Below are 72,089 nucleotides of genomic sequence, written 5' to 3'. Positions count from 1 at the left end.
CCAGGGTGACAGTTGAGAAGTTGTTGAAAGAAAGGAATATAATAGAATAGTGTGGAATGGAATGGAATGGAATGGAATGGAATGGAATGGAATGGAATGGAATGAAATGGAAGGAATTGAATGGAATTGAAAGGAATGGCATGGAATGGAGTGCAATGGAAGGTAATGAAAAGGAATGGAGCGAAATGGAACGGAACAGAATGGAACGGAATGGAAAGGATTGGAATGGAATGGAGGGCAATGGAATGGAACGGAACAGAATGGAATGGAATGGAAGGAATTGGAATGGAATGGAATGGAATGCAATGCAATGGAATGGAGTGGAATGGAATGGAATGGATTTGAATGGAACGGAATTGAACAGTGAAATAAAATGTGAGCTGATGTTGAGCCTCTGCAATCTAGCCAGGGTGACAGATTGAGAACTTGTTGAAAGGAAGGAATAGAACACAATAGTGTGGAATGCTATGGTATGGAATGGAATAGAATGGAATGGAATGGAATAGAATGGATTTGAATAGAATAGAGAGGAAAGGAATCGAATGTAACGGTGAAATAAAATGTGAGCTTACATTGTGCCTCTGCAATCCAGTCAGGGTGACAGATTGAAAAATTGTTGAATGGAAGGAATAGAATAGAATAGTGTCGAAAGGAATGCAATGAAATAGAATGGAGTGGAGTGGAGTGGAATGGAATGGAATGGAATTTAATGGAATAGAATGGAGTTTAACGGAATGGAATGGAACAAAAAGTAACGATATGGACTGAAGTGGAGTGGAGTGCAGTGGAGTGCAATGGAATGGTATGGAATGCAATGGAATGCAATGGAATGGAATGCAACCGAATGAAATGCAATGGAATGGAATGCAATGGAATGGAACGGTGAAATAAAATATGAGCTGATACTGTGCCACTGCAATCCATCCAGTGTGACAGATTGAGAACCTGTTGAAGGAAAGGAATATAATAAAATAGTGTGGAATGGAATAGAATGGAAAGGAATGGAATAGAATGGAATGCAATAGAACAGAAAGGAAGGGGATGGAATGGAATGGAACGCAATAGAACGGAAGAGAATGGAATGTAATAGAAGGGAATGGAAAGAAATTGAATGGAATGGAAAGGATCAGAAAGGAACGGAATGGAACGGAAAGGAATGGAATGGAATGGAATGGAATGGAATGGAATGGAATGGAATGGAATGGAATGGAATGGTGGAATGCAATGGAATGGAGAGCAATGGAACGGAATGGAATGGAATGGAATGGAGAGGAATGGAGAGGAATGGAATGGAATGGAATGGAATGGAATGGAATGGAATGGAATGGAATGGAATGGAATGGACTGGGATGGACCTGAATGGAACGGAAAAGATAAGAATGGAATGGAATGGAATGGAATGGAAGGGAATGGAATGGAATGGAATGGAATAGAGGGCAATGGAAGGGAATGCAATGGAATGGAATGGAATGGAGTGCAATGGAATGGAATGGAACGGAATGGAATTCAATAGAATGCAATGGAATGGAACGGAGTGTAATGGAAGGGAATGGAACGGAATGGAATGCAGTGGAATGGAATGGAATAGAATGGAATGGAATGGAATGGAATGGAATGGAATGGAATGGTGAAAAAAAATGTGAGCTGACATTGTGCCATTGCAATCCAACCAGGCTGACAGATTGAGAACATCTTGATTGAAAGGAATAGAATAGAAGAGTGTGGAATGGAATTGAATGGAAAGGAAAGGAATGGAATGGACCGAATGGAACGGAAAAGATAGGAACAGAATGAAATGGAATGGAACGAAATGGAACGGAGTGCAATGAAACGGAATGGAATGAAATGGAATGGAATGGAATGGAATGGAGTGCAATGGAATGGAATGGAAAGGAATGGAATGGAATGGAATGGAATGGAATGGAATGGAATGCAATGGAATGGAATGGAATGCAATGGAATGGAGTGCAATGGAATGGAATGGAATGGAATGGAATGAAATGTAATGCAATGGAATGGAAGAGTGAAATAAAATGTGAGCTGACATTGTGCCACTGCAATCCAGCCATTGTGACAGATTGAGAACTTTTTGGAAGAAAGGAATTGATTAGAATAGTGTGGAATGGAAGGAACTGAAGGGAATGGAATGGATTGCAGTGGCATGGAGTGAAGTGGAGAGGAGTGGAATGGAATGGAATGGAGTGTAATGGAAATGAATGGAACAGAATGGAACGAAATGGAATGGAATGGAAGGGAACAGAACGGAACGGATTGGAATGGAATGGAATGGAATGGAATGGAGTGTAATGGAAATGAATGGAACGAAATGGAATGGAATGGAAGGGAACAGAACGGAACGGATTGGAATGGAATGGAATGAATTGGAATGGAAAGGAATGGAATTTCATGGAATGGACTGTAATGGAACGGAATGGATCGGAATGGAATGAAATGGAATTGAATGGAAGGGAATGCAATGGAATGGAATGGAATAGAATGGAATCGAACGGTGAAATAAAAAGTGAGCTGACATAGTGCCACAGAAATCCAACCAGGGTGTCAGATTGAGAAATTGTTGGAAGGAAGGAATAGAATAGAATATTGATGTATGGAATGGAATGGAATGGAATTGAATGGAATGGAACGGAAACGTGAAATAAAATGTGAGCTGACATTGTACCACTGCAATCCATCCAGGGTGACATATTGAGAACTTGTAGAAAGAAAGGAATAGAAGAGAAGAGTGTGGAATGGAATGGAATGGAATGGAATGGAATGGAATGGAATGGAATGGAATAGAATGGAACGAAATGGAACTCAACGGATGGGAACGGAATGGAATGCAATGGAACGGAAGGCAATGGAATGGATTGGAATGGAATGGAATGGACTGGTGAAATAAAATGTGAGCCGCCATTGTGCCCCTGCAATCCAGTCTGGGTGACAGATTGTGAACTTGTTGAAAGAAAGGAATAGAATAAAATGCTGTGGAATGGCATGCAATGGAAAGGAATGGAATGGAATGGAATGGAATGGAATGGAATGGAATGGAATGGAATGGAATGGAATGGAATGGAATGGTGAAATAAAATGTGAGAAGACATTGTGACACTGCATTCCAGCCAGGGTGACAGTTGAGAAGTTGTGGAAAGAAAGGAATAGAATAGAATAGTGTGGAATGGAATGGAATGGAATGGAATGGAATGAAATGGAAAGGAACTGAATGGAATTGAATGCAATGGCATGGAATGGAGTGCAGTGGAACGTAATGAAAAGGAATGGAGCGAAATGGAATCGAATGGAATGGAACGGAATGGAACGGAATGGAAAGGAATGGAATGGAATGGAGTGCAATGGAACGGAACGGAACAGAATGGAATGGAATGGAAGGAATTGGAATGGAATGGAATGGAATGCAATGCAATGGAATGGAGTGGAATGGAATGGAATGGATTGGAACAGAATAGAGAGGAAAGGAATCGAATGTAACGGTGAAATAAAATGTGAGCTGACATTGTGCCTCTGCAATCCAGTCAGGGTGACAGATTGAAAAATTGTTGAATGGAAGGAATAGAATAGAATAGTGTCGAAAGGAATGCAATGAAATAGAAGGGAGTGGAGTGGAGTGGAATGGATTGCAACGGAGTCGAGTGGAATGGAATGGAATGGAATTTAATGGAATAGAATGGAGTGTAACGGAATGGAATGGAACAAAATGTAACGATATGGACTGAAGTGGAGTGGAGTGCAGTGGAGTGCAATGGAATGGTATGGAATGCAATGGAATGCAATGGAATGGAATGCAACCGAATGCAATGAAATGGAATGGAATGCAATGCAATGGAACGGTGAAATAAAATGTGAGCTGATACTGTGCCACTGCAATCCATCCAGGGTGACAGATTGAGAACCTGTTGAAGGAAAGGAATATAATGGAATAGTGTGGAATGGAATAGAATGGAAAGAAATGGAATGGCATGGAATGGAATAGAATGGAATGGAATAGAACAGAAAGGAATGGGATGGAATGGAATGGAATGCAATGGAACGGAAGAGAATGGAATGTAATAGAACGGAATGGAAAGAAATTGAATGGAATGGAATGGATCAGAAAGGAACGGAATGGAACGGAATGGAATGGAATGGAATGGAATGGAATGGAATGGAATGGAATGGAATGGAACGGAGTGTAATGGAAGAGAATGGAATGGAACGGAATGCAGTGGAATGGAATGGAATAGAATAGAATGGAACGGAATGGAATGGAATGGAATGGAATGGAATGGAATGGAATGGAACGGTGAAATAAAATGTGAGCTGACATTGTGCCATTGCAATCCAACGATGGTGACAGATTGAGAACTTCTTGATTGAAAGGGATAGAATAGAGGAGTGTGGATTGGAATTGAATGGAATGGAAAGGAATGCAATGGACCCGAATGGAACGGAAAAGATGGGAACATAATGGAATGGAATGGAACGAAATGGAACGGAGTGCAATGAAACGGAATGGAATGGAATGGAATGGAATGGAATGCAATGGAGTACAATGGAATGGAATTGAATGGAATGGAATGGAGTGCTATGGAATGAAATGGAATGGAATGGAACGGAACGGAACGGAACGGAATGGAACGGAGTACAATGGAATGGAATGGAATGAAATGAAATGCAATGGAATGGAACAGTGAAATAAAATGTGAGCTGACATTGTGCCACTGCAATCCATCCATTGTGACAGATTGAGAACGTTTTGAAAGAAAGGAATAGAACAGAATAGTGTGGAATGGAAGGAACTGAAGGGAATGCAATGGATTGCAGTGGTGTGGAGTGAAGTGGAGAGGAGTGGAATTCAATGGAATAGAGTGTAATGGAACTGAAAGGAATGAAATGGAATGGAATGGAAGGGAACAGAACGGAATGGATTGGAATGGAATGGAATGAATTGGAATGGAATGGAATGGAATTTAATGGAATGGAATGGAATGGAAAGGACTGCAAGGGAACGGAATGGAACAGAATGGAACGAAATGGAATTGAATGGAAGGGAATGCAATGGAATGGAATGGAACAGAATGGAATTGAACGGAGAAATAAAAAGTGAGCTGACATTGTGCCACAGCAATCCAACCAGGGTGTCAGATTGAGAAATTGTTGGAAGCAAGGAATAGAATAGAATATTGATGTATGGAATGGAATGGAATGGAATGGAAACGTGAAATATAATGTGAGCTGACATTGTACCACGGCAATCCAGCCAGGGTGACATATTGAGAACTTGTTGAAAGAAAGGAATAGAAGAGAAGAGTGTGGAATGGAATGGAATGGAATGGAATGGAATAGAATGGAACGGAAGGGAACTGAACAGATTGGAACGGAAAGGAATGCAATGGAAGGAAAGGGAATGGAATGGATTGGAATGGACTGGTGAAATAAAATGTGAGCCGCCATTGTGCCCCTGCAATCCAGTCTGGGTGACAGATTGAGAACTTGTTGAAAGAAAGGAATAGAATAAAATGCTGTGGAATGGCATGCATTGGAAAGGAATGGAATGGAATGGAATGGAATGGAATGGAATGGAATGGAGTGGAATGGAATGGAATGCAGTGGAGTGGAATGGAATGGAATGGAATGGAATGGAATGCAGTGGAATGGAACGGTGAAATAAAATCTGAGAAGACATTGTGACACTGCATTCCAGCCAGGGTGACAGTTGAGAAGTTGTTGAAAGAAAGGAATAGAATAGAATAGTGTGGAATGGAATGGAATGAAATGGAAAGGAATTGAATGGAATTGAATGGAATGGCATGGAATGGAGTGCAATGGAATGTAATGAAAACGAATGGAGTGAAATGGAATGGAATGGAATGGAACGGAATGGAATGGAATGGAAAGGAATGGAATGGAATGGAGTGCAATGGAACGAAACGGAACAGAATGGAATGGAATGGAAGGAATTGGAATGGAATTGAATGCAATGCAATGGACTGGAGTGGAATGGAATGGTATGGATATGAATGGAACAGTGAAATCAAATGTGAGCTGATGTTGAGCCTCTGCAATCTAGCCAGGGTGACAGATTGAGAACTTGTTGAAAGGAAGGAATAGAATACAATAGTGTGGAATGCTATGGTATGGAATGGAATGGAATGCAATGGAATGGAATGGAATGGATTGGATTGGAATAGAATAGAGAGGAAAGGAATCGAATGTAACGGTGAAATAAAATGTGAGCTGACATTGTGCCTCTGCAATCCAGTCAGGGTGACAGACTGAAAAATTGTTGAATGGAAGGAATAGAATAGAATAGTGTGGAAAGGAATGCAATGAAATAGAATGGAGTGGAGTGGAGTGGAATGGATTGCAATGGAGTCGAGTGGAATGGAATGGAATGGAATTTAATGGAATAGAATGGGGTGTAACGGAATGGAATGGAACAAAAGTAACGATATGGACTGAAGAGGAGTGGAGTGCAGTGGAGTGCAATGGAATGGTATGGAATGCAATGGAATGCAATGGAATGGAATGCAACCGAATGAAATGCAATGGAATGGAATGCAATGGAATGGATCGGTGAAATAAAATGTCAGCTGATACTGTGCCACTGCAATCCATCCAGGGTGACACATTGAGAACCTGTTGAAAGAAAGGAATATAATAGAATAGTGTGGAATGGAAAAGAATGGAAAGGAATGGAATGGAATAGAATGGAATGGAATAGAACAGAAAGGAATGGGATGGAATGGAATGGAATGCAATAGAATGGAACAGAACGGAATGTAATAGAAGGGAATGGAAAGAAATTGAATGGAATGGAATGGATCAGAAAGGAATGGAATGGAACCGAAAGGAATGGAATGGAATGGAATGGAATGGAATGGAATGGAATGGTGGAATGGAATGGAATGGAATGGAGAGCAATGGAACAGAATGGAATGGAATGGAATGGAATGGAATGGAATGGAATGGAATGGAGAGCAATGGAAAGGAATGGAATGGAATGGAATGGAATGGAATTGAATGGAATGGAATGGAATGGAAAGGACTGCAAGGGAACGGAATGGAACAGAGTGGAACGAAATGGAATTGAATGGAAGGGAATGCAATGGAATGGAATGGAACAGAATGGAATTGAACGGAGAAATAAAAAGTGAGCTGACATTGTGCCACAGCAATCCAACCAGGGTGTCAGATTGAGAAATTGTTGGAAGCAAGGAATAGAATAGAATATTGATGTATGGAATGGAATGGAATGGAATGGAAACGTGAAATATAATGTGAGCTGACATTGTACCACGGCAATCCAGCCAGGGTGACATATTGAGAACTTGTTGAAAGAAAGGAATAGAAGAGAAGAGTGTCGAATGGAATGGAATGGAATGGAATGGAATGGAATGGAATGGAATAGAATGGAACGGAATGGAACTGAACAGATTGGAACGGAAAGGAATGCAATGGAAGGAAAGGGAATGGAATGGATTGGAATGGACTGGTGAAATAAAATGTGAGCCGCCATTGTGCCCCTGCAATCCAGTCTGGGTGACAGATTGAGAACTTGTTGAAAGAAAGGAATAGAATAAAATGCTGTGGAATGGCATGCATTGGAAAGGAATGGAATGGAATGGAATGGAATGGAATGGAATGGAATGGAATGGAATGGAATGGAGTGGAATGGAATGGAATGCAGTGGAGTGGAATGGAATGGAATGGAATGGAATGGAATGCAGTGGAATGGAACGGTGAAATAAAATCTGAGAAGACATTGTGACACTGCATTCCAGCCAGGGTGACAGTTGAGAAGTTGTTGAAAGAAAGGAATAGAATAGAATAGTGTGGAATGGAATGGAATGAAATGGAAAGGAATTGAATGGAATTGAATGGAATGGCATGGAATGGAGTGCAATGGAATGTAATGAAAACGAATGGAGTGAAATGGAATGGAATGGAATGGAACGGAATGGAATGGAATGGAAAGGAATGGAATGGAATGGAGTGCAATGGAACGAAACGGAACAGAATGGAATGGAATGGAAGAAATTGGAATGGAATTGAATGCAATGCAATGGAATGGAGTGGAATGGAATGGTATGGATATGAATGGAACAGTGAAATCAAATGTGAGCTGATGTTGAGCCTCTGCAATCTAGCCAGGGTGACAGATTGAGAACTTGTTGAAAGGAAGGAATAGAATACAATAGTGTGGAATGCTATGGTATGGAATGGAATGGAATGCAATGGAATGGAATGGAATGGATTGGATTGGAATAGAATAGAGAGGAAAGGAATCGAATGTAACGGTGAAATAAAATGTGAGCTGACATTGTGCCTCTGCAATCCAGTCAGGGTGACAGACTGAAAAATTGTTGAATGGAAGGAATAGAATAGAATAGTGTGGAAAGGAATGCAATGAAATAGAATGGAGTGGAGTGGAGTGGAATGGATTGCAATGGAGTCGAGTGGAATGGAATGGAATGGAATTTAATGGAATAGAATGGGGAGTAACGGAATGGAATGGAACAAAAGTAACGATATGGACTGAAGTGGAGTGGAGTGCAGTGGAGTGCAATGGAATGGTATGGAATGCAATGGAATGCAATGGAATGGAATGCAACCGAATGAAATGCAATGGAATGGAATGCAATGGAATGGATCGGTGAAATAAAATGTCAGCTGATACTGTGCCACTGCAATCCATCCAGGGTGACACATTGAGAACCTGTTGAAAGAAAGGAATATAATAGAATAGTGTGGAATGGAAAAGAATGGAAAGGAATGGAATGGAATAGAATGGAATGGAATAGAACAGAAAGGAATGGGATGGAATGGAATGGAATGCAATAGAACGGAACAGAACGGAATGTAATAGAAGGGAATGGAAAGAAATTGAATGGAATGGAATGGATCAGAAAGGAATGGAATGGAACCGAAAGGAATGGAATGGAATGGAATGGAATGGAATGGAATGGTGGAATGGAATGGAATGGAATGGAGAGCAATGGAACAGAATGGAATGGAATGGAATGGAATGGAATGGAATGGAATGGAATGGAATGGAGAGCAATGGAAAGGAATGGAATGGAATGGAATGGAATGGAATTGAATGGAATGGAATGGAATGGAAAGGACTGCAAGGGAACGGAATGGAACAGAGTGGAACGAAATGGAATTGAATGGAAGGGAATGCAATGGAATGGAATGGAACAGAATGGAATTGAACGGAGAAATAAAAAGTGAGCTGACATTGTGCCACAGCAATCCAACCAGGGTGTCAGATTGAGAAATTGTTGGAAGAAAGGAATAGAATAGAATATTGATGTATGGAATGGAATGGAATGGAATGGAAACGTGAAATATAATGTGAGCTGACATTGTACCACGGCAATCCAGCCAGGGTGACATATTGAGAACTTGTTGAAAGAAAGGAATAGAAGAGAAGAGTGTCGAATGGAATGGAATGGAATGGAATGGAATGGAATGGAATGGAATAGAATGGAACGGAATGGAACTGAACAGATTGGAACGGAAAGGAATGCAATGGAAGGAAAGGGAATGGAATGGATTGGAATGGACTGGTGAAATAAAATGTGAGCCGCCATTGTGCCCCTGCAATCCAGTCTGGGTGACAGATTGAGAACTTGTTGAAAGAAAGGAATAGAATAAAATGCTGTGGAATGGCATGCATTGGAAAGGAATGGAATGGAATGGAATGGAATGGAATGGAATGGAATGGAATGGAATGGAATGGAATGGAATGGAGTGGAATGGAATGGAATGCAGTGGAGTGGAATGGAATGGAATGGAATGCAGTGGAATGGAACGGTGAAATAAAATCTGAGAAGACATTGTGACACTGCATTCCAGCCAGGGTGACAGTTGAGAAGTTGTTGAAAGAAAGGAATAGAATAGAATAGTGTGGAATGGAATGGAATGAAATGGAAAGGAATTGAATGGAATTGAATGGAATGGCATGGAATGGAGTGCAACGGAATGTAATGAAAACGAATGGAGCGAAATGGAATGGAATGGGATGGAACGGAATGGAATGGAATGGAAAGGAATGGAATGGAATGGAGTGCAATGGAACGAAACGGAACAGAATGGAATGGAATGGAAGGAATTGGAATGGAATGGAATGCAATGCAATGGAATGGAGTGGAATGGAATGGTATAGATATGAATGGAACAGTGAAATCAAATGTGAGCTGATGTTGAGCCTCTGCAATCTAGCCAGGGTGACAGATTGAGAACTTGTTGAAAGGAAGGAATAGAATACAATAGTGTGGAATGCTATGGTATGGAATGGAATGGAATGCAATGGAATGGAATGGAATGGATTGGATTGGAATAGAATAGAGAGGAAAGGATTCGAATGTAACGGTGAAATAAAATGTGAGCTGACATTGTGCCTCCGCAATCCAGTCAGGGTGACAGATTGAAAAATTGTTGAATGGAAGGAATAGAATAGAATAGTGTGGAAAGGAATGCAATGAAATAGAATGGAGTGGAGTGGAGTGGAATGGATTGCAATGGAGTCGAGTGGAATGGAATGGAATGGAATTTAATGGAATAGAATGGGGTGTAACGGAATGGAATGGAACAAAAGTAACGATATGGACTGAAGTGGAGTGGAGTGCAGTGGAGTGCAATGGAATGGTATGGAATGCAATGGAATGCAATGGAATGGAATGCAACCGAATGAAATGCAATGGAATGGAATGCAATGGAATGGATCGGTGAAATAAAATGTCAGCTGATACTGTGCCACTGCAATCCATCCAGGGTGACACATTGAGAACCTGTTGAAAGAAAGGAATATAATAGAATAGTGTGGAATGGAAAAGAATGGAAAGGAATGGAATGGAATAGAATGGAATGGAATAGAACAGAAAAGAATGGGATGGAATGGAATGGAATGCAATAGAACGGAACAGAACGGAATGTAATAGAAGGGAATGGAAAGAAATTGAATGGAATGGAATGGATCAGAAAGGAATGGAATGGAACCGAAAGGAATGGAATGGAATGGAATGGAATGGAATGGAATGGAATGGAATGGAATGGAATGGAATGGTGGAATGGAATGGAATGGAATGGAGAGCAATGGAACAGATTGGAATGGAATGGAATGGAATGGAATGGAATGGAATGGAATGGAATGGAATTGAGAGCAATGGAAAGGAATGGAATGTAATGGAATGGAATGGAATGGAATGGAATGGAATGTAATGGAATGGAATGGAATGGAATGGAATGGAATGGAATGGAATTTCTTGGAATGGAATGGAATGGAATGGAATGGAATGGAATGGAATGGAATGGACTGTAATGGAACGGAAGGGATCGGAATGGAACGAAATGCAATTGAATGGAAGGGAATGCAATGGAATGGAATGAAATAGAATGGAATCGAACGGTGAAATAAAAAGTGAGCTTACATTGTGCCACAGCAATCCAACAAGGGTGTCAGATTGAGAAATTTTTGGAAGGAAGGAATAGAATAGAATATTGATGTATGGAATGGAATGGAATGGAATGGAATGGAATGGAATGGAATGGAATGGAATGGTGAAATAAAATGTGAGAAGACATTGTGACACTGCATTCCAGCCTGGGTGACAGTTGAGAAGTTGTGGAAAGAAAGGAATAGAATAGAATAGTGTGGAATGGAATGGAATGGAATGGAATGGAATGAAATGGAAAGGAACTGAATGGAATTGAATGCAATGGCATGGAATGGAGTGCAGTGGAACGTAATGAAAAGGAATGGAGCGAAATGGAATCGAATGGAATGGAACGGAATGGAACGGAATGGAAAGGAATGGAATGGAATGGAGTGCAATGGAACGGAACGGAACAGAATGGAATGGAATGGAAGGAATTGGAATGGAATGGAATGGAATGCAATGCAATGGAATGGAGTGGAATGGAATGGAATGGAATGGAATGGAATGGAATGGATTGGAACAGAATAGAGAGGAAAGGAATCGAATGTAACGGTGAAATAAAATGTGAGCTGACATTGTGCCTCTGCAATCCAGTCAGGGTGACAGATTGAAAAATTGTTGAATGGAAGGAATAGAATAGAATAGTGTCGAAAGGAATGCAATGAAATAGAAGGGAGTGGAGTGGAGTGGAATGGATTGCAACGGAGTCGAGTGGAATGGAATGGAATGGAATTTAATGGAATAGAATGGAGTGTAACGGAATGGAATGGAACAAAATGTAACGATATGGACTGAAGTGGAGTGGAGTGCAGTGGAGTGCAATGGAATGGTATGGAATGCAATGGAATGCAATGGAATGGAAGGCAACCGAATGCAATGAAATGGAATGGAATGCAATGCAATGGAACGGTGAAATAAAATGTGAGCTGATACTGTGCCACTGCAATCCATCCAGGGTGACAGATTGAGAACCTGTTGAAGGAAAGGAATATAATGGAATAGTGTGGAATGGAATAGAATGGAAAGTAATGGAATGGCATGGAATGGAATAGAATGGAATGGAATAGAACAGAAAGGAATGGGATGGAATGGAATGGAATGCAATGGAACGGAAGAGAATGGAATGTAATAGAACGGAATGGAAAGAAATTGAATGGAATGGAATGGATCAGAAAGGAACGGAATGGAACGGAATGGAATGGAATGGAATGGAATGGAATGGAATGGAACGGAGTGTTATGGAAGAGAATGGAACGGAACGGAATGCAGTGGAATGGAATGGAATAGAATAGAATGGAATGGAATGGAATGGAATGGAATGGAATGGAATGGAATGAAACGGTGAAATAAAATGTGAGCTGACATTGTGCCATTGCAATCCAACGAGGGTGATAGATTGAGAACTACTTGATTGAAAGGAATAGAATAGAGGAGTGTGGATTGGAATTGAATGGAATGGAAAGGAATGGAATGGAGCCGAATGGAACGGAAAAGATGGGAACAGAATGGAATTGAATGGAACGAAATGGAACGGAGTGCAATGAAACGGAATGGAATTCAATGGAATGGAAGGGAATGGAACGGAGTGTAATGGAAGAGAATGGAATGGAACGGAATGGAGTGCTATGGAATGAAATGGAATGGAATGGAACGGAACGGAACGGAACGGAATGGAACGGAGTACAATGGAATGGAATGGAATGAAATGAAATGCAATGGAATGGAACAGTGAAATAAAATGTGAGCTGACATTGTGCCACTGCAATCCATCCATTGTGACAGATTGAGAACGTTTTGAAAGAAAGGAATAGAACAGAATAGTGTGGAATGGAAGGAACTGAAGGGAATGCAATGGATTGCAGTGGTGTGGAGTGAAGTGGAGAGGAGTGGAATTCAATGGAATAGAGTGTAATGGAACTGAAAGGAATGAAATGGAATGGAATGGAAGGGAACAGAACGGAATGGATTGGAATGGAATGGAATGAATTGGAATGGAATGGAATGGAATTTAATGGAATGGAATGGAATGGAAAGGACTGCAAGGGAACGGAATGGAACAGAATGGAACGAAATGGAATTGAATGGAAGGGAATGCAATGGAATGGAATGGAACAGAATGGAATTGAACGGAGAAATAAAAAGTGAGCTGACATTGTGCCACAGCAATCCAACCAGGGTGTCAGATTGAGAAATTGTTGGAAGCAAGGAATAGAATAGAATATTGATGTATGGAATGGAATGGAATGGAATGGAATGGAAACGTGAAATATAATGTGAGCTGACATTGTACCACGGCAATCCAGCCAGGGTGACATATTGAGAACTTGTGGAAAGAAAGGAATAGAAGAGAAGAGTGTGGAATGGAATGCAATGGAATGGAATGGAATGGAATGGAATGGAATAGAATGGAACGGAATGGAACTGAACAGATTGGAACGGAAAGGAATGCAATGGAAGGAAAGGGAATGGAATGGATTGGAATGGACTGGTGAAATAAAATGTGAGCCGCCATTGTGCCCCTGCAATCCAGTCTGGGTGACAGATTGAGAACTTGTTGAAAGAAAGGAATAGAATAAAATGCTGTGGAATGGCATGCATTGGAAAGGAATGGAATGGAATGGAATGGAATGGAATGGAATGGAATGGAATAGAATGGAATGGAGTGGAATGGAATGGAATGCAGTGGAGTGGAATGGAATGGAATGGAATGGAATGGAATGCAGTGGAATGGAACGGTGAAATAAAATCTGAGAAGACATTGTGACACTGCATTCCAGCCAGGGTGACAGTTGAGAAGTTGTTGAAAGAAAGGAATAGAATAGAATAGTGTGGAATGGAATGGAATGAAATGGAAAGGAATTGAATGGAATTGAATGGAATGGCATGGAATGGAGTGCAACGGAATGTATTGAAAACGAATGGAGCGAAAAGGAATGCAATGGAATGCAACGGAATGGAATGGAATGGAAAGGAATGGAATGGAATGGAGTGCAATGGAACGAAACGGAACAGAATGGAATGGAATGGAAGGAATTGGAATGGAATGGAATGCAATGCAATGGAATGGAGTGGAATGGAATGGTATGGATATGAATGGAACAGTGAAATCAAATGTGAGCTGATGTTGAGCCTCTGCAATCTAGCCAGGGTGACAGATTGAGAACTTGTTGAAAGGAAGGAATAGAATACAATAGTGTGGAATGCTATGGTATGGAATGGAATGGAATGCAATGGAATGGAATGGAATGGATTGGATTGGAATAGAATAGAGAGGAAAGGAATCGAATGTAACGGTGAAATAAAATGTGAGCTGACATTGTGCCTCCGCAATCCAGTCAGGGTGACAGATTGAAAAATTGTTGAATGGAAGGAATAGAATAGAATAGTGTGGAAAGGAATGCAATGAAATAGAATGGAGTGGAGTGGAGTGGAATGGATTGCAATGGAGTCGAGTGGAATGGAATGGAATGGAATTTAATGGAATAGAATGGGGTGTAACGGAATGGAATGGAACAAAAGTAACGTTATGGACTGAAGTGGAGTGGAGTGCAATGGAATGGTATGGAATGCAATGGAATGGAATGCAACCGAATGAAATGCAATGGAATGGAATGCAATGGAATGGATCGGTGAAATAAAATGTCAGCTGATACTGTGCCACTGCAATCCATCCAGGGTGACACATTGAGATCCTGTTGAAAGAAAGGAATATAATAGAATAGTGTGGAATGGAAAAGAATGGAAAGGAATGGAATGGAATAGAATGGAATGGAATAGAACAGAATGGAATGGGATGGAATGGAATGGAATGCAATAGAATGGAACAGAACGGAATGTAATAGAAGGAAATGGAAAGAAATTGAATGGAATGGAATGGATCAGAAAGGAATGGAATGGAATGGAAAGGAATGGAATGGAATGGAATGGAATGGAATGGAATGGAATGGAATGGAATGGTGTAATGGAATGGAATGGAATGGAGAGCAATGGAACAGAATGGAATGGAATGGAATGGAATGGAATGGAATGGAATGGAATGGGGAGCAATGGAAAGGAATGGAATAGAATGGAATGGAATGGAATTGAATGGAATGGAGAGGAATGGAGAGCAATGGAATGGAATGGAATGGAATGGAATGGAATGGAATGGAATGGAATGGACTAGAACGGATCCGAATGGAACGGAAAAGATAGGAATGGAATGGAATGGAATGGAATGGAATGGAATGGAGTACAATGGAATGGAATGCAATGGAATGGAATGGAATGGAGTGCAATGGGATGGAATGGAACGGAATGGAATTCAATGGAATGGAATGGAATGCAACGGAGTGTAATGGAAGGGAATGGAATGGAATGGAATGCAGTGGAATGGAATGGAATGGAATAGAATGGAATTGAATTGAATAGAATGGAATGGAATGCAAAGGAATGGAATCGAATGGAATGGAACGGTGAAATAAAATGTGAGCTGACATTCTGCCATTGCAATCCAACCAGGCTGACAGATTGAGAACTCCTTGATTGAAAGGAATAGAATAGAAGAGTGTGGAATGGAATTGAATGGAATAGAAAGGAATTGAATGGACCGAATGGAACGGAAAAGATAGGCACAGAATGGAATGGAATGGAACGAAATGGAACGGAGTGCAATGAAACGGAATGGAATGGAATGGAATGGAATGGAATGGAATGGAATGGAATGGAATGGAATGGAGTGCAATGGAATGGAATGGAATGGAATGCAATGTAATGGAATGGAATCTAATGAAATGGAATGGAATGCAAAGGAATGGAATGCAATGTAATGGAATGGAATGGAATGGAATGGAATGGAATGGAATGGAATGCAATGGAATGGAAGAGTGAAATAAAATGTGAGCTGAAATTGTGCCACTGCATTCCAGCCATTGTGTTAGATTGAGAACTTTTTGAAAGAAAGGAATAGATTAGAATAGTGCGGAATGTAAGGAACTGAAGAGAATGGAATGGATTGCAGTGGCATGGAGTGAAGTGGAGAGGAGTGGAATGGAATGGAATGGAGTGTAATGGAAATGAATGGAACAGAATGGAACGAAATGGAATGGAATGGAAGGGAACAATACGGAACCGATTGGAATGGAATGGAATGAATTGGAATGGAATGGAATGGAATTTCATGGAATGGAATGGAATGGAATGGAATGGAATGGAATGGAACGGAAGGGATCGGAATGGAACGAAATGCAATTGAATGGAAGGGAATGCAATGGAATGGAATGAAATAGAATGGAATCCAACGGTGAAATAAAAAGTGAGCTTACATTGTGCCACAGCAATCCAACAAGGGTGTCAGATTGAGAAATTTTTGGAAGGAAGGAATAGAATAGAATATTGATGTATGGAATGGAATGGAATGGAATGGAATGGAAACGTGAAATAAAATGTGAGCTGACATTGTACCACTGTAATCCAGCCAGGGTGACATGTTGAGAACTTGTTGAAAGAAAGGAATAGAAAGGAAGAGTGTGGAATGGAATGGAATGGAATGGAATGGAATGGAACTGAACGGATGGGAACGGAATGGAATGCAAAGGAACGGAAGGGAATGGAATGGATTGGAATGGAATGGAATGGACTGGTGAAATAATATGTGAGCCGCCATTGTGCCCCTGCTATCCAGTCTGGGTGACAGATTGAGAACTTGTTGAAAGAAAGGAATAGAATAAAATGCTGTGGAATGGCATGCAAAGGAATGGAATGGAATGGAATGGAAAGGAATGGAATGGAATCGAATGGAAGAAAATGGAATGGAATTCAGTGGAATGGAATGGAATGGAATGCAATGGAATGGAATGGAATTGTGAAATAAAATGTGAGAAGACATTGTGACACTGCATTCCAGCCAGGGTGACAGTTGAGAAGTTGTTGAAAGAAAGGAATATAATAGAATAGTGTGGAATGGAATGGAATGGAATGGAATGGAATGGAATGGAATGGAATGAAATGGAAGGAATTGAATGGAATTGAAAGGAATGGCATGGAATGGAGTGCAATGGAAGGTAATGAAAAGGAATGGAGCGAAATGGAACGGAACAGAATGGAACGGAATGGAAAGGAATGGAATGGAATGGAGGGCAATGAAATGGAACGGAACAGAATGGAATGGAATGGAAGGAATTGGAATGGAATGGAATGGAATGCAATGCAATGGAATGGAGTGGAATGGAATGGAATGGATTTGAATGGAACGGAATGGAACAGTGAAATAAAATGTGAGCTGATGTTGAGCCTCTGCAATCTAGCCAGGGTGACAGATTGAGAACTTGTTGAAAGGAAGGAATAGAACACAATAGTGTGGAATGCTATGGTATGGAATGGAATAGAATGGAATGGAATGGAATAGAATGGATTTGAATAGAATAGAGAGGAAAGGAATCGAATGTAACGGTGAAATAAAATGTGAGCTTACATTGTGCCTCTGCAATCCAGTCAGGGTGACAGATTGAAAAATTGTTGAATGGAAGGAATAGAATAGAATAGTGTCGAAAGGAATGCAATGAAATAGAATGGAGTGGAGTGGAGTGGAATGGAATGGAATGGAATTTAATGGAATAGAATGGAGTTTAACGGAATGGAATGGAACAAAAAGTAACGATATGGACTGAAGTGGAGTGGAGTGCAGTGGAGTGCAATGGAATGGTATGGAATGCAATGGAATGCAATGGAATGGAATGCAACCGAATGAAATGCAATGGAATGGAATGCAATGGAATGGAACGGTGAAATAAAATATGAGCTGATACTGTGCCACTGCAATCCATCCAGTGTGACAGATTGAGAACCTGTTGAAGGAAAGGAATATAATAAAATAGTGTGGAATGGAATAGAATGGAAAGGAATGGAATAGAATGGAATGCAATAGAACAGAAAGGAAGGGGATGGAATGGAATGGAACGCAATAGAACGGAAGAGAATGGAATGTAATAGAAGGGAATGGAAAGAAATTGAATGGAATGGAAAGGATCAGAAAGGAACGGAATGGAACGGAAAGGAATGGAATGGAATGGAATGGAATGGAATGGAATGGAATGGAATGGAATGGAATGGTGGAATGCAATGGAATGGAGAGCAATGGAACGGAATGGAATGGAATGGAATGGAGAGGAATGGAGAGGAATGGAATGGAATGGAATGGAATGGAATGGAATGGAATGGAATGGAATGGAATGGAATGGACTGGGATGGACCTGAATGGAACGGAAAAGATAAGAATGGAATGGAATGGAATGGAATGGAAGGGAATGGAATGGAATGGAATGGAATAGAGGGCAATGGAAGGGAATGCAATGGAATGGAATGGAATGGAGTGCAATGGAATGGAATGGAACGGAATGGAATTCAATAGAATGCAATGGAATGGAACGGAGTGTAATGGAAGGGAATGGAACGGAATGGAATGCAGTGGAATGGAATGGAATAGAATGGAATGGAATGGAATGGAATGGAATGGAATGGTGAAAAAAAATGTGAGCTGACATTGTGCCATTGCAATCCAACCAGGCTGACAGATTGAGAACATCTTGATTGAAAGGAATAGAATAGAAGAGTGTGGAATGGAATTGAATGGAATGGAAAGGAATGGAATGGACCGAATGGAACGGAAAAGATAGGAACAGAATGAAATGGAATGGAACGAAATGGAACGGAGTGCAATGAAACGGAATGGAATGAAATGGAATGGAATGGAATGGAATGGAGTGCAATGGAATGGAATGGAAAGGAATGGAATGGAATGGAATGGAATGGAATGGAATGGAATGGAATGCAATGGAATGGAATGGAATGCAATGGAATGGAGTGCAATGGAATGGAATGGAATGGAATGGAATGAAATGTAATGCAATGGAATGGAAGAGTGAAATAAAATGTGAGCTGACATTGTGCCACTGCAATCCAGCCATTGTGACAGATTGAGAACTTTTTGGAAGAAAGGAATTGATTAGAATAGTGTGGAATGGAAGGAACTGAAGGGAATGGAATGGATTGCAGTGGCATGGAGTGAAGTGGAGAGGAGTGGAATGGAATGGAATGGAGTGTAATGGAAATGAATGGAACAGAATGGAACGAAATGGAATGGAATGGAAGGGAACAGAACGGAACGGATTGGAATGGAATGGAATGGAATGGAATGGAATGGAGTGTAATGGAAATGAATGGAACGAAATGGAATGGAATGGAAGGGAACAGAACGGAACGGATTGGAATGGAATGGAATGAATTGGAATGGAAAGGAATGGAATTTCATGGAATGGACTGTAATGGAACGGAATGGATCGGAATGGAATGAAATGGAATTGAATGGAAGGGAATGCAATGGAATGGAATGGAATAGAATGGAATCGAACGGTGAAATAAAAAGTGAGCTGACATTGTGCCACAGAAATCCAACCAGGGTGTCAGATTGAGAAATTGTTGGAAGGAAGGAATAGAATAGAATATTGATGTATGGAATGGAATGGAATGGAATTGAATGGAATGGAACGGAAACGTGAAATAAAATGTGAGCTGACATTGTACCACTGCAATCCATCCAGGGTGACATATTGAGAACTTGTAGAAAGAAAGGAATAGAAGAGAAGAGTGTGGAATGGAATGGAATGGAATGGAATGGAATGGAATGGAATGGAATGGAATGGAATAGAATGGAACGAAATGGAACTCAACGGATGGGAACGGAATGGAATGCAATGGAACGGAAGGCAATGGAATGGATTGGAATGGAATGGAATGGACTGGTGAAATAAAATGTGAGCCGCCATTGTGCCCCTGCAATCCAGTCTGGGTGACAGATTGTGAACTTGTTGAAAGAAAGGAATAGAATAAAATGCTGTGGAATGGCATGCAATGGAAAGGAATGGAATGGAATGGAATGGAATGGAATGGAATGGAATGGAATGGAATGGAATGGAATGGAATGGTGAAATAAAATGTGAGAAGACATTGTGACACTGCATTCCAGCCAGGGTGACAGTTGAGAAGTTGTGGAAAGAAAGGAATAGAATAGAATAGTGTGGAATGGAATGGAATGGAATGGAATGGAATGAAATGGAAAGGAACTGAATGGAATTGAATGCAATGGCATGGAATGGAGTGCAGTGGAACGTAATGAAAAGGAATGGAGCGAAATGGAATCGAATGGAATGGAACGGAATGGAACGGAATGGAAAGGAATGGAATGGAATGGAGTGCAATGGAACGGAACGGAACAGAATGGAATGGAATGGAAGGAATTGGAATGGAATGGAATGGAATGCAATGCAATGGAATGGAGTGGAATGGAATGGAATGGATTGGAACAGAATAGAGAGGAAAGGAATCGAATGTAACGGTGAAATAAAATGTGAGCTGACATTGTGCCTCTGCAATCCAGTCAGGGTGACAGATTGAAAAATTGTTGAATGGAAGGAATAGAATAGAATAGTGTCGAAAGGAATGCAATGAAATAGAAGGGAGTGGAGTGGAGTGGAATGGATTGCAACGGAGTCGAGTGGAATGGAATGGAATGGAATTTAATGGAATAGAATGGAGTGTAACGGAATGGAATGGAACAAAATGTAACGATATGGACTGAAGTGGAGTGGAGTGCAGTGGAGTGCAATGGAATGGTATGGAATGCAATGGAATGCAATGGAATGGAATGCAACCGAATGCAATGAAATGGAATGGAATGCAATGCAATGGAACGGTGAAATAAAATGTGAGCTGATACTGTGCCACTGCAATCCATCCAGGGTGACAGATTGAGAACCTGTTGAAGGAAAGGAATATAATGGAATAGTGTGGAATGGAATAGAATGGAAAGTAATGGAATGGCATGGAATGGAATAGAATGGAATGGAATAGAACAGAAAGGAATGGGATGGAATGGAATGGAATGCAATGGAACGGAAGAGAATGGAATGTAATAGAACGGAATGGAAAGAAATTGAATGGAATGGAACGGATCAGAAAGGAACGGAATGGAACGGAATGGAATGGAATGGAATGGAATGGAATGGAATGGAATGGAATGGAACGGAGTGTAATGGAAGAGAATGGAATGGAACGGAATGCAGTGGAATGGAATGGAATAGAATAGAATGGAACGGAATGGAATGGAATGGAATGGAATGGAATGGAATGGAATGGAATGGAACCGTGAAATAAAATGTGAGCTGACATTGTGCCATTGCAATCCAACAATGGTGACAGATTGAGAACTTCTTGATTGAAAGGGATAGAATAGAGGAGTGTGGATTGGAATTGAATGGAATGGAAAGGAATGCAATGGACCCGAATGGAACGGAAAAGATGGGAACATAATGGAATGGAATGGAACGAAATGGAACGGAGTGCAATGAAACGGAATGGAATGGAATGGAATGGAATGGAATGCAATGGAGTACAATGGAATGGAATTGAATGGAATGGAATGGAGTGCTATGGAATGAAATGGAATGGAATGGAACGGAACGGAACGGAACGGAATGGAACGGAGTACAATGGAATGGAATGGAATGAAATGAAATGCAATGGAATGGATCAGTGAAATAAAATGTGAGCTGACATTGTGCCACTGCAATCCATCCATTGTGACAGATTGAGAACGTTTTGAAAGAAAGGAATAGAACAGAATAGTGTGGAATGGAAGGAACTGAAGGGAATGCAATGGATTGCAGTGGTGTGGAGTGAAGTGGAGAGGAGTGGAATTCAATGGAATAGAGTGTAATGGAACTGAAAGGAATGAAATGGAATGGAATGGAAGGGAACAGAACGGAATGGATTGGAATGGAATGGAATGAATTGGAATGGAATGGAATGGAATTTAATGGAATGGAATGGAATGGAAAGGACTGCAAGGGAACGGAATGGAACAGAATGGAACGAAATGGAATTGAATGGAAGGGAATGCAATGGAATGGAATGGAACAGAATGGAATTGAACGGAGAAATAAAAAGTGAGCTGACATTGTGCCACAGCAATCCAACCAGGGTGTCAGATTGAGAAATTGTTGGAAGCAAGGAATAGAATAGAATATTGATGTATGGAATGGAATGGAATGGAATGGAAACGTGAAATATAATGTGAGCTGACATTGTACCACGGCAATCCAGCCAGGGTGACATATTGAGAACTTGTTGAAAGAAAGGAATAGAAGAGAAGAGTGTGGAATGGAATGGAATGGAATGGAATGGAATAGAATGGAACGGAAGGGAACTGAACAGATTGGAACGGAAAGGAATGCAATGGAAGGAAAGGGAATGGAATGGATTGGAATGGACTGGTGAAATAAAATGTGAGCCGCCATTGTGCCCCTGCAATCCAGTCTGGGTGACAGATTGAGAACTTGTTGAAAGAAAGGAATAGAATAAAATGCTGTGGAATGGCATGCATTGGAAAGGAATGGAATGGAATGGAATGGAATGGAATGGAATGGAATGGAATGGAATGGAATGGAATGGAATGGAATGGAGTGGAATGGAATGGAATGCAGTGGAGTGGAATGGAATGGAATGGAATGGAATGGAATGCAGTGGAATGGAACGGTGAAATAAAATCTGAGAAGACATTGTGACACTGCATTCCAGCCAGGGTGACAGTTGAGAAGTTGTTGAAAGAAAGGAATAGAATAGAATAGTGTGGAATGGAATGGAATGAAATGGAAAGGAATTGAATGGAATTGAATGGAATGGCATGGAATGGAGTGCAATGGAATGTAATGAAAACGAATGGAGTGAAATGGAATGGAATGGAATGGAACGGAATGGAATGGAATGGAAAGGAATGGAATGGAATGGAGTGCAATGGAACGAAACGGAACAGAATGGAATGGAATGGAAGGAATTGGAATGGAATTGAATGCAATGCAATGGAATGGAGTGGAATGGAATGGTATGGATATGAATGGAACAGTGAAATCAAATGTGAGCTGATGTTGAGCCTCTGCAATCTAGCCAGGGTGACAGATTGAGAACTTGTTGAAAGGAAGGAATAGAATACAATAGTGTGGAATGCTATGGTATGGAATGGAATGGAATGCAATGGAATGGAATGGAATGGATTGGATTGGAATAGAATAGAGAGGAAAGGAATCGAATGTAACGGTGAAATAAAATGTGAGCTGACATTGTGCCTCTGCAATCCAGTCAGGGTGACAGACTGAAAAATTGTTGAATGGAAGGAATAGAATAGAATAGTGTGGAAAGGAATGCAATGAAATAGAATGGAGTGGAGTGGAGTGGAATGGATTGCAATGGAGTCGAGTGGAATGGAATGGAATGGAATTTAATGGAATAGAATGGGGTGTAACGGAATGGAATGGAACAAAAGTAACGATATGGACTGAAGTGGAGTGGAGTGCAGTGGAGTGCAATGGAATGGTATGGAATGCAATGGAATGCAATGGAATGGAATGCAACCGAATGAAATGCAATGGAATGGAATGCAATGGAATGGATCGGTGAAATAAAATGTCAGCTGATACTGTGCCACTGCAATCCATCCAGGGTGACACATTGAGAACCTGTTGAAAGAAAGGAATATAATAGAATAGTGTGGAATGGAAAAGAATGGAAAGGAATGGAATGGAATAGAATGGAATGGAATAGAACAGAAAGGAATGGGATGGAATGGAATGGAATGCAATAGAACGGAACAGAACGGAATGTAATAGAAGGGAATGGAAAGAAATTGAATGGAATGGAATGGATCAGAAAGGAATGGAATGGAACCGAAAGGAATGGAATGGAATGGAATGGAATGGAATGGAATGGAATGGTGGAATGGAATGGAATGGAATGGAGAGCAATGGAACAGAATGGAATGGAATGGAATGGAATGGAATGGAATGGAATGGAGAGCAATGGAAAGGAATGGAATGGAATGGAATGGAATGGAATTGAATGGAATGGAATGGAATGGAAAGGACTGCAAGGGAACGGAATGGAACAGAGTGGAACGAAATGGAATTGAATGGAAGGGAATGCAATGGAATGGAATGGAACAGAATGGAATTGAACGGAGAAATAAAAAGTGAGCTGACATTGTGCCACAGCAATCCAACCAGGGTGTCAGATTGAGAAATTGTTGGAAGCAAGGAATAGAATAGAATATTGATGTATGGAATGGAATGGAATGGAATGGAAACGTGAAATATAATGTGAGCTGACATTGTACCACGGCAATCCAGCCAGGGTGACATATTGAGAACTTGTTGAAAGAAAGGAATAGAAGAGAAGAGTGTCGAATGGAATGGAATGGAATGGAATGGAATGGAATGGAATGGAATGGAATAGAATGGAACGGAATGGAACTGAACAGATTGGAACGGAAAGGAATGCAATGGAAGGAAAGGGAATGGAATGGATTGGAATGGACTGGTGAAATAAAATGTGAGCCGCCATTGTGCCCCTGCAATCCAGTCTGGGTGACAGATTGAGAACTTGTTGAAAGAAAGGAATAGAATAAAATGCTGTGGAATGGCATGCATTGGAAAGGAATGGAATGGAATGGAATGGAATGGAATGGAATGGAATGGAATGGAATGGAATGGAATGGAATGGAGTGGAATGGAATGGAATGCAGTGGAGTGGAATGGAATGGAATGGAATGGAATGGAATGCAGTGGAATGGAACGGTGAAATAAAATCTGAGAAGACATTGTGACACTGCATTCCAGCCAGGGTGACAGTTGAGAAGTTGTTGAAAGAAAGGAATAGAATAGAATAGTGTGGAATGGAATGGAATGAAATGGAAAGGAATTGAATGGAATTGAATGGAATGGCATGGAATGGAGTGCAATGGAATGTAATGAAAACGAATGGAGTGAAATGGAATGGAATGGAATGGAACGGAATGGAATGGAATGGAAAGGAATGGAATGGAATGGAGTGCAATGGAACGAAACGGAACAGAATGGAATGGAATGGAAGGAATTGGAATGGAATTGAATGCAATGCAATGGAATGGAGTGGAATGGAATTGTATGGATATGAATGGAACAGTGAAATCAAATGTGAGCTGATGTTGAGCCTCTGCAATCTAGCCAGGGTGACAGATTGAGAACTTGTTGAAAGGAAGGAATAGAATACAATAGTGTGGAATGCTATGGTATGGAATGGAATGGAATGCAATGGAATGGAATGGAATGGATTGGATTGGAATAGAATAGAGAGGAAAGGAATCGAATGTAACGGTGAAATAAAATGTGAGCTGACATTGTGCCTCTGCAATCCAGTCAGGGTGACAGACTGAAAAATTGTTGAATGGAAGGAATAGAATAGAATAGTGTGGAAAGGAATGCAATGAAATAGAATGGAGTGGAGTGGAGTGGAATGGATTGCAATGGAGTCGAGTGGAATGGAATGGAATGGAATTTAATGGAATAGAATGGGGTGTAACGGAATGGAATGGAACAAAAGTAACGATATGGACTGAAGTGGAGTGGAGTGCAGTGGAGTGCAATGGAATGGTATGGAATGCAATGGAATGCAATGGAATGGAATGCAACCGAATGAAATGCAATGGAATGGAATGCAATGGAATGGATCGGTGAAATAAAATGTCAGCTGATACTGTGCCACTGCAATCCATCCAGGGTGACACATTGAGAACCTGTTGAAAGAAAGGAATATAATAGAATAGTGTGGAATGGAAAAGAATGGAAAGGAATGGAATGGAATAGAATGGAATGGAATAGAACAGAAAGGAATGGGATGGAATGGAATGGAATGCAATAGAACGGAACAGAACGGAATGTAATAGAAGGGAATGGAAAGAAATTGAATGGAATGGAATGGATCAGAAAGGAATGGAATGGAACCGAAAGGAATGGAATGGAATGGAATGGAATGGAATGGAATGGTGGAATGGAATGGAATGGAATGGAGAGCAATGGAACAGAATGGAATGGAATGGAATGGAATGGAATGGAATGGAATGGAGAGCAATGGAAAGGAATGGAATGGAATGGAATGGAATGGAATGGAATGGAATGGAATGGAATGGAAAGGACTGCAAGGGAACGGAATGGAACAGAGTGGAACGAAATGGAATTGAATGGAAGGGAATGCAATGGAATGGAATGGAACAGAATGGAATTGAACGGAGAAATAAAAAGTGAGCTGACATTGTGCCACAGCAATCCAACCAGGGTGTCAGATTGAGAAATTGTTGGAAGCAAGGAATAGAATAGAATATTGATGTATGGAATGGAATGGAATGGAATGGAAACGTGCAATATAATGTGAGCTGACATTGTACCACGGCAATCCAGCCAGGGTGACATATTGAGAACTTGTTGAAAGAAAGGAATAGAAGAGAAGAGTGTCGAATGGAATGGAATGGAATGGAATGGAATGGAATGGAATGGAATGGAATAGAATGGAACGGAATGGAACTGAACAGATTGGAACGGAAAGGAATGCAATGGAAGGAAAGGGAATGGAATGGATTGGAATGGACTGGTGAAATAAAATGTGAGCCGCCATTGTGCCCCTGCAATCCAGTCTGGGTGACAGATTGAGAACTTGTTGAAAGAAAGGAATAGAATAAAATGCTGTGGAATGGCATGCATTGGAAAGGAATGGAATGGAATGGAATGGAATGGAATGGAATGGAATGGAATGGAATGGAATGGAATGGAGTGGAATGGAATGGAATGCAGTGGAGTGGAATGGAATGGAATGGAATGGAATGGAATGCAGTGGAATGGAACGGTGAAATAAAATCTGAGAAGACATTGTGACACTGCATTCCAGCCAGGGTGACAGTTGAGAAGTTGTTGAAAGAAAGGAATAGAATAGAATAGTGTGGAATGGAATGGAATGAAATGGAAAGGAATTGAATGGAATTGAATGGAATGGCATGGAATGGAGTGCAATGGAATGTAATGAAAACGAATGGAGTGAAATGGAATGGAATGGAATGGAACGGAATGGAATGGAATGGAAAGGAATGGAATGGAATGGAGTGCAATGGAACGAAACGGAACAGAATGGAATGGAATGGAAGGAATTGGAATGGAATTGAATGCAATGCAATGGAATGGAGTGGAATGGAATTGTATGGATATGAATGGAACAGTGAAATCAAATGTGAGCTGATGTTGAGCCTCTGCAATCTAGCCAGGGTGACAGATTGAGAACTTGTTGAAAGGAAGGAATAGAATACAATAGTGTGGAATGCTATGGTATGGAATGGAATGGAATGCAATGGAATGGAATGGAATGGATTGGATTGGAATAGAATAGAGAGGAAAGGAATCGAATGTAACGGTGAAATAAAATGTGAGCTGACATTGTGCCTCTGCAATCCAGTCAGGGTGACAGACTGAAAAATTGTTGAATGGAAGGAATAGAATAGAATAGTGTGGAAAGGAATGCAATGAAATAGAATGGAGTGGAGTGGAGTGGAATGGATTGCAATGGAGTCGAGTGGAATGGAATGGAATGGAATTTAATGGAATAGAATGGGGTGTAACGGAATGGAATGGAACAAAAGTAACGATATGGACTGAAGTGGAGTGGAGTGCAGTGGAGTGCAATGGAATGGTATGGAATGCAATGGAATGCAATGGAATGGAATGCAACCGAATGAAATGCAATGGAATGGAATGCAATGGAATGGATCGGTGAAATAAAATGTCAGCTGATACTGTGCCACTGCAATCCATCCAGGGTGACACATTGAGAACCTGTTGAAAGAAAGGAATATAATAGAATAGTGTGGAATGGAAAAGAATGGAAAGGAATGGAATGGAATAGAATGGAATGGAATAGAACAGAAAGGAATGGGATGGAATGGAATGGAATGCAATAGAACGGAACAGAACGGAATGTAATAGAAGGGAATGGAAAGAAATTGAATGGAATGGAATGGATCAGAAAGGAATGGAATGGAACCGAAAGGAATGGAATGGAATGGAATGGAATGGAATGGAATGGAATGGTGGAATGGAATGGAATGGAATGGAGAGCAATGGAACAGAATGGAATGGAATGGAATGGAATGGAATGGAATGGAATGGAGAGCAATGGAAAGGAATGGAATGGAATGGAATGGAATGGAATTGAATGGAATGGAATGGAATGGAAAGGACTGCAAGGGAACGGAATGGAACAGAGTGGAACGAAATGGAATTGAATGGAAGGGAATGCAATGGAATGGAATGGAACAGAATGGAATTGAACGGAGAAATAAAAAGTGAGCTGACATTGTGCCACAGCAATCCAACCAGGGTGTCAGATTGAGAAATTGTTGGAAGCAAGGAATAGAATAGAATATTGATGTATGGAATGGAATGGAATGGAATGGAAACGTGCAATATAATGTGAGCTGACATTGTACCACGGCAATACAGCCAGGGTGACATATTGAGAACTTGTTGAAAGAAAGGAATAGAAGAGAAGAGTGTCGAATGGAATGGAATGGAATGGAATGGAATGGAATGGAATGGAATGGAATAGAATGGAACGGAATGGAACTGAACAGATTGGAACGGAAAGGAATGCAATGGAAGGAAAGGGAATGGAATGGATTGGAATGGACTGGTGAAATAAAATGTGAGCCGCCATTGTGCCCCTGCAATCCAGTCTGGGTGACAGATTGAGAACTTGTTGAAAGAAAGGAATAGAATAAAATGCTGTGGAATGGCATGCATTGGAAAGAAATGGAATGGAATGGAATGGAATGGAATGGAATGGAATGGAATGGAATGGAATGGAATGGAATGGAATGGAATGGAGTGGAATGGAATGGAATGCAGTGGAGTGGAATGGAATGGAATGGAATGCAGTGGAATGGAACGGTGAAATAAAATCTGAGAAGACATTGTGACACTGCATTCCAGCCAGGGTGACAGTTGAGAAGTTGTTGAAAGAAAGGAATAGAATAGAATAGTGTGGAATGGAATGGAATGAAATGGAAAGGAATTGAATGGAATTGAATGGAATGGCATGGAATGGAGTGCAACGGAATGTAATGAAAACGAATGGAGCGAAATGGAATGGAATGGGATGGAACGGAATGGAATGGAATGGAAAGGAATGGAATGGAATGGAGTGCAATGGAACGAAACGGAACAGAATGGAATGGAATGGAAGGAATTGGAATGGAATGGAATGCAATGCAATGGAATGGAGTGGAATGGAATGGTATAGATATGAATGGAACAGTGAAATCAAATGTGAGCTGATGTTGAGCCTCTGCAATCTAGCCAGGGTGACAGATTGAGAACTTGTTGAAAGGAAGGAATAGAATACAATAGTGTGGAATGCTATGGTATGGAATGGAATGGAATGCAATGGAATGGAATGGAATGGATTGGAATGGAATAGAATAGAGAGGAAAGGATTCGAATGTAACGGTGAAATAAAATGTGAGCTGACATTGTGCCTCCGCAATCCAGTCAGGGTGACAGATTGAAAAATTGTTGAATGGAAGGAATAGAATAGAATAGTGTGGAAAGGAATGCAATGAAATAGAATGGAGTGGAGTGGAGTGGAATGGATTGCAATGGAGTCGAGTGGAATGGAATGGAATGGAATTTAATGGAATAGAATGGGGTGTAACGGAATGGAATGGAACAAAAGTAACGATATGGACTGAAGTGGAGTGGAGTGCAGTGGAGTGCAATGGAATGGTATGGAATGCAATGGAATGCAATGGAATGGAATGCAACCGAATGAAATGCAATGGAATGGAATGCAATGGAATGGATCGGTGAAATAAAATGTCAGCTGATACTGTGCCACTGCAATCCATCCAGGGTGACACATTGAGAACCTGTTGAAAGAAAGGAATATAATAGAATAGTGTGGAATGGAAAAGAATGGAAAGGAATGGAATGGAATAGAATGGAATGGAATAGAACAGAAAGGAATGGGATGGAATGGAATGGAATGCAATAGAACGGAACAGAACGGAATGTAATAGAAGGGAATGGAAAGAAATTGAATGGAATGGAATGGATCAGAAAGGAATGGAATGGAACCGAAAGGAATGGAATGGAATGGAATGGAATGGAATGGAATGGAATGGAATGGAATGGTGGAATGGAATGGAATGGAATGGAGAGCAATGGAACAGAATGGAATGGAATGGAATGGAATGGAATGGAATGGAATGGAATGGAATTTCATGGAATGGAATGGAATGGAATGGAATGGAATGGAATGGAATGGAATGGACTGTAATGGAACGGAAGGGATCGGAATGGAACGAAATGCAATTGAATGGAAGGGAATGCAATGGAATGGAATGAAATAGAATGGAATCGAACGGTGAATTAAAAAGTGAGCTTACATTGTGCCACAGCAATCCAACAAGGGTGTCAGATTGAGAAATTTTTGGAAGGAAGGAATAGAATAGAATATTGATGTATGGAATGGAATGGAATGGAATGGAATGGAATGGAATGGAATGGAATGGAAACGTGAAATAAAATGTGAGCTGACATTGTACCACTGCAATCCAGCCAGGGTGACATGTTGAGAACTTGTTGAAAGAAAGGAATAGAAAGGAAGAGTGTGGAATGGAATGGAATGGAATGGAATGGAATGGAATGGAATGGAATAGAATGGAATGGAATGGAACTGAACGGATGGGAACGGAATGGAATGCAAAGGAACGGAAGGGAATGGAATGGATTGGAATGGAATGGAATGGACTGGTGAAATAATATGTGAGCCGCCATTGTGCCCCTGCTATCCAGTCTGGGTGACAGATTGAGAACTTGTTGAAAGAAAGGAATAGAATAAAATGCTGTGGAATGGCATGCAAAGGAATGGAATGGAATGGAATGGAAAGGAATGGAATGGAATGGAATGGAAGAAAATGGAATGGAATGCATTGGAATGGAATGGAATGGAATGCAATGGAATGGAATGGAATGGTGAAATAAAATGTGAGAAGACATTGTGACACTGCATTCCAGCCAGGGTGACAGTTGAGAAGTTGTTGAAAGAAAGGAATATAATAGAATAGTGTGGAATGGAATGGAATGGAATGGAATGGAATGGAATGGAATGGAATGAAATGGAAGGAATTGAATGGAATTGAAAGGAATGGCATGGAATGGAGTGCAATGGAACATAATGAAAAGGAATGGAGCGAAATGGAACGGAAAAGAATGGAACGGAATGGAAAGGAATGGAATGGAATGGAGGGCAATGGAATGGATCGGAACAGAATGGAATGGAATGGAAGGAATTGGAATGGAATGGAATGGAATGCAATGGAATGGAATGGAATGGAATGGAATGGATTTGAATGGAACGGAATGGAACAGTGAAATAAAATGTGAGCTGATGTTGAGCCTCTGCAATCTAGCCAGGGTGACAGATTGAGAACTTGTTAAAAGGAAGGAATAGAACACAATAGTGTGGAATGCTATGGTATGGAATGGAATAGAATGGAATGGAATGGAATAGAATGGATTTGAACAGAATAGAGAGGAAAGGAATCAAATGTAACGGTGAAATAAAATGTGAGCTTACATTGTGCCTCTGCAATCCAGTCAGGGTGACAGATTGAAAAATTATTGAATGGAAGGAATAGAATAGAATAGTGTCGAAAGGAATGCAATGAAATAGAATGGAGTGGAGTGGAGTGGAATGGATTGCAATGGAGTCGAGTGGAATGGAATGGAATGGAATTTAATGGAATAGAATGGAGTGTAACGGAATGGAATGGAACAAAAAGTAACGATATGGACTGAAGTGGAGTGGAGTGCAGTGGAGTGCAATGGAATGTTATGGAATGCAATGGAATGCAATGGAATGGAATGCAACCGAATGAAATGCAATGGAATGGAATGCAATGGAATGGAACATGAAATAAAATATGAGCTGATACTGTGAAACGGCAATCCATCCAGTGTGACAGATTGAGAACCTCTTGAAGGAAAGGAATATAATAAAATAGAGTGGAATGGAATAGAATGGAAAGGAATGGAATAGAATGGAAAGGAATAGAACAGAAAGGAAGGGGATGGAATGGAATGGAATGCAATAGAACGGAAGAGAATGGAATGTAATAGAAGGGAATGGAAAGAATTTGAATGGAATGGAAAGGATCAGAAAGGAACAGAATGGAACGGAAAGGAATGGAATGGAATGGAATGGAATGGAATGGAATGGAATGGAATGGAATGGAATGGTGGAATGCAATTTAATGGAGAGCAATGGAACGGAATGGAATGGAATGGAATGGAGAGGAATGGAGAGGAATGGAATGGAATGGAATGGAATGGAATGGAATGGAATGGAATGGAATGGAATGGAATGGAATGGAATGGAATGGACTGGGATGGAGTGCAATGGAATGGAATGGAATGGAATGGAATGGAATGGAATGCAATGGAATGGAATGGAATGCAATGGAATGGAGTGCAATGGAATGGAATGGAATGGAATGGAATGAAATGTAATGCAATGGAATGGAAGAGTGAAATAAAATGTGAGCTGACATTGTGCCACTGAAATCCAGCCATTGTAACAGATTGAAAACTTTTTGGAAGAAAGGAATTGATTAGAATAGTGTGGAATGGAAGGAACTGAAGGGAATGGAATGGATTGCAGTGGCACGGAGTGAAGTGGAGAGGAGTGGAATGGAATGGAATGGAGTGTAATGGAAATGAATGGAACAGAATGGAACGAAATGGAATGGAATGGAAGGGAACAGAACGGAACGGATTGGAATGGAATGGAATGGAATGGAATGGAGTGTAATGGAAATGAATGGAACGAAATGGAATGGAATGGAAGGGAACAGAACGGAACGGATTGGAATGGAATGGAATGAATTGGAATGGAAAGGAATGGAATTTCATGGAATGGAATGGAATGGACTGTAATGGAACGGAATGGATCGGAATGGAATGAAATGGAATTAAATGGAAGGGAATGCAATGGAATGGAATGGAATAGAATGGAATCGAACGGTGAAATAAAAAGTGAGCTGACATTGTGCCACAGAAATCCAACCAGGGTGTTAGATTGAGAAATTGTTGGAAGGAAGGAATAGAATAGAATATTGATGTATGGAATGGAATGGAATGGAATTGAATGGAATGGAACGGAAAAGTGAAATAAAATGTGAGCTGACATTGTACCACTGCAATCCATCCAGGGTGACCTATTGAGAACTTGTAGAAAGAAAGGAATAGAAGAGAAGAGTGTGGAATGGAATGGAATGGAATGGAATGGAATGGAATGGAATAGAATGGAACGAAATGGAACTCAACGGATGGGAACGGAATGGAATGCAATGGAACGGAAGGCAATGGAATGGATTGGAATGGAATGGAATGGACTGGTGAAATAAAATGTGAGCCGCCATTGTGCCCCTGCAATCCAGTCTGGGTGACAGATTGTGAACTTGTTGAAAGAAAGGAGTAGAATAAAATGCTGTGGAATGGCATGCAAAGGAAAGGAATGGAATGGAATGGAATGGAATGGAATGGAATGGAATGGAATGGAATGGAATGGAATGGAATGAAATGGAAAGGAACTGAATGGAATTGAATGCAATGGCATGGAATGGAGTGCAGTGGAACGTAATGAAAAGGAATGGAGCGAAATGGAATCGAATGGAATGGAACGGAATGGAACGGAATGGAAAGGAATGGAATGGAATGGAGTGCAATGGAACGGAACGGAACAGAATGGAATGGAATGGAAGGAATTGGAATGGAATGGAATGGAATGAAATGCAATGGAATGGAGTGGAATGGAATGGAATGCAATGGAATGGATTGGAACAGAATAGAGAGGAAAGGAATCGAATGTAACGGTGAAATAAAATGTGAGCTGACATTGTGCCTCTGCAATCCAGTCAGGGTGACAGATTGAAAAATTGTTGAATGGAAGGAATAGAATAGAATAGTGTCGAAAGGAATGCAATGAAATAGAAGGGAGTGGAGTGGAGTGGAATGGATTGCAACGGAGTCGAGTGGAATGGAATGGAATGGAATTTAATGGAATAGAATGGAGTGTAACGGAATGGAATGGAACAAAATGTAACGATATGGACTGAAGTGGAGTGGAGTGCAGTGGAGTGCAATGGAATGGTATGGAATGCAATGGAATGCAATGGAATGGAAGGCAACCGAATGCAATGAAATGGAATGGAATGCAATGCAATGGAACGGTGAAATAAAATGTGAGCTGATACTGTGCCACTGCAATCCATCCAGGGTGACAGATTGAGAACCTGTTGAAGGAAAGGAATATAATGGAATAGTGTGGAATGGAATAGAATGGAAAGTAATGGAATGGCATGGAATGGAATAGAATGGAATGGAATAGAACAGAAAGGAATGGGATGGAATGGAATGGAATGCAATGGAACGGAAGAGAATGGAATGTAATAGAACGGAATGGAAAGAAATTGAATGGAATGGAATGGATCAGAAAGGAACGGAATGGAACGGAATGGAATGGAATGGAATGGAATGGAATGGAATGGAACGGAGTGTAATGAAAGAGAATGGAACGGAACGGAATGCAGTGGAATGGAATGGAATAGAATGGAATGGAATGGAATGGAATTGAATGGAATGGAATGGAATGGAATGGAATGGAATGGAATGGAATGAAACGGTGAAATAAAATGTGAGCTGACATTGTGCCACTGCAATCCAACGAGGGTGATAGATTGAGAATTACTTGATTGAAAGGAATAGAATAGAGGAGTGTGGATTGGAATTGAATGGAATGGAAAGGAATGGAATGGACCCGAATGGAACGGAAAAGATGGGAACAGAATGGAATTGAATGGAAGGAAACGGAACAGAGTGCAATGAAACGGAATGGAATTCAATGGAATGGAATGGAATGGAACGGAGTGTAATGGAAGAGAATGGAATGGAACGGAACGGAATGCAGTGGAATGGAATGGAATGGAATAGAATGGAATGGAATGGAATGGAATGGAATGGAATGGAATGGAATGGAACGGTGAAATAAAATGTGAGCTGACATTGTCCCATTGCAATCCAACGATGGTGACAGATTGAGAACTTCTTGATTGAAAGGGATAGAATAGAGGAGTGTGGATTGGAATTGAATGGAATGGAAAGGAATGGAATGGACCCGAATGGAACGGAAAAGATGGGAACATAATGGAATGGAATGGAACGAAATGGAACGGAGTGCAATGAAACGGAATGGAATGGAATGGAATGGAATGCAATGGAGTACAATGGAATGGAATTGAATGGAATGGAATGGAGTGCTATGGAATGAAATGGAATGGAATGGAACGGAACGGAATGGAACGGAGTACAATGGAATGGAATGGAATGAAATGAAATGCAATGGAATGGAACAGTGAAATAAAATGTGAGCTGACATTGTGCCACTGCAATCCATCCATTGTGACAGATTGAGAACGTTTTGAAAGAAAGGAATAGAACAGAATAGAGTGGAATGGAAGGAACTGAAGGGAATGCAATGGATTGCAGTGCTGTGGAGTGAAGTGGAGAGGAGTGGAATTCAATGGAATAGAGTGTAATGGAACTGAAAGGAATGAAATGGAATGGAATGGAAGGGAACAGAACGGAATGGATTGGAATGGAATGGAATGAATTGGAATGGAATGGAATGGAATTTAATGGAATGGAATGGAATGGAAAGGACTGCAAGGGAACGGAATGGAACAGAATGGAACGAAATGGAATTGAATGGAAGGGAATGCAATGGAATGGAATGGAACAGAATGGAATTGAACGGAGAAATAAAAAGTGAGCTGACATTGTGCCACAGCAATCTAACCAGGGTGTCAGATTGAGAAATTGTTGGAAGCAAGGAATAGAATAGAATATTGATGTATGGAATGGAATGGAATGGAATGGAAACGTGAAATATAATGTGAGCTGACATTGTACCACGGCAATCCAGCCAGGGTGACATATTGAGAACTTGTTGAAAGAAAGGAATAGAAGAGAAGAGTGTGGAATGGAATGGAATGGAATGGAATGGAATGGAATGGAATAGAATGGAACGGAATGGAACTGAACAGATTGGAACGGAAAGGAATGCAATGGAAGGAAAGGGAATGGAATGGATTGGAATGGACTGGTGAAATAAAATGTGAGCCGCCATTGTGCCCCTGCAATCCAGTCTGGGTGACAGATTGAGAACTTGTTGAAAGAAAGGAATAGAATAAAATGCTGTGGAATGGCATGCATTGGAAAGGAATGGAATGGAATGGAATGGAATGGAATGGAATGGAATGGAATGGAATGGAATGGAATGGAATGGAATGGAATGGAATAGAATGGAATGGAGTGGAATGGAATGGAATGCCGTGGAGTGCAATGGAATGGAATGGAATGGAATGGAATGCAGTGGAATGGAACGGTGAAATAAAATCTAAGAAGACATTGTGACACTGCATTCCAGCCAGGGTGACAGTTGAGAAGTTGTTGAAAGAAAGGAATAGAATAGAATAGTGTGGAATTTAATGGAATGAAATGGAAAGGAATTGAATGGAATTGAATGGAATGGCATGGAATGGAGTGCAATGGAATGTATTGAAAACGAATGGAGCGAAATTGAATGCAATGGAATGGAACGGAATGGAATGGAATGGAAAGGAATGGAATGGAATTGAGTGCAATGGAACGAAACGGAACAGAATGGAATGGAATGGAAGGAATTGGAATGGAATGGAATGCAATGCAATGGAATGGAGTGGAATCGAATGGTATGGATATGAATGGAACAGTGAAATCAAATGTGAGCTGATGTTGAGCCTCTGCAATCTAGCCAGGGTGACAGATTGAGAACTTTTTGAAAGGAAGGAATAGAATACAATAGTGTGGAATGCTATGGTATGGAATGGAATGGAATGCAATGGAATGGAATGGAATGGATTGGATTGGAATAGAATAGAGAGGAAAGGAATCGAATGTAACGGTGAAATAAAATGTGAGCTGACATTGTGCCTCCGCAATCCAGTCAGGGTGACAGATTGAAAAATTGTTGAATGGAAGGAATAGAATAGAATAGTGTGGAAAGGAATGCAATGAAATAGAATGGAGTGGAGTGGAGTGGAATGGATTGCAATGGAGTCGAGTGGAATCGAATGGAATGGAATTTAATGGAATAGAATGGGGTGTAACGGAATGGAATGGAACAAAAGTAACGATATGGACTGAAGTGGAGTGGAGTGCAATGGAATGGTATGGAATGCAATGGAATGGAATGCAACCGAATGAAATGCAATGGAATGGAATGCAATGGAATGGATCGGTGAAATAAAATGTCAGCTGATACTGTGCCACTGCAATCCATCCAGGGTGACACATTGAGAACCTGTTGAAAGAAAGGAATATAATAGAATAGTGTGGAATGGAAAAGAATGGAAAGGAATGGAATGGAATAGAATGGAATGGAATAGAACAGAATGGAATGGGATGGAATGGAATGGAATGCAATAGAATGGAACAGAACGGAATGTAATAGAAGGGAATGGAAAGAAATTGAATGGAATGGAATGGATCAGAAAGGAATGGAATGGAATGGAAAGGAATGGAATGGAATGGAATGGAATGGAATGGAATGGAATGGAATGGAATGGAATGGAGAGCAATGGAAAGGAATGGAATGGAATGGAATGGAATGGAATGGAATGGAATGGAATGGAATTGAATGGAATGGAGAGGAATGGAGAGCAATGGAATGGAATGGAATGGAATGGAATGGAATGGAATGGAATGGACTGGAACGGACCCGAATGGAACGGAAAAGATAGGAATGGAATGGAATGGAATGGAATGGAATGGAATGGAATGGAATGGAATGGGAGGGAATGGAGTAAAATGGAATGGAATGCAATGGAATGGAATGGAATGGAGTGCAATGGAATGGAATGGAACGGAATGGAATTCAATGGAATGGAATGGAATGCAACGGGGTGTAATGGAAGGGAATGGAATGGAATGGAATGCAGTGGAATGGAATGGAATGGAATAGAATGGAATTGAATTGAATAGAATGGAATGGAATGCCAAGTTATGGAATGGAATGGAATGGAACGGTGAAATAAAATGTGAGCTGACATTCTGCCATTGCAATCCAACCAGGCTGACAGATTGAGAACTCCTTGATTGAAAGGAATAGAATAGAAGAGTCTGGAATGGAATTGAATGGAATGGAAAGGAATTGAATGGACCGAATGGAACGGAAAAGATAGGCACAGAATGGAATGGAATGGAACGAAATGGAACGGAGTGCAATGAAACGGAATGGAATGGAATGGAATGGAATGGAATGGAGTGCAATGGAATGGAATGGAATGGAATGCAATGGAATGGAATGGAATCTAATGAAATGGAATGGAATGCAAAGGAATGGAATGCAATGTAATGGAATGGAATGGAATGGAATGGAATGGAATGCAATGGAATGGAAGAGTGAAATAAAATGTGAGCTGAAATTGTGCCACTGCATTCCAGCCATTGTGTTAGATTGAGAACTTTTTGAAAGAAAGGAATAGATTAGAATAGTGCAGAATGTAAGGAACTGAAGAGAATGGAATGGATTGCAGTGGCATGGAGTGAAGTGGAGAGGAGTGGAATGGAATGGAATGGAGTGTAATGGAAATGAATGGAACAGAATGGAACGAAATGGAATGGAATGGAAGGGAACAGTACGGAACCGATTGGAATGGAATGGAATTTCATGGAATGGAATGGAATGGAATTTCATGGAATGGAATGGAATGGAATGGAATGGAATGGAATGGAATGGAATGGAATGGAATGGAATTTCATGGAATGAAATGGAATGGAATGGAATGGAATGGAATGGACTGTAATGGAACGGAAGGGATCGGAATGGAACGAAATGCAATTGAATGGAAGGGAATGCAATGGAATGGAATGAAATAGAATGGAATCGAACGGTGAAATAAAAAGTGAGCTTACATTGTGCCACAGCAATCCAACAAGGGTGTCAGATTGAGAAATTTTTGGAAGGAAGGAATAGAATAGAATATTGATGTATGGAATGCAATGGAATGGAATGGAATGGAATGGAATGGAATGGAATGGAATGGAATGGAATGGAACGGAGTGTAATGGAAGAGAATGGAATGGAACGGAACGGAATGCAGTGGAATGGAATGGAATGGAATAGAATGGAATGGAATGGAATGGAATGGAATGGAATGGAATGGAATGGAATGGAATGGAACGGTGAAATAAAATGTGAGCTGACATTGTGCCATTGCAATCCAACGATGGTGACAGATTGAGAACTTCTTGATTGAAAGGGATAGAATAGAGGAGTGTGGATTGGAATTGAATGGAATGGAAGGGAATTGAATGGACCCGAATGGAACGGAAAAGATGGGAACATAATGGAATGCAATGGAACGAAATGGAATGGAGTGCAAAGAAACGGAATGGAATGGAATGGAATGGAATGGAATGGAATGGAATGGAATGGAATGCAATGGAGTACAACGGAATGGAATTGAATGGAATGGAATGGAGTGCTATGGAATGAAATGGAATGGAATGGAACGGAACGGAACGGAACGGAACGGAACGGAGTACAATGGAATGGAATGGAATGGAATGGAATGAAATGAAATGCAATGGAATGGAACAGTGAAATAAAATGTGAGCTGACATTGTGCCACTGCAATCCATCCATTGTGACAGATTGAGAACGTTTTGAAAGAAAGGAATAGAACAGAATAGTGTGGAATGGAAGGAACTGAAGGGAATGCAATGGATTGCAGTGGTGTGGAGTGAAGTGGAGAGGAGTGGAATTCAATGGAATAGAGTGTAATGGAACTGAAAGGAATGAAATGGAATGGAATGGAAGGGAACAGAACGGAATGGATTGGAATGGAATGGAATGAATTGGAATGGAATGGAATGGAATTTAATGGAATGGAATGGAATGGAAAGGACTGCAAGGGAACGGAATGGAACAGAATGGAACGAAATGGAATTGAATGGAAGGGAATGCAATGGAATGGAATGGAACAGAATGGAATTGAACGGAGAAATAAAAAGTGAGCTGACATTGTGCCACAGCAATCCAACCAGGGTGTCAGATTGAGAAATTGTTGGAAGCAAGGAATAGAATAGAATATTGATGTATGGAATGGAATGGAATGGAATGGAAACGTGAAATATAATGTGAGCTGACATTGTACCACGGCAATCCAGCCAGGGTGACATATTGAGAACTTGTTGAAAGATAGGAATAGAAGAGAAGAGTGTGGAATGGAATGGAATGGAATGGAATGGAATGGAATGGAATGGAATAGAATGGAACGGAATGGAACTGAACAGATTGGAACGGAAAGGAATGCAATGGAAGGAAAGGGAATGGAATGGATTGGAATGGACTGGTGAAATAAAATGTGAGCCGCCATTGTGCCCCTGCAATCCAGTCTGGGTGACAGATTGAGAACTTGTTGAAAGAAAGGAATAGAATAAAATGCTGTGGAATGGCATGCATTGGAAAGGAATGGAATGGAATGGAATGGAATGGAATGGAATGGAATGGAATGGAGTGGAATGGAATGGAATGCAGTGGAGTGGAATGGAATGGAATGGAATGGAATGGAATGCAGTGGAATGGAACGGTGAAATAAAATCTGAGAAGACATTGTGACACTGCATTCCAGCCAGGGTGACAGTTGAGAAGTTGTTGAAAGAAAGGAATAGAATAGAATAGTGTGGAATGGAATGGAATGAAATGGAAAGGAATTGAATGGAATTGAATGGAATGGCATGGAATGGAGTGCAATGGAATGTAATGAAAACGAATGGAGTGAAATGGAATGGAATGGAATGGAACGGAATGGAATGGAATGGAAAGGAATGGAATGGAATGGAGTGCAATGGAAAGAAACGGAACAGAATGGAATGGAATGGAAGGAATTGGAATGGAATGGAATGCAATGCAATGGAATGGAGTGGAATGGAATGGTATGGATATGAATGGAACAGTGAAATCAAATGTGAGCTGATGTTGAGCCTCTGCAATCTAGCCAGGGTGACAGATTGAGAACTTGTTGAAAGGAAGGAATAGAATACAATAGTGTGGAATGCTATGGTATGGAATGGAATGGAATGCAATGGAATGGAATGGAATGGATTGGATTGGAATAGAATAGAGAGGAAAGGAATCGAATGTAACGGTGAAATAAAATGTGAGCTGACATTGTGCCTCCGCAATCCAGTCAGGGTGACAGACTGAAAAATTGTTGAATGGAAGGAATAGAATAGAATAGTGTGGAAAGGAATGCAATGAAATAGAATGGAGTGGAGTGGAGTGGAATGGATTGCAATGGAGTCGAGTGGAATGGAATTTAATGGAATTTAATGGAATAGAATGGGGTGTAAGGGAATGGAATGGAACAAAAGTAACGATATGGACTGAAGTGGAGTGGAGTGCAGTGGAGTGCAATTGAATGGTATGGAATGCAATGGAATGCAATGGAATGGAATGCAACCGAATGAAATGCAATGGAATGGAATGCAATGGAATGGATCGGTGAAATAAAATGTCAGCTGATACTGTGCCACTGCAATCCATCCAGGGTGACACATTGAGAACCTGTTGAAAGAAAGGAATATAATAGAATAGTGTGGAATGGAAAGGAATGGAAAGGAATGGAATGGAATAGAATGGAATGGAATAGAACAGAAAGGAATGGGATGGAATGGAATGGAATGCAATTGAACGGAACAGAACGGAATGTAATAGAAGGGAATGGAAAGAAATTGAATGGAATGGAATGGATCAGAAAGGAATGGAATGGAACCGAAAGGAATGGAATGGAATGGAATGGAATGGAATGGAATGGTGGAATGGAATGGAATGGAATGGAGAGCAATGGAACAGAATGGAATGGAATGGAATGGAATGGAATGGAATGGAATGGAGAGCAATGGAAAGGAATGGAATGGAATGGAATGGAATGGAATTGAATGGAATGGAATGGAATGGAAAGGACTGCAAGGGAACGGAATGGAACAGAATGGAACGAAATGGAATTGAATGGAAGGGAATGCAATGGAATGGAATGGAACAGAATGGAATTGAACGGAGAAATAAAAAGTGAGCTGACATTGTGCCACAGCAATCCAACCAGGGTGTCAGATTGAGAAATTGTTGGAAGCAAGGAATAGAATAGAATATTGATATATGGAATGGAATGGAATGGAATGGAAACGTGAAATATAATGTGAGCTGACATTGTACCACGGCAATCCAGCCAGGGTGACATATTGAGAACTTGTTGAAAGAAAGGAATAGAAGAGAAGAGTGTGGAATGGAATGGAATGGAATGGAATGGAATGGAATGGAATGGAATAGAATGGAACGGAATGGAACTGAACAGATTGGAACGGAAAGGAATGCAATGGAAGGAAAGGGAATGGAATGGATTGGAATGGACTGGTGAAATAAAATGTGAGCCGCCATTGTGCCCCTGCAATCCAGTCTGGGTGACAGATTGAGAACTTGTTGAAAGAAAGGAATAGAATAAAATGCTGTGGAATGGCATGCATTGGAAAGGAATGGAATGGAATGGAATGGAATGGAATGGAATGGAATGGAATGGAATGGAATGGAATGGAATGGAGTGGAATGGAATGGAATGCAGTGGAGTGGAATGGAATGGAATGGAATGGAATGGAATGCAGTGGAATGGAACGGTGAAATAAAATCTGAGAAGACATTGTGACACTGCATTCCAGCCAGGGTGACAGTTGAGAAGTTGTTGAAAGAAAGGAATAGAATAGAATAGTGTGGAATGGAATGGAATGAAATGGAAAGGAATTGAATGGAATTGAATGGAATGGCATGGAATGGAGTGCAACGGAATGTAATGAAAACGAATGGAGCGAAATGGAATGGAATGGAATGGAACGGAATGGAATGGAATGGAAAGGAATGGAATGGAAAGGAATGGAATGGAATGGAGTGCAATGGAACGAAACGGAACAGAATGGAATGGAATGGAAGGAATTGGAATGGAATGGAATGCAATGCAATGGAATGGAGTGGAATGGAATGGTATAGATATGAATGGAAAAGTGAAATCAAATGTGAGCTGATGTTGAGCCTCTGCAATCTAGCCAGGGTGACAGATTGAGAACTTGTTGAAAGGAAGGAATAGAATACAATAGTGTGGAATGGTATGGTATGGAATGGAATGGAATGTAATGGAATGGAATGGAATGGATTGGATTGGAATAGAATAGAGAGGAAAGGATTCGAATGAAACGGTGAAATAAAATGTGAGCTGACATTGTGCCTCCGCAATCCAGTCAGGGTGACAGATTGAAAAATTGTTGAATGGAAGGAATAGAATAGAATAGTGTGGAAAGGAATGCAATGAAATAGAATGGAGTGGAGTGGAGTGGAATGGATTGCAATGGAGTCGAGTGGAATGGAATGGAATGGAATTTAATGGAATAGAATGGGGTGTAACGGAATGGAATGGAACAAAAGTAACGATATGGACTGAAGTGGAGTGGAGTGCAGTGGAGTGCAATGGAATGGTATGGAATGCAATGGAATGCAATGGAATGGAATGCAACCGAATGAAATGCAATGGAATGGAATGCAATGGAATGGATCGGTGAAATATAATGTCAGCTGATACTGTGCCACTGCAATCCATCCAGGGTGACACATTGAGAACCTGTTGAAAGAAAGGAATATAATAGAATAGTGTGGAATGGAAAAGAATGGAAAGGAATGGAATGGAATAGAATGGAATGGAATAGAACAGAAAGGAATGGGATGGAATGGAATGGAATGCAATAGAACGGAACAGAACGGAATGTAATAGAAGGGAATGGAAAGAAATTGAATGGAATGGAATGGATCAGAAAGGAATGGAATGGAACCGAAAGGAATGGAATGGAATGGAATGGAATGGAATGGAATGGAATGGAATGGAATGGAATGGAATGGAATGGTGGAATGGAATGGAATGGAATGGAGAGCAATGGAACAGAATGGAATGGAATGGAATGGAATGGAATGGAATGGAATGGAATGGAATTGAGAGCAATGGAAAGGAATGGAATGGAATGGAATGGAATGTAATGGAATGGAATGGAATGGAATGGAATGGAATGGAATGGAATGGAATGGAATTTCATGGAATGGAATGGAATGGAATGGAATGGAATGGAATGGAATGGACTGTAATGGAACGGAAGGGATCGGAATGGAACGAAATGCAATTGAATGGAAGGGAATGCAATGGAATGGAATGAAATAGAATGGAATCGAACGGTGAAATAAAAAGTGAGCTTACATTGTGCCACAGCAATCCAACAAGGGTGTCAGATTGAGAAATTTTTGGAAGGAAGGAATAGAATAGAATATTGATGTATGGAATGGAATGGAATGGAATGGAATGGAATGGAATGGAATGGAATGGAATGGAAACGTGAAATAAAATGTGAGCTGACATTGTACCACTGCAATCCAGCCAGGGTGACATGTTGAGAACTTGTTGAAAGAAAGGAATAGAAAGGAAGAGTGTGGAATGGAATGGAATGGAATGGAATGGAATGGAATGGAATGGAATGGAATGGAATGGAATAGAATGGAATGGAATGGAACTGAACGGATGGGAACGGAATGGAATGCAAAGGAACGGAAGGGAATGGAATGGATTGGAATGGAATGGAATGGACTGGTGAAATAATATGTGAGCCGCCATTGTGCCCCTGCTATCCAGTCTGGGTGACAGATTGAGAACTTGTTGAAAGAAAGGAATAGAATAAAATGCTGTGGAATGGCATGCAAAGGAATGGAATGGAATGGAATGGAAAGAATGGAATGGAATGGAATGGAAGAAAATGGAATGGAATGCATTGGAATGGAATGGAATGGAATGCAATGGAATGGAATGGAATGGTGAAATAAAATGTGAGAAGACATTGTGACACTGCATTCCAGCCAGGGTGACAGTTGAGAAGTTGTTGAAAGAAAGGAATATAATAGAATAGTGTGGAATGGAATGGAATGGAATGGAATGGAATGGAATGGAATGGAATGAAATGGAAGGAATTGAATGGAATTGAAAGGAATGGCATGGAATGGAGTGCAATGGAACGTAATGAAAAGGAATGGAGCGAAATGGAACGGAACAGAATGGAACGGAATGGAAAGGAATGGAATGGAATGGAGGGCAATGGAATGGAACGGAACAGAATGGAATGGAATGGAAGGAATTGGAATGGAATGGAATGGAATGCAATGGAATGGAATGGAATGGAATGGAATGGATTTGAATGGAACGGAATGGAACAGTGAAATAAAATGTGAGCTGATGTTGAGCCTCTGCAATCTAGCCAGGGTGACAGATTGAGAACTTGTTAAAAGGAAGGAATAGAACACAATAGTGTGGAATGCTATGGTATGGAATGGAATAGAATGGAATGGAATGGAATAGAATGGATTTGAATAGAATAGAGAGGAAAGGAATCGAATGTAACGGTGAAATAAAATGTGAGCTTACATTGTGCCTCTGCAATCCAGTCAGGGTGACAGATTGAAAAATTACTGAATGGAAGGAATAGAATAGAATAGTGTCGAAAGGAATGCAATGAAATAGAATGGAGTGGAGTGGAGTGGAATGGATTGCAATGGAGTCGAGTGGAATGGAATGGATTGGAATTTAATGGAATAGAATGGAGTGTAACGGAATGGAATGGAACAAAAAGTAACGATATGGACTGAAGTGGAGTGGAGTGCAGTGGAGTGCAATGGAATGGTATGGAATGCAATGGAATGCAATGGAATGGAATGCAACCGAATGAAATGCAATGGAATGGAATGCAATGGAATGGAACGGTGAAATAAAATATGAGCTAATACTGTGAAACTGCAATCCATCCAGTGTGACAGATTGAGCACCTCTTGAAGGAAAGGAATATAATAAAATAGAGTGGAATGGAATAGAATGGAAAGGAATGGAATAGAATGGAAAGGAATAGAACAGAAAGGAAGGGGATGGAATGGAATGGAATGCAATAGAACGGAAGAGAATGGAATGTAATAGAAGGGAATGGAAAGAATTTGAATGGAATGGAAAGGATCAGAAAGGAACGGAATGGAACGGAAAGGAATGGAATGGAATGGAATGGAATGGAATGGAATGGAATGGAATGGAATGGTGGAATGCAATTTAATGGAGAGCAATGGAACGGAATGGAATGGAATGGAATGGAGAGGAATGGAGAGGAATGGAATGGAATGGAATGGAATGGAATGGAATGGAATGGAATGGAATGGAATTGACTGGGATGGAGTGCAATGGAATGGAATGGAATGGAATGGAATGGAATGGAATGGAATGGAATGCAATGGAATGGAATGGAATGCAATGGAATGGAGTGCAATGGAATGGAATGGAATGGAATGGAATGAAATGTAATGCAATGGAATGGAAGAGTGAAATAAAATGTGAGCTGACATTGTGCCACTGAAATCCAGCCATTGTAACAGATTGAAAACTTTTTGGAAGAAAGGAGTTGATTAGAATAGTGTGGAATGGAAGGAACTGAAGGGAATGGAATGGATTGCAGTGGCACGGAGTGAAGTGGAGAGGAGTGGAATGGAATGGAATGGAGTGTAATGGAAATGAATGGAACAGAATGGAACGAAATGGAATGGAATGGAAGGGAACAGAACGGAACGGATTGGAATGGAATGGAATGGAATGGAATGGAGTGTAATGGAAATGAATGGAACGAAATGGAATGGAATGGAAGGGAACAGAACGGAACGGATTGGAATGGAATGGAATGAATTGGAATTGAAAGGAATGGAATTTCATGGAATGGAATGGAATGGACTGTAATGGAACGGAATGGATCGGAATGGAATGAAATGGAATTGAATGGAAGGGAATGCAATGGAATGGAATGGAATAGAATGGAATCGAACGGTGAAATAAAAAGTGAGCTGACATTGTGCCACAGAAATCCAACCAGGGTGTTAGATTGAGAAATTGTTGGAAGGAAGGAATAGAATAGAATATTGATGTATGGAATGGAATGGAATGGAATTGAATGGAATGGAACGGAAAAGTGAAATAAAATGTGAGCTGACACTGTACCACTGCAATCCATCCAGGGTGACATATTGAGAACTTGTAGAAAGAAAGGAATAGAAGAGAAGAGTGTGGAATGGAATGGAATGGAATGGAATGGAATGGAATGGAATGGAATGGAATGGAATAGAATGGAACGAAATGGAACTCAACGGATGGGAACGGAATGGAATGCAATGGAACGGAAGGCAATGGAATGGATTGGAATGGAATGGAATGGACTGGTGAAATAAAATGTGAGCCGCCATTGTGCCCCTGCAATCCAGTCTGGGTGACAGATTGTGAACTTGTTGAAAGAAAGGAATAGAATAAAATGCTGTGGAATGGCATGCAATGGAAAGGAATGGAATGGAATGGAATGGAATGGAATGGAATGGAATGGAATGGAATGGAATGGTGAAATAAAATGTGAGAAGACATTGTGACACTGCATTCCAGCCTGGGTGACAGTTGAGAAGTTGTGGAAAGAAAGGAATAGAATAGAATAGTGTGGAATGGAATGGAATGGAATGGAATGGAATGAAATGGAAAGGAACTGAATGGAATTGAATGCAATGGCATGGAATGGAGTGCAGTGGAACGTAATGAAAAGGAATGGAGCGAAATGGAATCGAATGGAATGGAACGGAATGGAACGGAATGGAAAGGAATGGAATGGAATGGAGTGCAATGGAACGGAACGGAACAGAATGGAATGGAATGGAAGGAATTGGAATGGAATGGAATGGAATGCAATGCAATGGAATGGAGTGGAATGGAATGGAATGGAATGGAATGGAATGGAATGGAATGGAATGGATTGGAACAGAATAGAGAGGAAAGGAATCGAATGTAACGGTGAAATAAAATGTGAGCTGACATTGTGCCTCTGCAATCCAGTCAGGGTGACAGATTGAAAAATTGTTGAATGGAAGGAATAGAATAGAATAGTGTCGAAAGGAATGCAATGAAATAGAAGGGAGTGGAGTGGAGTGGAATGGATTGCAACGGAGTCGAGTGGAATGGAATGGAATGGAATTTAATGGAATAGAATGGAGTGTAACGGAATGGAATGGAACAAAATGTAACGATATGGACTGAAGTGGAGTGGAGTGCAGTGGAGTGCAATGGAATGGTATGGAATGCAATGGAATGGAAGGCAACCGAATGCAATGAAATGGAATGGAATGCAATGCAATGGAACGGTGAAATAAAATGGGAGCTGATACTGTGCCACTGCAATCCATCCAGGGTGACAGATTGAGAACCTGTTGAAGGAAAGGAATATAATGGAATAGTGTGGAATGGAATAGAATGGAAAGTAATGGAATGGCATGGAATGGAATAGAATGGAATGGAATAGAACAGAAAGGAATGGGATGGAATGGAATGGAATGCAATGGAACGGAAGAGAATGGAATGTAATAGAACGGAATGGAAAGAAATTGAATGGAATGGAATGGATCAGAAAGGAACGGAATGGAACGGAATGGAATGGAATGGAATGGAATGGAATGGAATGGGATGGAATGGAACGGAGTGTAATGGAAGAGAATGGAACGGAACGGAATGCAGTGGAATGGAATGGAATAGAATAGAATGGAATGGAATGGAATGGAATGGAATGGAATGGAATGGAATGGAATGGAATGAAACGGTGAAATAAAATGTGAGCTGACATTGTGCCATTGCAATCCAACGAGGGTGATAGATTGAGAACTACTTGATTGAAAGGAATAGAATAGAGGAGTGTGGATTGGAATTGAATGGAATGGAAAGGAATGGAATGGAGCCGAATGGAACGGAAAAGATGGGAACAGAATGGAATTGAATGGAACGAAATGGAACGGAGTGCAATGAAACGGAATGGAATTCAATGGAATGGAAGGGAATGGAACGGAGTGTAATGGAAGAGAATGGAATGGAACGGAATGGAGTGCTATGGAATGAAATGGAATGGAATGGAACGGAACGGAACGGAACGGAATGGAACGGAGTACAATGGAATGGAATGGAATGAAATGAAATGCAATGGAATGGAACAGTGAAATAAAATGTGAGCTGACATTGTGCCACTGCAATCCATCCATTGTGACAGATTGAGAACGTTTTGAAAGAAAGGAATAGAACAGAATAGTGTGGAATGGAAGGAACTGAAGGGAATGCAATGGATTGCAGTGGTGTGGAGTGAAGTGGAGAGGAGTGGAATTCAATGGAATAGAGTGTAATGGAACTGAAAGGAATGAAATGGAATGGAATGGAAGGGAAGAGAACGGAATGGATTGGAATGGAATGGAATGAATTGGAATGGAATGGAATGGAATTTAATGGAATGGAATGGAATGGAAAGGACTGCAAGGGAACGGAATGGAACAGAATGGAACGAAATGGAATTGAATGGAAGGGAATGCAATGGAATGGAATGGAACAGAATGGAATTGAACGGAGAAATAAAAAGTGAGCTGACATTGTGCCACAGCAATCCAACCAGGGTGTCAGATTGAGAAATTGTTGGAAGCAAGGAATAGAATAGAATATTGATGTATGGAATGGAATGGAATGGAATGGAATGGAAACGTGAAATATAATGTGAGCTGACATTGTACCACGGCAATCCAGCCAGGGTGACATATTGAGAACTTGTTGAAAGAAAGGAATAGAAGAGAAGAGTGTGGAATGGAATGGAATGGAATGGAATGGAATGGAATGGAATGGAATGGAATAGAATGGAACGGAATGGAACTGAACAGATTGGAACGGAAAGGAATGCAATGGAAGGAAAGGGAATGGAATGGATTGGAATGGACTGGTGAAATAAAATGTGAGCCGCCATTGTGCCCCTGCAATCCAGTCTGGGTGACAGATTGAGAACTTGTTGAAAGAAAGGAATAGAATAAAATGCTGTGGAATGGCATGCATTGGAAAGGAATGGAATGGAATGGAATGGAATGGAATGGAATGGAATGGAATGGAATGGAATAGAATGGAATGGAGTGGAATGGAATGGAATGCAGTGGAGTGGAATGGAATGGAATGGAATGGAATGGAATGCAGTGGAATGGAACGGTGAAATAAAATCTGAGAAGACATTGTGACACTGCATTCCAGCCAGGGTGACAGTTGAGAAGTTGTTGAAAGAAAGGAATAGAATAGAATAGTGTGGAATGGAATGGAATGAAATGGAAAGGAATTGAATGGAATTGAATGGAATGGCATGGAATGGAGTGCAACGGAATGTAATGAAAACGAATGGAGCGAAATGGAATGGAATGGAATGGAACGGAATGGAATGGAATGGAAAGGAATGGAATGGAAAGGAATGGAATGGAATGGAGTGCAATGGAACGAAACGGAACAGAATGGAATGGAATGGAAAGAATTGGAATGGAATGGAATGCAATGCAATGGAATGGAGTGGAATGGAATGGTATAGATATGAATGGAACAGTGAAATCAAATGTGAGCTGATGTTGAGCATCTGCAATCTAGCCAGGGTGACAGATTGAGAACTTGTTGAAAGGAAGGAATAGAATACAATAGTGTGGAATGGTATGGTATGGAATGGAATGGAATGCAATGGAATGGAATGGAATGGATTGGATTGGAATAGAATAGAGAGGAAAGGATTCGAATGTAACGGTGAAATAAAATGTGAGCTGACATTGTGCCTCCGCAATCCAGTCAGGGTGACAGATTGAAAAATTGTTGAATGGAAGGAATAGAATAGAATAGTGTGGAAAGGAATGCAATGAAATAGAATGGAGTGGAGTGGAGTGGAATGGATTGCAATGGAGTCGAGTGGAATGGAATGGAATGGAATTTAATGGAATAGAATGGGGTGTAACGGAATGGAATGGAACAAAAGTAACGATATGGACTGAAGTGGAGTGGAGTGCAGTGGAGTGCAATGGAATGGTATGGAATGCAATGGAATGCAATGGAATGGAATGCAACCGAATGAAATGCAATGGAATGGAATGCAATGGAATGGATCGGTGAAATATAATGTCAGCTGATACTGTGCCACTGCAATCCATCCAGGGTGACACATTGAGAACCTGTTGAAAGAAAGGAATATAATAGAATAGTGTGGAATGGATAAGAATGGAAAGGAATGGAATGGAATAGAATGGAATGGAATAGAACAGAAAGGAATGGGATGGAATGGAATGGAATGCAATAGAACGGAACAGAACGGAATGTAATAGAAGGGAATGGAAAGAAATTGAATGGAATGGAATGGATCAGAAAGGAATGGAATGGAACCGAAAGGAATGGAATGGAATGGAATGGAATGGAATGGAATGGAATGGAATGGAATGGAATGGTGGAATGGAATGGAATGGAATGGAGAGCAATGGAACAGAATGGAATGGAATGGAATGGAATGGAATGGAATGGAATGGAATTGAGAGCAATGGAAAGGAATGGAATGGAATGTAATGGAATGGAATGGAATGGAATGGAATGGAATGGAATGGAAAGGAATGGAATGGAATGGAATGGAATGGAAACGTGAAATAAAATGTGAGCTGACATTGTACCACTGCAATCCAGCCAGGGTGACATGTTGAGAACTTGTTGAAAGAAAGGAATAGAAAGGAAGAGTGTGGAATGGAAGGGAATGGAATGGAATGGAATGGAATGGAATGGAATGGAATGGAATGGAATAGAATGGAATGGAATGGAACTGAACGGATGGGAACGGAATGGAATGCAAAGGAACGGAAGGGAATGGAATGGATTGGAATGGAATGGAATGGACTGGTGAAATAATATGTGAGCCGCCATTGTGCCCCTGCTATCCAGTCTGGGTGACAGATTGAGAACTTGTTGAAAGAAAGGAATAGAATAAAATGCTGTGGAATGGCATGCAAAGGAATGGAATGGAATGGAATGGAAAGGAATGGAATGGAATGGAATGGAAGAAAATGGAATGGAATGCATTGGAATGGAATGGAATGGAATGCAATGGAATGGAATGGAATGGTGAAATAAAATGTGAGAAGACATTGTGACACTGCATTCCAGCCAGGGTGACAGTTGAGAAGTTGTTGAAAGAAAGGAATATAATAGAATAGTGTGGAATGGAATGGAATGGAATGGAATGGAATGGAATGGAATGGAATGGAATGAAATGGAAGGAATTGAATGGAATTGAAAGGAATGGCATGGAATGGAGTGCAATGGAACGTAATGAAAAGGAATGGAGCGAAATGGAACGGAACAGAATGGAACGGAATGGAAAGGAATGGAATGGAATGGAGGGCAATGGAACGGAACGGAACAGAATGGAATGGAATGGAAGGAATTGGAATGGAATGGAATGGAATGCAATGGAATGGAATGGAATGGAATGGAATGGATTTGAATGGAACGGAATGGAACAGTGAAATAAAATGTGAGCTGATGTTGAGCCTCTGCAATCTAGCCAGGGTGACAGATTGAGAACTTGTTAAAAGGAAGGAATAGAACACAATAGTGTGGAATGCTATGGTATGGAATGGAATAGAATGGAATGGAATGGAATAGAATGGATTTGAATAGAATAGAGAGGAAAGGAATCGAATGTAACGGTGAAATAAAATGTGAGCTTACATTGTGCCTCTGCAATCCAGTCAGGGTGACAGATTGAAAAATTACTGAATGGAAGGAATAGAATAGAATAGTGTCGAAAGGAATGCAATGAAATAGAATGGAGTGGAGTGGAGTGGAATGGATTGCAATGGAGTCGAGTGGAAAGGAATGGAATGGAATTTAATGGAATAGAATGGAGTGTAACGGAATGGAATGGAACAAAAAGTAACGATATGGACTGAAGTGGAGTGGAGTGCAGTGGAGTGCAATGGAATGGTATGGAATGCAATGGAATGCAATGGAATGGAATGCAACCGAATGAAATGCAATGGAATGGAATGCAATGGAATGGAACGGTGAAATAAAATATGAGCTAATACTGTGAAACTGCAATCCATCCAGTGTGACAGATTGAGAACCTCTTGAAGGAAAGGAATATAATAAAATAGAGTGGAATGGAATAGAATGGAAAGGAATGGAATAGAATGGAAAGGAATAGAACAGAAAGGAAGGGGATGGAATGGAATGGAATGCAATAGAACGGAAGAGAATGGAATGTAATAGAAGGGAATGGAAAGAATTTGAATGGAATGGAAAGGATCAGAAAGGAACGGAATGGAACGGAAAGGAATGGAATGGAATGGAATGGAATGGAATGGAATGGAATGGAATGGAATGGAATGGAATGGTGGAATGCAATTTAATGGAGAGCAATGGAACGGAATGGAATGGAATGGAATGGAGAGGAATGGAGAGGAATGGAATGGAATGGAATGGAATGGAATGGAATGGAATGGAATGGAATGGAATTGACTGGGATGGAGTGCAATGGAATGGAATGGAATGGAATGGAATGGAATGGAATGGAATGGAATGGAATGGAATGGAATGCAATGGAATGGAATGGAATGCAATGGAATGGAGTGCAATGGAATGGAATGGAATGGAATGGAATGAAATGTAATGCAATGGAATGGAAGAGTGAAATAAAATGTGAGCTGACATTGTGCCACTGAAATCCAGCCATTGTAACAGATTGAAAACTTTTTGGAAGAAAGGAGTTGATTAGAATAGTTTGGAATGGAAGGAACTGAAGGGAATGGAATGGATTGCAGTGGCACGGAGTGAAGTGGAGAGGAGTGGAATGGAATGGAATGGAGTGTAATGGAAATGAATGGAACAGAATGGAACGAAATGGAATGGAATGGAAGGGAACAGAACGGAACGGATTGGAATGGAATGGAATGGAATGGAATGGAGTGTAATGGAAATGAATGGAACGAAATGGAATGGAATGGAAGGGAACAGAACGGAACGGATTGGAATGGAATGGAATGAATTGGAATTGAAAGGAATGGAATTTCATGGAATGGAATGGAATGGACTGTAATGGAACGGAATGGATCGGAATGGAATGAAATGGAATTGAATGGAAGGGAATGCAATGGAATGGAATGGAATAGAATGGAATCGAACGGTGAAATAAAAAGTGAGCTGACATTGTGCCACAGAAATCCAACCAGGGTGTTAGATTGAGAAATTGTTGGAAGGAAGGAATAGAATAGAATATTGATGTATGGAATGGAATGGAATGGAATTGAATGGAATGGAACGGAAAAGTGAAATAAAATGTGAGCTGACACTGTACCACTGCAATCCATCCAGGGTGACATATTGAGAACTTGTAGAAAGAAAGGAATAGAAGAGAAGAGTGTGGAATGGAATGGAATGGAATGGAATGGAATGGAATGGAATGGAATGGAATGGAATGGAATAGAATGGAACGAAATGGAACTCAACGGATGGGAACGGAATGGAATGCAATGGAACGGAAGGCAATGGAATGGATTGGAATGGAATGGAATGGACTGGTGAAATAAAATGTGAGCCGCCATTGTGCCCCTGCAATCCAGTCTGGGTGACAGATTGTGAACTTGTTGAAAGAAAGGAATAGAATAAAATGCTGTGGAATGGCATGCAATGGAAAGGAATGGAATGGAATGGAATGGAATGGAATGGAATGGAATGGAATGGAATGGAATGGAATGGAATGGAATGGTGAAATAAAATGTGAGAAGACATTGTGACACTGCATTCCAGCCTGGGTGACAGTTGAGAAGTTGTGGAAAGAAAGGAATAGAATAGAATAGTGTGGAATGGAATGGAATGGAATGGAATGGAATGAAATGGAAAGGAACTGAATGGAATTGAATGCAATGGCATGGAATGGAGTGCAGTGGAACGTAATGAAAAGGAATGGAGCGAAATGGAATCGAATGGAATGGAACGGAATGGAACGGAATGGAAAGGAATGGAATGGAATGGAGTGCAATGGAACGGAACGGAACAGAATGGAATGGAATGGAAGGAATTGGAATGGAATGGAATGGAATGCAATGCAATGGAATGGAGTGGAATGGAATGGAATGGAATGGAATGGAATGGAATGGAATGGAATGGAATGGATTGGAACAGAATAGAGAGGAAAGGAATCGAATGTAACGGTGAAATAAAATGTGAGCTGACATTGTGCCTCTGCAATCCAGTCAGGGTGACAGATTGAAAAATTGTTGAATGGAAGGAATAGAATAGAATAGTGTCGAAAGGAATGCAATGAAATAGAAGGGAGTGGAGTGGAGTGGAATGGATTGCAACGGAGTCGAGTGGAATGGAATGGAATGGAATTTAATGGAATAGAATGGAGTGTAACGGAATGGAATGGAACAAAATGTAACGATATGGACTGAAGTGGAGTGGAGTGCAGTGGAGTGCAATGGAATGGTATGGAATGCAATGGAATGGAAGGCAACCGAATGCAATGAAATGGAATGGAATGCAATGCAATGGAACGGTGAAATAAAATGGGAGCTGATACTGTGCCACTGCAATCCATCCAGGGTGACAGATTGAGAACCTGTTGAAGGAAAGGAATATAATGGAATAGTGTGGAATGGAATAGAATGGAAAGTAATGGAATGGCATGGAATGGAATAGAATGGAATGGAATAGAACAGAAAGGAATGGGATGGAATGGAATGGAATGCAATGGAACGGAAGAGAATGGAATGTAATAGAACGGAATGGAAAGAAATTGAATGGAATGGAATGGATCAGAAAGGAACGGAATGGAACGGAATGGAATGGAATGGAATGGAATGGAATGGAATGGAATGGAATGGAACGGAGTGTAATGGAAGAGAATGGAACGGAACGGAATGCAGTGGAATGGAATGGAATAGAATAGAATGGAATGGAATGGAATGGAATGGAATGGAATGGAATGGAATGGAATGAAACGGTGAAATAAAATGTGAGCTGACATTGTGCCATTGCAATCCAACGAGGGTGATAGATTGAGAACTACTTGATTGAAAGGAATAGAATAGAGGAGTGTGGATTGGAATTGAATGGAATGGAAAGGAATGGAATGGAGCCGAATGGAACGGAAAAGATGGGAACAGAATGGAATTGAATGGAACGAAATGGAACGGAGTGCAATGAAACGGAATGGAATTCAATGGAATGGAAGGGAATGGAACGGAGTGTAATGGAAGAGAATGGAATGGAACGGAATGGAGTGCTATGGAATGAAATGGAATGGAATGGAACGGAACGGAACGGAACGGAATGGAACGGAGTACAATGGAATGGAATGGAATGAAATGAAATGCAATGGAATGGAACAGTGAAATAAAATGTGAGCTGACATTGTGCCACTGCAATCCATCCATTGTGACAGATTGAGAACGTTTTGAAAGAAAGGAATAGAACAGAATAGTGTGGAATGGAAGGAACTGAAGGGAATGCAATGGATTGCAGTGGTGTGGAGTGAAGTGGAGAGGAGTGGAATTCAATGGAATAGAGTGTAATGGAACTGAAAGGAATGAAATGGAATGGAATGGAAGGGAAGAGAACGGAATGGATTGGAATGGAATGGAATGAATTGGAATGGAATGGAATGGAATTTAATGGAATGGAATGGAATGGAAAGGACTGCAAGGGAACGGAATGGAACAGAATGGAACGAAATGGAATTGAATGGAAGGGAATGCAATGGAATGGAATGGAACAGAATGGAATTGAACGGAGAAATAAAAAGTGAGCTGACATTGTGCCACAGCAATCCAACCAGGGTGTCAGATTGAGAAATTGTTGGAAGCAAGGAATAGAATAGAATATTGATGTATGGAATGGAATGGAATGGAATGGAATGGAAACGTGAAATATAATGTGAGCTGACATTGTACCACGGCAATCCAGCCAGGGTGACATATTGAGAACTTGTTGAAAGAAAGGAATAGAAGAGAAGAGTGTGGAATGGAATGGAATGGAATGGAATGGAATGGAATGGAATGGAATGGAATGGAATGGAATAGAATGGAACGGAATGGAACTGAACAGATTGGAACGGAAAGGAATGCAATGGAAGGAAAGGGAATGGAATGGATTGGAATGGACTGGTGAAATAAAATGTGAGCCGCCATTGTGCCCCTGCAATCCAGTCTGGGTGACAGATTGAGAACTTGTTGAAAGAAAGGAATAGAATAAAATGCTGTGGAATGGCATGCATTGGAAAGGAATGGAATGGAATGGAATGGAATGGAATGGAATGGAATGGAATGGAATGGAATGGAATGGAATGGAATAGAATGGAATGGAGTGGAATGGAATGGAATGCAGTGGAGTGGAATGGAATGGAATGGAATGGAATGGAATGCAGTGGAATGGAACGGTGAAATAAAATCTGAGAAGACATTGTGACACTGCATTCCAGCCAGGGTGACAGTTGAGAAGTTGTTGAAAGAAAGGAATAGAATAGAATAGTGTGGAATGGAATGGAATGAAATGGAAAGGAATTGAATGGAATTGAATGGAATGGCATGGAATGGAGTGCAACGGAATGTAATGAAAACGAATGGAGCGAAATGGAATGGAATGGAATGGAACGGAATGGAATGGAATGGAAAGGAATGGAATGGAAAGGAATGGAATGGAATGGAGTGCAATGGAACGAAACGGAACAGAATGGAATGGAATGGAAAGAATTGGAATGGAATGGAATGCAATGCAATGGAATGGAGTGGAATGGAATGGTATAGATATGAATGGAACAGTGAAATCAAATGTGAGCTGATGTTGAGCATCTGCAATCTAGCCAGGGTGACAGATTGAGAACTTGTTGAAAGGAAGGAATAGAATACAATAGTGTGGAATGGTATGGTATGGAATGGAATGGAATGCAATGGAATGGAATGGAATGGATTGGATTGGAATAGAATAGAGAGGAAAGGATTCGAATGTAACGGTGAAATAAAATGTGAGCTGACATTGTGCCTCCGCAATCCAGTCAGGGTGACAGATTGAAAAATTGTTGAATGGAAGGAATAGAATAGAATAGTGTGGAAAGGAATGCAATGAAATAGAATGGAGTGGAGTGGAGTGGAATGGATTGCAATGGAGTCGAGTGGAATGGAATGGAATGGAATTTAATGGAATAGAATGGGGTGTAACGGAATGGAATGGAACAAAAGTAACGATATGGACTGAAGTGGAGTGGAGTGCAGTGGAGTGCAATGGAATGGTATGGAATGCAATGGAATGCAATGGAATGGAATGCAACCGAATGAAATGCAATGGAATGGAATGCAATGGAATGGATCGGTGAAATATAATGTCAGCTGATACTGTGCCACTGCAATCCATCCAGGGTGACACATTGAGAACCTGTTGAAAGAAAGGAATATAATAGAATAGTGTGGAATGGAAAAGAATGGAAAGGAATGGAATGGAATAGAATGGAATGGAATAGAACAGAAAGGAATGGGATGGAATGGAATGGAATGCAATAGAACGGAACAGAACGGAATGTAATAGAAGGGAATGGAAAGAAATTGAATGGAATGGAATGGATCAGAAAGGAATGGAATGGAACCGAAAGGAATGGAATGGAATGGAATGGAATGGAATGGAATGGAATGGAATGGAATGGAATGGAATGGAATGGTGGAATGGAATGGAATGGAATGGAGAGCAATGGAACAGAATGGAATGGAATGGAATGGAATGGAATGGAATGGAATGGAATGGAATTGAGAGCAATGGAAAGGAATGGAATGGAATGTAATGGAATGGAATGGAATGGAATGGAATGGAATGGAAAGGAATGGAATGGAATGGAATGGAATGGAAACGTGAAATAAAATGTGAGCTGACATTGTACCACTGCAATCCAGCCAGGGTGACATGTTGAGAACTTGTTGAAAGAAAGGAATAGAAAGGAAGAGTGTGGAATGGAAGGGAATGGAATGGAATGGAATGGAATGGAATGGAATGGAATGGAATAGAATGGAATGGAATGGAACTGAACGGATGGGAACGGAATGGAATGCAAAGGAACGGAAGGGAATGGAATGGATTGGAATGGAATGGAATGGACTGGTGAAATAATATGTGAGCCGCCATTGTGCCCCTGCTATCCAGTCTGGGTGACAGATTGAGAACTTGTTGAAAGAAAGGAATAGAATAAAATGCTGTGGAATGGCATGCAAAGGAATGGAATGGAATGGAATGGAAAGGAATGGAATGGAATGGAATGGAAGAAAATGGAATGGAATGCATTGGAATGGAATGGAATGGAATGCAATGGAATGGAATGGAATGGTGAAATAAAATGTGAGAAGACATTGTGACACTGCATTCCAGCCAGGGTGACAGTTGAGAAGTTGTTGAAAGAAAGGAATATAATAGAATAGTGTGGAATGGAATGGAATGGAATGGAATGGAATGGAATGGAATGGAATGAAATGGAAGGAATTGAATGGAATTGAAAGGAATGGCATGGAATGGAGTGCAATGGAACGTAATGAAAAGGAATGGAGCGAAATGGAACGGAACAGAATGGAACGGAATGGAAAGGAATGGAATGGAATGGAGGGCAATGGAATGGAACGGAACAGAATGGAATGGAATGGAAGGAATTGGAATGGAATGGAATGGAATGCAATGGAATGGAATGGAATGGAATGGAATGGATTTGAATGGAACGGAATGGAACAGTGAAATAAAATGTGAGCTGATGTTGAGCCTCTGCAATCTAGCCAGGGTGACAGATTGAGAACTTGTTAAAAGGAAGGAATAGAACACAATAGTGTGGAATGCTATGGTATGGAATGGAATAGAATGGAATGGAATGGAATAGAATGGATTTGAATAGAATAGAGAGGAAAGGAATCGAATGTAACGGTGAAATAAAATGTGAGCTTACATTGTGCCTCTGCAATCCAGTCAGGGTGACAGATTGAAAAATTACTGAATGGAAGGAATAGAATAGAATAGTGTCGAAAGGAATGCAATGAAATAGAATGGAGTGGAGTGGAGTGGAATGGATTGCAATGGAGTCGAGTGGAATGGAATGGAATGGAATTTAATGGAATAGAATGGAGTGTAACGGAATGGAATGGAACAAAAAGTAACGATATGGACTGAAGTGGAGTGGAGTGCAGTGGAGTGCAATGGAATGGTATGGAATGCAATGGAATGCAATGGAATGGAATGCAACCGAATGAAATGCAATGGAATGGAATGCAATGGAATGGAACGGTGAAATAAAATATGAGCTAATACTGTGAAACTGCAATCCATCCAGTGTGACAGATTGAGAACCTCTTGAAGGAAAGGAATATAATAAAATAGAGTGGAATGGAATAGAATGGAAAGGAATGGAATAGAATGGAAAGGAATAGAACAGAAAGGAAGGGGATGGAATGGAATGGAATGCAATAGAACGGAAGAGAATGGAATGTAATAGAAGGGAATGGAAAGAATTTGAATGGAATGGAAAGGATCAGAAAGGAACGGAATGGAACGGAAAGGAATGGAATGGAATGGAATGGAATGGAATGGAATGGAATGGAATGGAATGGAATGGAATGGTGGAATGCAATTTAATGGAGAGCAATGGAACGGAATGGAATGGAATGGAATGGAGAGGAATGGAGAGGAATGGAATGGAATGGAATGGAATGGAATGGAATGGAATGGAATGGAATGGAATGGACTGGGATGGAGTGCAATGGAATGGAATGGAATGGAATGGAATGGAATGGAATGGAATGCAATGGAATGGAATGGAATGCAATGGAATGGAGTGCAATGGAATGGAATGGAATGGAATGGAATGAAATGTAATGCAATGGAATGGAAGAGTGAAATAAAATGTGAGCTGACATTGTGCCACTGAAATCCAGCCATTGTAACAGATTGAAAACTTTTTGGAAGAAAGGAGTTGATTAGAATAGTGTGGAATGGAAGGAACTGAAGGGAATGGAATGGATTGCAGTGGCACGGAGTGAAGTGGAGAGGAGTGGAATGGAATGGAATGGAGTGTAATGGAAATGAATGGAACAGAATGGAACGAAATGGAATGGAATGGAAGGGAACAGAACGGAACGGATTGGAATGGAATGGAATGGAATGGAATGGAGTGTAATGGAAATGAATGGAACGAAATGGAATGGAATGGAAGGGAACAGAACGGAACGGATTGGAATGGAATGGAATGAATTGGAATTGAAAGGAATGGAATTTCATGGAATGGAATGGAATGGACTGTAATGGAACGGAATGGATCGGAATGGAATGAAATGGAATTGAATGGAAGGGAATGCAATGGAATGGAATGGAATAGAATGGAATCGAACGGTGAAATAAAAAGTGAGCTGACATTGTGCCACAGAAATCCAACCAGGGTGTTAGATTGAGAAATTGTTGGAAGGAAGGAATAGAATAGAATATTGATGTATGGAATGGAATGGAATGGAATTGAATGGAATGGAACGGAAAAGTGAAATAAAATGTGAGCTGACACTGTACCACTGCAATCCATCCAGGGTGACATATTGAGAACTTGTAGAAAGAAAGGAATAGAAGAGAAGAGTGTGGAATGGAATGGAATGGAATGGAATGGAATGGAATGGAATGGAATGGAATGGAATAGAATGGAACGAAATGGAACTCAACGGATGGGAACGGAATGGAATGCAATGGAACGGAAGGCAATGGAATGGATTGGAATGGAATGGAATGGACTGGTGAAATAAAATGTGAGCCGCCATTGTGCCCCTGCAATCCAGTCTGGGTGACAGATTGTGAACTTGTTGAAAGAAAGGAATAGAATAAAATGCTGTGGAATGGCATGCAATGGAAAGGAATGGAATGGAATGGAATGGAATGGAATGGAATGGAATGGAATGGTGAAATAAAATGTGAGAAGACATTGTGACACTGCATTCCAGCCTGGGTGACAGTTGAGAAGTTGTGGAAAGAAAGGAATAGAATAGAATAGTGTGGAATGGAATGGAATGGAATGGAATGGAATGGAATGAAATGGAAAGGAACTGAATGGAATTGAATGCAATGGCATGGAATGGAGTGCAGTGGAACGTAATGAAAAGGAATGGAGCGAAATGGAATCGAATGGAATGGAACGGAATGGAACGGAATGGAAAGGAATGGAATGGAATGGAGTGCAATGGAACGGAACGGAACAGAATGGAATGGAATGGAAGGAATTGGAATGGAATGGAATGGAATGCAATGCAATGGAATGGAGTGGAATGGAATGGAATGGAATGGAATGGAATGGAATGGAATGGAATGGATTGGAACAGAATAGAGAGGAAAGGAATCGAATGTAACGGTGAAATAAAATGTGAGCTGACATTGTGCCTCTGCAATCCAGTCAGGGTGACAGATTGAAAAATTGTTGAATGGAAGGAATAGAATAGAATAGTGTCGAAAGGAATGCAATGAAATAGAAGGGAGTGGAGTGGAGTGGAATGGATTGCAACGGAGTCGAGTGGAATGGAATGGAATGGAATTTAATGGAATAGAATGGAGTGTAACGGAATGGAATGGAACAAAATGTAACGATATGGACTGAAGTGGAGTGGAGTGCAGTGGAGTGCAATGGAATGGTATGGAATGCAATGGAATGGAAGGCAACCGAATGCAATGAAATGGAATGGAATGCAATGCAATGGAACGGTGAAATAAAATGGGAGCTGATACTGTGCCACTGCAATCCATCCAGGGTGACAGATTGAGAACCTGTTGAAGGAAAGGAATATAATGGAATAGTGTGGAATGGAATAGAATGGAAAGTAATGGAATGGCATGGAATGGAATAGAATGGAATGGAATAGAACAGAAAGGAATGGGATGGAATGGAATGGAATGCAATGGAACGGAAGAGAATGGAATGTAATAGAACGGAATGGAAAGAAATTGAATGGAATGGAATGGATCAGAAAGGAACGGAATGGAACGGAATGGAATGGAATGGAATGGAATGGAATGGAATGGAATGGAACGGAGTGTTATGGAAGAGAATGGAACGGAACGGAATGCAGTGGAATGGAATGGAATAGAATAGAATGGAATGGAATGGAATGGAATGGAATGGAATGGAATGGAATGGAATGAAACGGTGAAATAAAATGTGAGCTGACATTGTGCCATTGCAATCCAACGAGGGTGATAGATTGAGAACTACTTGATTGAAAGGAATAGAATAGAGGAGTGTGGATTGGAATTGAATGGAATGGAAAGGAATGGAATGGAGCCGAATGGAACGGAAAAGATGGGAACAGAATGGAATTGAATGGAACGAAATGGAACGGAGTGCAATGAAACGGAATGGAATTCAATGGAATGGAAGGGAATGGAACGGAGTGTAATGGAAGAGAATGGAATGGAACGGAATGGAGTGCTATGGAATGAAATGGAATGGAATGGAACGGAACGGAACGGAACGGAATGGAACGGAGTACAATGGAATGGAATGGAATGAAATGAAATGCAATGGAATGGAACAGTGAAATAAAATGTGAGCTGACATTGTGCCACTGCAATCCATCCATTGTGACAGATTGAGAACGTTTTGAAAGAAAGGAATAGAACAGAATAGTGTGGAATGGAAGGAACTGAAGGGAATGCAATGGATTGCAGTGGTGTGGAGTGAAGTGGAGAGGAGTGGAATTCAATGGAATAGAGTGTAATGGAACTGAAAGGAATGAAATGGAATGGAATGGAAGGGAACAGAACGGAATGGATTGGAATGGAATGGAATGAATTGGAATGGAATGGAATGGAATTTAATGGAATGGAATGGAATGGAAAGGACTGCAAGGGAACGGAATGGAACAGAATGGAACGAAATGGAATTGAATGGAAGGGAATGCAATGGAATGGAATGGAACAGAATGGAATTGAACGGAGAAATAAAAAGTGAGCTGACATTGTGCCACAGCAATCCAACCAGGGTGTCAGATTGAGAAATTGTTGGAAGCAAGGAATAGAATAGAATATTGATGTATGGAATGGAATGGAATGGAATGGAATGGAAACGTGAAATATAATGTGAGCTGACATTGTACCACGGCAATCCAGCCAGGGTGACATATTGAGAACTTGTTGAAAGAAAGGAATAGAAGAGAAGAGTGTGGAATGGAATGGAATGGAATGGAATGGAATGGAATGGAATGGAATAGAATGGAACGGAATGGAACTGAACAGATTGGAACGGAAAGGAACGCAATGGAAGGAAAGGGAATGGAATGGATTGGAATGGACTGGTGAAATAAAATGTGAGCCGCCATTGTGCCCCTGCAATCCAGTCTGGGTGACAGATTGAGAACTTGTTGAAAGAAAGGAATAGAATAAAATGCTGTGGAATGGCATGCATTGGAAAGGAATGGAATGGAATGGAATGGAATGGAATGGAATGGAATGGAATAGAATGGAATGGAGTGGAATGGAATGGAATGCAGTGGAGTGGAATGGAATGGAATGGAATGGAATGGAATGCAGTGGAATGGAACGGTGAAATAAAATCTGAGAAGACATTGTGACACTGCATTCCAGCCAGGGTGACAGTTGAGAAGTTGTTGAAAGAAAGGAATAGAATAGAATAGTGTGGAATGGAATGGAATGAAATGGAAAGGAATTGAATGGAATTGAATGGAATGGCATGGAATGGAGTGCAACGGAATGTAATGAAAACGAATGGAGCGAAATGGAATGGAATGGAATGGAACGGAATGGAATGGAATGGAAAGGAATGGAATGGAAAGGAATGGAATGGAATGGAGTGCAATGGAACGAAACGGAACAGAATGGAATGGAATGGAAGGAATTGGAATGGAATGGAATGCAATGCAATGGAATGGAGTGGAATGGAATGGTATAGATATGAATGGAACAGTGAAATCAAATGTGAGCTGATGTTGAGCCTCTGCAATCTAGCCAGTGTGACAGATTGAGAACTTGTTGAAAGGAAGGAATAGAATACAATAGTGTGGAATGGTATGGTATGGAATGGAATGGAATGCAATGGAATGGAATGGAATGGATTGGATTGGAATAGAATAGAGAGGAAAGGATTCGAATGTAACGGTGAAATAAAATGTGAGCTGACATTGTGCCTCCGCAATCCAGTCAGGGTGACAGATTGAAAAATTGTTGAATGGAAGGAATAGAATAGAATAGTGTGGAAAGGAATGCAATGAAATAGAATGGAGTGGAGTGGAGTGGAATGGATTGCAATGGAGTCGGGTGGAATGGAATGGAATGGAATTTAATGGAATAGAATGGGGTGTAACGGAATGGAATGGAACAAAAGTAATGATATGGACTGAAGTGGAGTGGAGTGCAGTGGAGTGCAATGGAATGGTATGGAATGCAATGGAATGCAATGGAATGGAATGCAACCGAATGAAATGCAATGGAATGGAATGCAAAGGAATGGATCGGTGAAATATAATGTCAGCTGATACTGTGCCACTGCAATCCATCCAGGGTGACACATTGAGAACCTGTTGAAAGAAGGGAATATAATAGAATAGTGTGGAATGGAAAAGAATGGAAAGGAATGGAATGGAATAGAATGGAATGGAATAGAACAGAAAGGAATGGGATGGAATGGAATGGAATGCAATAGAACGGAACAGAACGGAATGTAATAGAAGGGAATGGAAAGAAATTGAATGGAATGGAATGGATCAGAAAGGAATGGAATGGAACCGAAAGGAATGGAATGGAATGGAATGGAATGGAATGGAATGGAATGGAATGGAATGGAATGGTGGAATGGAATGGAATGGAATGGAGAGCAATGGAACAGAATGGAATGGAATGGAATGGAATGGAATGGAATGGAATGGAATGGAATTGAGAGCAATGGAAAGGAATGGAATGGAATGGAATGGAATGGAATGGAATGGAATGGAATGGAATGGAATGGAAAGGAATGGAATGGAATGGAATGGAATGGAATGGAAACGTGAAATAAAATGTGAGCTGACATTGTACCACTGCAATCCAGCCAGGGTGACATGTTGAGAACTTGTTGAAAGAAAGGAATAGAAAGGAAGAGTGTGGAATGGAATGGAATGGAATGGAATGGAATGGAATGGAATGGAATGGAATGGAATAGAATGGAATGGAATGGAACTGAACGGATGGGAACGGAATGGAATGCAAAGGAACGGAAGGGAATGGAATGGATTGGAATGGAATGGAATGGACTGGTGAAATAATATGTGAGCCGCCATTGTGCCCCTGCTATCCAGTCTGGGTGACAGATTGAGAACTTGTTGAAAGAAAGGAATAGAATAAAATGCTGTGGAATGGCATGCAAAGGAATGGAATGGAATGGAATGGAAAGGAATGGAATGGAATGGAATGGAAGAAAATGGAATGGAATGCATTGGAATGGAATGGAATGGAATGCAATGGAATGGAATGGAATGGTGAAATAAAATGTGAGAAGACATTGTGACACTGCATTCCAGCCAGGGTGACAGTTGAGAAGTTGTTGAAAGAAAGGAATATAATAGAATAGTGTGGAATGGAATGGAATGGAATGGAATGGAATGGAATGGAATGGAATGAAATGGAAGGAATTGAATGGAATTGAAAGGAATGGCATGGAATGGAGTGCAATGGAACGTAATGAAAAGGAATGGAGCGAAATGGAACGGAACAGAATGGAACGGAATGGAAAGGAATGGAATGGAATGGAGGGCAATGGAATGGAACGGAACAGAATGGAATGGAATGGAAGGAATTGGAATGGAATGGAATGGAATGCAATGGAATGGAATGGAATGGAATGGAATGGATTTGAATGGAACGGAATGGAACAGTGAAATAAAATGTGAGCCGATGTTGAGCCTCTGCAATCTAGCCAGGGTGACAGATTGAGAACTTGTTAAAAGGAAGGAATAGAACACAATAGTGTGGAATGCTATGGTATGGAATGGAATAGAATGGAATGGAATGGAATAGAATGGATTTGAATAGAATAGAGAGGAAAGGAATCGAATGTAACGGTGAAATAAAATGTGAGCTTACATTGTGCCTCTGCAATCCAGTCAGGGTGACAGATTGAAAAATTACTGAATGGAAGGAATAGAATAGAATAGTGTCGAAAGGAATGCAATGAAATAGAATGGAGTGGAGTGGAGTGGAATGGATTGCAATGGAGTCGAGTGGAATGGAATGGAATGGAATTTAATGGAATAGAATGGAGTGTAACGGAATGGAATGGAACAAAAAGTAACGATATGGACTGAAGTGGAGTGGAGTGCAGTGGAGTGCAATGGAATGGTATGGAATGCAATGGAATGCAATGGAATGGAATGCAACCGAATGAAATGCAATGGAATGGAATGCAATGGAATGGAACGGTGAAATAAAATATGAGCTAATACTGTGAAACTGCAATCCATCCAGTGTGACAGATTGAGAACCTCTTGAAGGAAAGGAATATAATAAAATAGAGTGGAATGGAATACAATGGAAAGGAATGGAATAGAATGGAAAGGAATAGAACAGAAAGGAAGGGGATGGAATGGAATGGAATGCAATAGAACGGAAGAGAATGGAATGTAATAGAAGGGAATGGAAAGAATTTGAATGGAATGGAAAGGATCAGAAAGGAACGGAATGGAACGGAAAGGAATGGAATGGAATGGAATGGAATGGAATGGAATGGAATGGAATGGAATGGAATGGAATGGTGGAATGCAATTTAATGGAGAGCAATGGAACGGAATGGAATGGAATGGAATGGAGAGGAATGGAGAGGAATGGAATGGAATGGAATGGAATGGAATGGAATGGAATGGAATGGAATGGAATGGAATGGAATGGAATGGAATGGACTGGGATGGAGTGCAATGGAATGGAATGGAATGGAATGGAATGGAATGGAATGGAATGGAATGCAATGCAATGGAATGGAATGCAATGGAATGGAGTGCAATGGAATGGAATGGAATGGAATGGAATGAAATGTAATGCAATGGAATGGAAGAGTGAAATAAAATGTGAGCTGACATTGTGCCACTGAAATCCAGCCATTGTAACAGATTGAAAACTTTTTGGAAGAAAGGAGTTGATTAGAATAGTGTGGAATGGAAGGAACTGAAGGGAATGGAATGGATTGCAGTGGCACGGAGTGAAGTGGAGAGGAGTGGAATGGAATGGAATGGAGTGTAATGGAAATGAATGGAACAGAATGGAACGAAATGGAATGGAATGGAAGGGAACAGAACGGAACGGATTGGAATGGAATGGAATGGAATGGAATGGAGTGTAATGGAAATGAATGGAACGAAATGGAATGGAATGGAAGGGAACAGAACGGAACGGATTGGAATGGAATGGAATGAATTGGAATTGAAAGGAATGGAATTTCATGGAATGGAATGGAATGGACTGTAATGGAACGGAATGGATCGGAATGGAATGAAATGGAATTGAATGGAAGGGAATGCAATGGAATGGAATGGAATAGAATGGAATCGAACGGTGAAATAAAAAGTGAGCTGACATTGTGCCACAGAAATCCAACCAGGGTGTTAGATTGAGAAATTGTTGGAAGGAAGGAATAGAATAGAATATTGATGTATGGAATGGAATGGAATGGAATTGAATGGAATGGAACGGAAAAGTGAAATAAAATGTGAGCTGACACTGTACCACTGCAATCCATCCAGGGTGACATATTGAGAACTTGTAGAAAGAAAGGAATAGAAGAGAAGAGTGTGGAATGCAATGGAATGGAATGGAATGGAATGGAATGGAATGGAATGGAATGGAATGGAATGGAATGGAATAGAATGGAACGAAATGGAACTCAACGGATGGGAACGGAATGGAATGCAATGGAACGGAAGGCAATGGAATGGATTGGAATGGAATGGAATGGACTGGTGAAATAAAATGTGAGCCGCCATTGTGCCCCTGCAATCCAGTCTGGGTGACAGATTGTGAACTTGTTGAAAGAAAGGAATAGAATAAAATGCTGTGGAATGGCATGCAATGGAAAGGAATGGAATGGAATGGAATGGAATGGAATGGAATGGAATGGAATGGAATGGAATGGAATGGTGAAATAAAATGTGAGAAGACATTGTGACACTGCATTCCAGCCTGGGTGACAGTTGAGAAGTTGTGGAAAGAAAGGAATAGAATAGAATAGTGTGGAATGGAATGGAATGGAATGGAATGGAATGGAATGAAATGGAAAGGAACTGAATGGAATTGAATGCAATGGCATGGAATGGAGTGCAGTGGAACGTAATGAAAAGGAATGGAGCGAAATGGAATCGAATGGAATGGAACGGAATGGAACGGAATGGAAAGGAATGGAATGGAATGGAGTGCAATGGAACGGAACGGAACAGAATGGAATGGAATGGAAGGAATTGGAATGGAATGGAATGGAATGCAATGCAATGGAATGGAGTGGAATGGAATGGAATGGAATGGAATGGAATGGAATGGATTGGAACAGAATAGAGAGGAAAGGAATCGAATGTAACGGTGAAATAAAATGTGAGCTGACATTGTGCCTCTGCAATCCAGTCAGGGTGACAGATTGAAAAATTGTTGAATGGAAGGAATAGAATAGAATAGTGTCGAAAGGAATGCAATGAAATAGAAGGGAGTGGAGTGGAGTGGAATGGATTGCAACGGAGTCGAGTGGAATGGAATGGAATGGAATTTAATGGAATAGAATGGAGTGTAACGGAATGGAATGGAACAAAATGTAACGATATGGACTGAAGTGGAGTGGAGTGCAGTGGAGTGCAATGGAATGGTATGGAATGCAATGGAATGCAATGGAATGGAAGGCAACCGAATGCAATGAAATGGAATGGTATGCAATGCAATGGAACGGTGAAATAAAATGGGAGCTGATACTGTGCCACTGCAATCCATCCAGGGTGACAGATTGAGAACCTGTTGAAGGAAAGGAATATAATGGAATAGTGTGGAATGGAATAGAATGGAAAGTAATGGAATGGCATGGAATGGAATAGAATGGAATGGAATAGAACAGAAAGGAATGGGATGGAATGGAATGGAATGCAATGGAACGGAAGAGAATGGAATGTAATAGAACGGAATGGAAAGAAATTGAATGGAATGGAATGGATCAGAAAGGAACGGAATGGAACGGAATGGAATGGAATGGAATGGAATGGAATGGAATGGAATGGAATGGAACGGAGTGTTATGGAAGAGAATGGAACGGAACGGAATGCAGTGGAATGGAATGGAATAGAATAGAATGGAATGGAATGGAATGGAATGGAATGGAATGGAATGGAATGGAATGAAACGGTGAAATAAAATGTGAGCTGACATTGTGCCATTGCAATCCAACGAGGGTGATAGATTGAGAACTACTTGATTGAAAGGAATAGAATAGAGGAGTGTGGATTGGAATTGAATGGAATGGAAAGGAATGGAATGGAGCCGAATGGAACGGAAAAGATGGGAACAGAATGGAATTGAATGGAACGAAATGGAAAGGAGTGCAATGAAACGGAATGGAATTCAATGGAATGGAAGGGAATGGAACGGAGTGTAATGGAAGAGAATGGAATGGAACGGAATGGAGTGCTATGGAATGAAATGGAATGGAATGGAACGGAACGGAACGGAACGGAATGGAACGGAGTACAATGGAATGGAATGGAATGAAATGAAATGCAATGGAATGGAACAGTGAAATAAAATGTGAGCTGACATTGTGCCACTGCAATCCATCCATTGTGACAGATTGAGAACGTTTTGAAAGAAAGGAATAGAACAGAATAGTGTGGAATGGAAGGAACTGAAGGGAATGCAATGGATTGCAGTGGTGTGGAGTGAAGTGGAGAGGAGTGGAATTCAATGGAATAGAGTGTAATGGAACTGAAAGGAATGAAATGGAATGGAATGGAAGGGAACAGAACGGAATGGATTGGAATGGAATGGAATGAATTGGAATGGAATGGAATGGAATTTAATGGAATGGAATGGAATGGAAAGGACTGCAAGGGAACGGAATGGAACAGAATGGAACGAAATGGAATTGAATGGAAGGGAATGCAATGGAATGGAATGGAACAGAATGGAATTGAACGGAGAAATAAAAAGTGAGCTGACATTGTGCCACAGCAATCCAACCAGGGTGTCAGATTGAGAAATTGTTGGAAGCAAGGAATAGAATAGAATATTGATGTATGGAATGGAATGGAATGGAATGGAATGGAAACGTGAAATATAATGTGAGCTGACATTGTACCACGGCAATCCAGCCAGGGTGACATATTGAGAACTTGTTGAAAGAAAGGAATAGAAGAGAAGAGTGTGGAATGGAATGGAATGGAATGGAATGGAATGGAATGGAATAGAATGGAACGGAATGGAACTGAACAGATTGGAACGGAAAGGAATGCAATGGAAGGAAAGGGAATGGAATGGATTGGAATGGACTGGTGAAATAAAATGTGAGCCGCCATTGTGCCCCTGCAATCCAGTCTGGGTGACAGATTGAGAACTTGTTGAAAGAAAGGAATAGAATAAAATGCTGTGGAATGGCATGCATTGGAAAG

The sequence above is a fragment of the Symphalangus syndactylus genome, chromosome 17 (genome assembly GCF_028878055.3).
Source record: "Symphalangus syndactylus isolate Jambi chromosome 17, NHGRI_mSymSyn1-v2.1_pri, whole genome shotgun sequence".
NCBI lineage: Eukaryota > Metazoa > Chordata > Mammalia > Primates > Hylobatidae > Symphalangus > Symphalangus syndactylus.
Note: the sequence above shows the minus strand (reverse complement) of the source record.